The 72089-nt window shown below is 45.4% G+C and overlaps 1 protein-coding gene across 1 annotated transcript; it reads left to right on the forward strand.

The window, feature by feature from the left end:
• The first annotated feature begins 4590 nt into the window (after window positions 1–4590).
• Window positions 4591–32294, forward strand: XKRX (XK related X-linked). The gene is made up of 3 exons (XM_069748577.1): window positions 4591–5053; window positions 19405–19667; window positions 31119–32294. Exons 1-3 carry the CDS (start codon window positions 4737–4739, stop codon window positions 31838–31840), a joined length of 1302 nt encoding a protein of 433 aa, XP_069604678.1. The 5' UTR covers window positions 4591–4736; the 3' UTR covers window positions 31841–32294.
• The last annotated feature ends 39795 nt before the right edge of the window (window positions 32295–72089 follow it).

Below are 72089 nucleotides of genomic sequence, written 5' to 3' on the forward strand. Positions count from 1 at the left end.
GGGCGCCGCCATCTTGCAAAATGGCGGGCGCATGCGCAGTGCGCCCGCCGAATCTGCCGGCCGGCAGATTCGCTCCAAAGTGCATTTTGATCACTGAGATATAACCTATCTCAGTGATCAAAATAAAAAAATAGTAAATGACACCCCCCCACTTTGTCACCCCCATTGGTAGGGACAATAAAAAAAATTAAGAATTTTTTTTTTTTTTTCACTAAGGTTAGAATAGGGGTAGGGTTAGGGGTAGGGTTAGGGTTAGGGTTAGGGGTAGGGTTAGGGTTAGGGTTAGGGTTAGGGTTAGGGGTAGGGTTAGGGGTAGGGTTAGGGTTAGGGTTAGGGGTAGGGTTAGGGGTAGGGTTAGGGGTAGGGTTAGGGGTAGGGTTAGGGGTAGGGTTAGGTATTTTCAGCCATTTTAGCCCTAAAAAGCTTCCTAGGAAACACACAGTAAAAAAAGGATAAAAAAACGCATCAAAAAACGCATCAAAAAACGCATCAAAAACGCATCAAAAACGGACAAAAAAAGGACCTGCGTTTTCTGCCAAGAGCTGCAGTTTTTTAAAAAAACTGTCCTGAAAAAAAAAGGATGGAAATCCTGAACGTGTGAACATACCCTAAGGATTCCCAAACTCCATACAACTAAAAGGTTACAATAACAGATATCAAATGTTCTAGGTTTCTGATCCGCAAAAAAAAAACCCCAAGGCAGTAACATCCGAACACGGGGCAGGGAAAGTAATGTGCTTCCTTTCTGATCACTATGGGCTCTGCAGGGCAGGACATCCAGCAGTGTGCCCGGTCAGCATGGCTGCCACCAGGAATTTCAGGGCCCCATACTGGCAAAGTTTTGGAGCTCTCATGATAATCCACCCAGGCTTCTCCCCAGCTCCGCCTCCACTCCTCAAACTTTCCACAGTCCCACCACCCACATCCACTTATGTACCACATCCTCACCAATCACACATTAACAGTTCCCATCACCAGATCACACACATTGCTGGCAGCGTTTGTTTTGACCAAAAGATTTTCTAAGCCGCCACCACGACAAGGTAGACTTTTTTGGCCGGGCCCTACTCTACTGTCACCTATTAAACATTCGGCATCCCTTTGAGAAAGCGGTGTCTGGAACGCGCGAAACATGCATTGGGGTCCTGGCCATCCGGGTCAAGGTCTTCTATTCTCCCCTGGTAAGCTCAGCCCCTGCCATATACTTGTTATTACGTTGAGACTTCTCATCACCATGTACTCTTCAGGCATTGGGACAGGTTTTACCGGGGTATATCACTTGAGATTACTGTACCCTTTCTGCTATACTGTATACGAATATGGGTGATGTCTTATCACACATCTTATGTATGACCCTGTTGCATGTGTCTGTTTTTGCATCTCGTTTATTTTATCTTATTGTTATTTTATAAAAATACTCTAAATTTACATTTTTTACTGTAATTATCTGATACTCCTGTTCCCTCCTATTTTTCTTATTTATTAACACACCCAATAATCTTCTTAGGTATATTTTTTCTTATTTTTAAAGGATTTTTTTTTTTTAAATGACCAATAATACCACATACAAAGGACAAATACCATCACACCATGACCAGATCACACATTATCACCACATGGAGAAAAAATAATACCTCATACAAGGAACAAATACCACAACACCATGACCAGACCACGTATTACCACCACATAACACCTGAATAATACCACATACAAAGGACAAATACCATCACACCATGACCAGATCACATATTACCTTACCACCACATAGTGACCATATAATACCACAAACAAGTAACAAATACCACCATACCATTACCAAACCACATATTACCACTACATGACTGAATAATACCACATACAAGGGAGAAATAAAGCCACACCATGACCAGACCACATATTACCACCACATAGTGACCTAATAATTCAATGTACAAGGGAGAAATACCGCCACACCATGACCAAACCATATATTACCACCGCATAGTGACCAAATAATACAATATACAAGAGAGAAATACCACCACACCATGACCTGACCATATATTGCAACCACATAGTGACCAAATAATACCACATACAAAGGACAAATACCGTCACACCATGGCCAGATCACATATTGTCACCACATAGTGACCGAATAATACCACATACAAGGGACAAATACTGCCACAAAGTGACCAGACCACATATTGTTACCACATAGTGACCGAATAGTACCACATACAAGGGACAAATAACGCCACACAATGACCAGACCACATATTGTCACCACATAGTGACCGAATAATACCACATACAAGGGACAAATACCGCCACAATGTGACCAGACGACATATTGTCACCACATAGTGACCGAATAATACAATGTACAGTATTACAGTGTATATTACAGTGTATAGTATAAGTGTACAGATTATACAGTGACTCACCGGTGACATTATATACAGGAGCTCTGTATATAGAGTGCTAGTATACAGCTAATAAAGTGATCACCAGTGACATTACACACAGGAGCTCTGTATATAGCCTCTGTGTACAGGTAATACAGTGATCATCAGTGAAATTATACACAGGAGCTCAGTATATAGTGTCAGTGTAGAGGTAATACAGTGATCACCAGTGACATTATACACAGGAGCTCTGTATATAGTGTCAGTGTACAGGTAATACAGTGATCACCAGTGACATTATACACAGGAGCTCTGTATATAGTGTCAGTCTACAGGTAATACAGTGATCACCAGTGACATTATACACAGGAGCTTTGTATACAGTGTCAGTGTATAGATAATACAGTGATCACCAGTGACATTATACACAGGAGCTCTGTATATAGCGTAAGTGTACAGGTAATACAGTGATCACCAGTGACATTATACACAGGTGCTCTGTACATAGGGCCAGTGTACAGGTAATACAGTGATCACCAGTGACATTAAACACAAGACCTCTGTATATAGTGTCAGTGTACAGGTAATACAGTGATCACCAGTGACATTAAACACAGGAGCTCTGTATATAGTGTCAGTGTACAGATAATACAGTGATCACCAGTGACATTATACACAGGTGCTCTGTACATAGGGCCAGTGTACAGGTAATACAGTGATCACCAGTGACATTAAACACAGGAGCTCTGTATATAGTATACAGTGTACAGGTAATACAGTGATCACCAGTGACATTAAACACAGGAGCTCTGTATATAGTATACAGTGTACAGGTAGTACAGTGATCACCAGTGACATTAAACACAGGAGCTCTGTATATAGTATACAGTGTACAGGTAACACAAGGATCACCAGTGACATTATACACAGGAGCTCTGTATGTATTGTCAGTGTACAGGTAATACAGTGATCACCAGTGACATTATACACAGGAGCTCTGTATATAGTGCCAGCACTGCCAGTGTACAGGTAATACAGTGATCACCAGTGATATTAAACACAGGAGCTCTGTATATAGTATACAGTGTACAGGTAACACAAGGATCACCAGTGACATTATACACAGGAGCTCTGTATGTAGTGTCAGTGTACAGGTAATACAGTGATCACCAGTGACATTATACACAGGAGCTCTGTATATAGTGTATATTGTACAGGTAATACAAGGATCACAGTGACATTATACACAGGAGTTCTGTATATAGTGTTAGTGAGCTTTTCCTATTTTTTGGAGTGGATGACTAGTTCAAAAGGCGGGAAGAGAGGAGGAAGAGGAAGAAATGATAAGTGGGGATGGAAGCAGATATCTCAGATGAAATATATGACATAGTTTCTTATATTTACCTGTACTATTCACACATGCTAAGTTTGGTAAACGTACAGATCCCACATAAAGAGAACCTGTAATTTGCTCAAAAATTTCAGTTAAATGCATTGTAAAAATCCCTGCGCTCACCGGATTCTGCAGCTCTTTTCCGTTTTGTACTGCGTCTCTTCATCGCAGAGATATTCACATTTGTCTCTTCTGGAGCGTAGTATGTGAAATCTCTGCCTCAGAGTCTTCTATGGGGATGTGCTGTCACCCACCCCCTCCCCCCCTCCAAGATGCTGCCAATCACAGCTCAGGACTCAGACAATGCTGAGATGTGATTGGCAGCAATGGGGAGGGAGGCGAGAATGCACACGCCCCTGGAGATGACTCTGAGGCAGAGATTTCACATACTGCGCTTCAAAATGAGGCAAATATGAATATTTCCGCAATGGAGCACGACACGAAAAGAGCAGCAGAATCCGGGGGGGAGGGGTTTTTTTTTTTACAAGATATTTAACTCAATTCAGTTGAGCAAGTGGCAGGTCCTCTTTAACATGTTCACTGCCAGATGTATGACTACAGTGTGGCTTCTCAGCCGTCATAAATGGCGGTGCACGATAACATACTAAGTATTTGGCTAGTGCGAGGAGAAACTGAAACAAGAACCTGCAAGAACACAGACAGACAGACGCCAGCTCCCCCACAACGTGCTGCCGAGGCTGGAGCTGTGACGTCACTGCGCAGGAGAGCGGGCGGGCGCTAGGACCCGGCGCGCAGGCAGGCACACCTGCTGCTGTAGATCGGCACGGAGCCCACAGCTGGGACCGGCGGAGACCGAGCGCGGCGCCGCCCGGAGCCTGCGGGAGGGCGCACAGCCGCCACCTTCCATTGTCTCCGCCGGTAACATGAGCCGGCCGGGGATCGCCTGCAGCGTGCGGACTGCCGAGCGCCGGGCTCAGTGAGCGGGCGGCATGGAGAGCCTCGCCGAGACCCCGCACAGCCCCGCTCCGGAGTGCGGCGCCTACGAGCCCGAGCGCTCCCGCACCCACCCGCCGCTCAGCATCCTGACCTCCACGCTGCTGTTCTGTGCGGAGACCGTGGCCGCCTGCGTGCTGATCGCGCAGTACAAGAGCACGGAGGACGCGGTGTGGATGTCCCTGACCATCGTGTTCATGCTGGTGCCGTCCATCATGGTGCAGCTCACCCTCACCTTCATCCACCGGGACCTGGGCAGGGACCGGCCGCTCGTCCTGCTCCTGCACCTGCTGCAGCTGGGGCCGCTCATCAGGTGGGTGCCGGCGGAGGGCGCAGGTCAGCGAGGGACGGAGGGCGCAGGTCAGCGAGGGGCTGAGGGCGCAGGTCAGCGAGGGACGGAGGGCGCAGGTCAGCGAGAGGCTGAGGGCGCAGGTCAGCGAGGGACGGAGGGCGCAGGTCAGCGAGGGGCGGAGGGCGCAGGTCAGCGAGGGGCGGAGGGCGCAGGTCAGCGAGGGGCAGAGGGCGCAGGTCAGCGAGAGGCTGAGGGCGCAGGTCAGCGAGAGGCTGAGGGCGCAGGTCAGCGAGAGGCGGAGGGCGCAGGTCAGCGAGGGACGGAGGGCGCAGGTCAGCGAGGGGCGGAGGGCGCAGGTCAGCGAGAGGCTGAGGGCGCAGGTCAGCGAGAGGCGGAGGGCGCAGGTCAGCGAGAGGCGGAGGGCGCAGGTCAGCGAGAGGCGGAGGGCGCAGGTCAGCGAGGGGCGGAGGGCGCAGGTCAGCGAGAGGCTGAGGGCGCAGGTCAGCGAGAGGCTGAGGGCGCAGGTCAGCGAGGGGCGGAGGGCGCAGGTCAGCGAGGGACGGAGGGCGCAGGTCAGCGAGGGGCGGAGGGCGCAGGTCAGCGAGGGACGGAGGGCGCAGGTCAGCGAGGGACGGAGGGCGCAGGTCAGCGAGGGACGGAGGGCGCAGGTCAGCGAGGGACGGAGGGCGCAGGTCAGCGAGGGACGGAGGGCGCAGGTCAGCGAGGGACGGAGGGCGCAGGTCAGCGAGGGGCGGAGGGCGCAGGTCAGCGAGGGGCGGAGGGCGCAGGGGGGCGGAGGGCGCAGGTCAGCGAGGGGCGGAGGGCGCAGGTCAGCGAGGGGCGGAGGGCGCAGGTCAGCGAGGGACGGAGGGCGCAGGTCAGCGAGGGACGGAGGGCGCAGGTCAGCGAGGGACGGAGGGCGCAGGTCAGCGAGGGACGGAGGGCGCAGGTCAGCGAGGGACGGAGGGCGCAGGTCAGCGAGGGACGGAGGGCGCAGGTCAGCGAGGGGCGCAGGTCAGCGAGGGGCGGAGGGCGCAGGTCAGCGAGGGGCGCAGGTCAGCGAGGGGCGGAGGGCGCAGGTCAGCGAGGGACGGAGGGCGCAGGTCAGCGGCGGGCGCAGGTCAGCGAGGGACGGAGGGCGCAGGTCAGCGGAGGGCCAGCGGAGGGCGCAGGTCAGCGAGTGGCGAAGGGCGCAGGTCAGCAAGGAGCAGAGGGCGCAGGTCGGCGAGGAGCAGAAGGTGCAGGTCAGCGAGGGGCGGAGGTCGGCGAGGGGCAGAGGTCACAGGTCAGCACGGAGCAAGGGGCGGAGGTCGGCAAGAGGGCACAGGTCAGCAAGGGGCGCAGGTCGGCCAGAGGGCACGGGGCGCAGTTCGGCCAGAGGGCACAGGTCAGCACGGAGCAAGGGGCGCAGGTCGGCGAGAGGGCGCAGGTCAGCACGGATCAAGGGGCGCAGGTCAGCGAGAGGCAGAGAGCGCAGGTCAGCGGAGGGCGTAGGTCAGCACGGAGCTAGGGGATCAGGTCAGCGAGGGGCGGAGGGCACAGGTCAACACGGAGCAAGGGGCGCAGGTCAGCAAGGGGCGGAAGGTGCAGGTCAGCACAGAGCAAGGGGCGCAGATCGGCGAGAGGCAGAGGGCGCATGTCAGCGAGGGGCGGAGGGCACAGGTCAACACGGAGCAAGGGGCACAGGTCAGCGAGAGGCAGAGGGCGCAGGTCAGCAAGGGGCGGAAGGCGCAGGTCAGCACAGAGCAAGGGGCGCAGGTCGGCGAGAGGCAGAGGGCACAGGTTAGCTAGGGGCGGAGGGTGCAGGTCAGCGCGCAGTGAGGGGCGGATTTTGCAGGTCAGCGCGGAGGGGCGCTCTGGAGATTCCGGGACTTGCAGACATAGCGCTCACATCCCTCTCACAGGGTCCTCCAGGGCTGTTTGGCCTCCGTGCAGAGCCTTCCTGGCGCACAGCCGCTCCCGCCCCTCAGGTGAAGGGTCTGCAGTCTTGGCCACATCTCTACGGGGCGTTGTCTCGTTTTCTCCGATCACTATAATTGCTGCGCTCTTCTAAAAACAAACAACTTTACACTTCTGTTATTGTAAATCGTCTTTGTTGTTAGTAACGGGGAAACTTCTAAGTTTACAGATTGCTGGTCGTTACCTGGGTTACCGGCCACCTCTGCAGTCCCACTGGTGGCCGGACTCTTAGACCTGCGCTCGTCCGGTGCATTCCCTCTGCTTGCAGTATTGGAGAGCGCACGGGTCCGGACAGGCCGCGGGTCCGCACCGTAACCATCACCCCTGGAGCAGGACAGCAGGGCGCTCCTGATGGCAGTTATAGGGGTATTCTCATCTCCTATGTACTGACCCGGACAGCCATAAATCTCCCCATCACCCATCCCTGCGCTGCACGTTGGCACCCCCTGCTGCCCACGATCAGTACTGCCACATGGCTGGCTGTGGAGTGGTAGGTGGTCACCTGGCGGCCTCCTGGCACACTCCTCGCCCTACACTCGCTTGCTTCTTCCCTGATGTGTGCGGTCTTCAGTGTTGCCCAGTCCCGGCTCTGCCGATGCTGAGTGCATGCACTGACACAAGCAGCAGATCCTGCACGTTGGCCGCCGTGGTGTCTGCCAGTATTTGCTCTCGGTCCCTGGGCAGCTCTGGTGCTTAAAGGGAACCTGTCATGGGAAACTGGTCCCTAACCTCCCACCTGCCGGGAGGTGGGAGACTAGAGCAGACTGAGGGGTAAACTTCTCCCCCAATCGTGTCTACCATTGGCATTTTAGTTATTGAAATCCCTGGTGTAGTATGTATAGGAGTCCAGTGGGCGGTGCTACTCGGTGACCCCCACCTGTATGCAGAGCTGTCAATCACTAGTAGCTCCGCCCACTGGACTCCTATACAAACACCACCCGGGATCTTCTCCCACCTCCCGTCTATCACTGCTCAGCAGGGTCCCCATCCCTGTGCCGTGCTGCCCACAGATCGGACTGTGTGTACAATGTGACCAGTGCCCTATAACAAGCAGCGGGGGGATAAGTACTGGGGCAGACTGACTGCTTGGGTCAGTTCCCAACCATTTACTGTATATAGATGCACTCATGGCCAAAAGTGTTGGCGCCCTTGAAATTGTCCCAGGAAATTATTACAATTCCACGTTTTGTTATACACAGGTTTATTTCCTTTGTGTGTGTTGGAACAACACTAAAAAACAGGGAAAAAGCAAATTGGACATAATATCACAGAAATCCCCCCAAATTGGGCTGAAAAAAAAAACTGTTGGCACCTCACCTTAATATTTGGTTGCACCCTTTGGAATAAATAGCTGCAATCAATCGCTTCCTATAACCATCAACCACTCGTCTTTTGCAGACTGCTCGTGGTCTCATATGTGAAGGCGCCTTCTCCCCACAGGTGATCAATGGGATTTAGATCCGGACTCATTGCTGCCACTTCTGAACTGTCCAGCCTTTTGTTTCCATCCATTTCTGATTTCTGAGGGCTTCTTGAAGTATGTTGGGGCCATTGTCCTGTTGGAAGACACATGACCTACTACAATGCCAACCCAGCTTTCTGACACTGGGCACTACATCGCTTGCCAAAATCCTCTGGTGATCATCACATTTATTGATGCCTTGCACACAGTGTCAGGGGCAGTAAAACAACCCCAAAACATGTCTGAACCTCCACCATATTTGACTGTAGGTACTGTGTTCTTTTCTTTGTAGGCCTCATTCTATTTTCGGTATAGAGTACAATCATGTGCTTTACCAAAAAACTCTATTTTGTCTCATCTGTCTAGAAGGATTTGGCTTACACACATTTTGGCAAACTGCAGTCTAGCTTTTCTATGTCACTGTGAAAGCAGTGGGATTCTGTGGGGTCTCCTGCCATAGTGTTTAATTTCATTCAAATGTGGACAGATAGTTTGCGCTGACACTGATGGACCCTGAACCTGCAGGATAGAAATTTTTTGGACCTTGATTGGAGCTGCTTATCCACCATCCGTACTATCCTGCGTTGCAACCTTTCATCAGTTTCTCTCTGCCGTTCACATCCATGGAGATAACCAAGAACCCATGGCACTGTAGGTAATGTTGTGCACCGTGGACAAAGGAACATCAAGATCTCTGGAGATGGACTTGTAACCTCGAGATTGCTGATATTTTTCAACAGTTTTGATTCTCAAGTCCTCACAGTTCTCTTCTCTTTGTTCTTCATGCTTAGTGCTGCACACACAGACACGCAATGTAAAGATTGAGTCAAGATCTCCCCTTTTTTATCTGGTTTCAGGTGTGATTTTTCATATTGCCCACACCTGTTGCTTGCCACAGGTGAGCGTGAACAAGCATCATATGCTTGTAACAAAGTTGTTTACCTACAATATAAGAAAGGTGCCCACAATTTTCTGTCCCATTTTAAAGATTTTGAGTTAAATTGTCCAATTAGCCGTTTTATGGTTTGTAAACATGTGTATAACAAAATGTGTAATTGCAATAATTAGTGCAGCTGGTGGTTTGTGGTGTAATCACAACTGCTGAGACACAGAAGCACGACCCCACGGTATGTGACACCCTGAGGGTGACGTGTTGGCAGCACTATTTATATCGTGCATTTTTCGGAGGGCTGACCATCTCTGCAGTAACTTGGCGCGGACCACAGAAGGTTTCACGGCTGTGCTCTGGACCGTGTCCGGTATCTGGTCCCATGGGGGGGGAGGAGATAGACCGGAGCTGCAGTAACCGCGTAGTGTAAAAATGATCAAAATGCTTTTAAGTGATCCGAATAAAGGATCTCAAGTCACAGAAGTGGCAAACGGCGAATACCAAAATGTCTCCTTCTCAAAACCTTTCACCACAAGTGTGATGCCAAACAAATCTCAAGGAATAAACATTTCTGGTGCAATGTTCTTTTGAGGAACCGCTCTCCACTTGGTACCTGCCCCGTTCCCAGCACTAAAGTATACCCAAATTCTCTCATTCACACGTTTGCATGGTTTACCCTTTGTCAGGCATATGAAGGAGCAAAAGCTGGCGAGCGTCATGATCCTCCAATCCAGGGGTTGTGTTCCCCTAGAGAAGACAGGTTGGCGTTTATTCTCAGCAAGCAGTAAACTGGACTGGCGTGCCCCAGGACAGCCGGACTGGCGTGCCCCAGGACAGCCGGACTGGCGTGCCCCAGGACAGCCGGACTGGCGTGCCCCAGGACAGCCGGACTGGCGTGCCCCAGGACAGCCGGACTGGCGTGCCCCAGGACAGCCGGACTGGCGTGCCCCAGGACAGCCGGACTGGCGTGCCCCAGGACAGCCGGACTGGCGTGCCCCAGGACAGCCGGACTGGCGTGCCCCAGGACAGCCGGACTGGCGTGCCCCAGGACAGCCGGACTGGCGTGCCCCAGGACAGCCGGACTGGCGTGCCCCAGGACAGCCGGACTGGCGTGCCCCAGGACAGCCGGACTGGCGTGCCCCAGGACAGCCGGACTGGCGTGCCCCAGGACAGCCGGACTGGCGTGCCCCAGGACAGCCGGACTGGCGTGCCCCAGGACAGCCGGACTGGCGTGCCCCAGGACAGCCGGACTGGCGTGCCCCAGGACAGCCGGACTGGCGTGCCCCAGGACAGCCGGACTGGCGTGCCCCAGGACAGCCGGACTGGCGTGCCCCAGGACAGCCGGACTGGCGTGCCCCAGGACAGCCGGACTGGCGTGCCCCAGGACAGCCGGACTGGCGTGCCCCAGGACAGCCGGACTGGCGTGCCCCAGGACAGCCGGACTGGCGTGCCCCAGGACAGCCGGACTGGCGTGCCCCAGGACAGCCGGACTGGCGTGCCCCAGGACAGCCGGACTGGCGTGCCCCAGGACAGCCGGACTGGCGTGCCCCAGGACAGCCGGACTGGCGTGCCCCAGGACAGCCGGACTGGCGTGCCCCAGGACAGCCGGACTGGCGTGCCCCAGGACAGCCGGACTGGCGTGCCCCAGGACAGCCGGACTGGCGTGCCCCAGGACAGCCGGACTGGCGTGCCCCAGGACAGCCGGACTGGCGTGCCCCAGGACAGCCGGACTGGCGTGCCCCAGGACAGCCAAAATACAATGGCGTCCTTGCATCCATTTTCCATCCGTTTTTCACTGACTGTTTGATAATGAAAGTTTTAGAAATTTTTTTTATTTTTGTTTTTTTTTTGCATATGAGAAAAACTGCTGAATCGGACACTGACCAGATAAAAAAGACTAATGAAACTCAGTAATTTCTGAGAAAATCACTGAGAGGGCAGGAGCATGATACGAGGATGAGCTTCCATCAGAGACAGCAATCTCAAATTTTGTGTCCTACATTTTTTTTCCTTGTGATTCTCTGCGTTTACTGAGCTCCTAAATTTGTAGAAGAAGCTTGATAAAACGTGGCACCCAATCTCCAGTGTCGGTCGACCATTTCGATGTGTTTGAGCTTTTCTGCAGATGCTACATATCAGTAATGGTCAGTTATTTGGTATTTAGTCTGGATTATTGCCATACACTTAACCCCTTGGCATCCAGCCTAGTTTACTACCCAATAATGAAGCAATTTTATTTTTTGGTAATCCCCATATTAGCACTTGTTTTTGATGGGAGCATTTGCGTTCTTTTATTGGCACCGTTTTGGGCTACATCTTAGATTTGGGGGGAAATTTGAAAATTTTGCTGGATGACCTGTAGCATTTATGGCTACCTTGTTTTGATGAATGAAGCTTTGAGGGAGGTAGTTGTGACCAAAAAAATATTCTGGCCTAGGTTTCTAGGTTTTTGTTTTATTTTTCGAAAACTTTTTATAAACTCTTATTTCCAAGTATGTGACATCATGTGCTTGTTGTGGCACATCATATCGATTAGGTGGTTTTCCACAGCATGGACGCTTTCCGTGGGCCCGGAAAGATGTGCATTGTTCTCGGCAGAACATCACCTGTTTACACAGGACAACGTGCTGCCAAGAAAGATAACAAAGCAACGTTTAAATTAATTCACATGACAAACGAGCTTTTGCTCATTCTTTGGGTGATTGGGTTGGGGAAAAAGTCGTGTATTAGCCGGTGGAGAATTGTCCATTTTTCATTTTTTTGCCCTCTTCAACGGGTTGTTATTTTCTTCCTAGTTTCTAGATACAACCAGAGGTAAATCAGAAAGTTTGGATCCATGGCTGACTTGTCACCGACTGATAAAGCAGAGATCTGTAATGCAGCTGTGTCACTGTGTGGACGACGCACAGACAATGCTGGTGTTTTTCTTTCTCCACGTTGCCGGCCGGTCGGGTGTGCCCTTATCTGCTTTCAGCACTTGCTTCATACATCAAGGAAGAGAGAAAAAAAAACAGAACGTGTCTATCAAAGTTCAACTCTTCTCAGGAAAACAATCCACCGCGGCCAATTTCATCTTACAAAATATTTGGCTGAGTGCGTGTGTTATCAAAGCTGTACTGACCAGAAGTGGAGAAGCCTCAACGTGTTCCCACTGACGAGCCCCTCTCCCTCAATCACCTCTCTAAAGGTTCTAGCCTTCTGACCAGAAGTGGAGAAGCCTCAACGTGTTCCCACTGACGAGCCCTTCTCCCTCAATCACCTCTCTAAAGGTTCTAGCCTTCTGACCAGAAGTGGAGAAGCCTCAACGTGTTCCCACTGACGAGCCCCTCTCCCTCAATCACCTCTCTAAAGGTTCTAGCCTTCTGACCAGAAGTGGAGAAGCCTCAACGTGTTCCCACTGACGAGCCCCTCTCCCTCAATCACCTCTGTAAAGGTTCTAGCCTTCTGACCAGAAGTGGAGAAGCCTCAACGTGTTCCCACTGACGAGCCCCTCTCCTTTCATCTCCTCTCTAAAGGGTCTAACTTACTGACCAGAAGTGGAGGGGCCTCAACTTGTTCCCACTGACGAGCCCCTCTCTCTCCATCACCTCTCTGAAGGGTCTAACTCGCTGACCGGTGAGGGTCCAACCACTGGGACCTGCATCAGTCTGTAAAATGGAAGGGTGCACGCGCTCCACCGCTGCCACATTCACAATAGGGTGGCCCGATAAACGGCGCAGCACACGACAGCTCCGCGGGTTTGGATGGGCCGACAGTCAAGCATGTAGCCGGATAAGTGTCTCATCATGCCGATAGGTGGTGTTCTGACCACAGGGATCCCCAACTGATGTAGATGGGTAAATTACCCATTTATAGACTGCCTGGCTATTTTTTTCATTGCCTCTCTGCTTTTAAAAGCTATAACTTTTTTTGTGTGTGTTCAATAAGAGTTCTGTAGAAGAAGTTTTTTGTTTTTTTTTAATTTTTCATTGTACAGTTTTCTTTTTCCAATGTAACTGACCAGGCAGATTCCCGGTGGGCCCCTCTGTGTGCCACTGTATTTGTGCAGAACTAAACAGTAGCTCTGCCTTGATTGCCATAGTATGGTCATTGTAGTGTGAGTGACATTTATATTGTATGTGACGTGTATTTAACGGACATGATGTGTTCCAGTCCGGCCCTGAGCTGCAGCATTGTGGATTCTTCTAGCCACTACATAGATCTTTGCACTTAAACAGGGGGATGTGATCGATATATAGTGCTAAGACATAGTAAACCAGTCTGAGTCACTATATCCCTCCATATAAGGAGAAACAGAGTGTCCAGAAATGAGCACAATGACCAAAAATTGAAGAAAGATCAAATGCAATCGTTATTAATACACAGAATAACACAAACAATGTTGGGTAAAACAAATGCCTCTAATACGAGGGAGGCATATGGCTAGGGAACCCGTTAAACATTTATGAAGAAGTGTGGATGAAACGCGCGTCGGGGTTGAGGGATGCTGCACGGACCCTGCTTTTGTTATAGTAAGTTACACATTATGGATACTTAAGCCCGTATGTATTTGGCTGAATGTAGATTTATAAGAATGTTTATTTTCCGATACTGGTAGCACAGCGAACACTAGTGCCACCAATCTATTGTTAGCACAGAGTCCGGTTGTATGACTGACTTACTTAGGACATCTGTTTGCGTTATCCTCTGTTTCAGGACTATAGACACGGCCTCTATTTGCGCTTTATACCTGCAGGCTCCTATCTTTAGAAGCTTTTTATTAGTAATCAATTTTCTTTCTCAGGGGAAGATATTCATAGAAATGTACCGTAATTTGTCTCACCGCCTTCATACTTATAGAGCATCTATTTATCTACTGACAGCCTATACATCAGAATAATCTGCTCATAAATGTTTAACAGGTTCTCTAACCATATGCGTCCCTCGCATTCGAAGCATCTATTTTACCTAACTTTTTTTTTTGTATCTTTCTGTGTATTGATAAAAAATTGTATTTGATATTTTCTTCAATTTTGGTCATTGTTCTCCAGACTACTCTATTTCTTATATACTTTTTACTTTTTCTTTTTTTACATTTTGCGCCTCTAGTAGCCAGAAAAATTTGCTCACTTTTTTTTTTTTTTTTTTTTACGCAAATACATTTTTTTTTTTAATATAAAACCCCGATACCTTTTATACTCTCTAAATATAGGCACCCAGTACATTGTCAAAAGCCGCTCATCACTTTATACATTTAGGCACCTTCATGCTATTTTTGTGTCAGTTAAAAAAGGAAAAAAAATAAAAGCATAAAAAGTTATAAATGGCAATAGCCTGAACCAAGCATGAGTTGCATAGAATTGCATGGTGTCCTCATCGGGTCCAGAGAGCCTCCAGCCAGTCCAAGCATTGCGTTACGATCCTCGTCTGAGTTATAACGCCGTCTGGCTCTTCCCTAAAAGTGTGACCCACACAGAAACTTGGAAACCCACACCTTAAAATACACGTTTAACGTGTTGAAACTGATGTGATTACTTTGATAATGCCATGTGAGGATGGCTGTATAATCCTATGTTTTCCTGCCTAAGTTTTAAATGAGTCTGGACTCCAGCAATGCTCATATTATCAGGATTATCCAGACATTCTGAATTTGATTTTCTTAGTAAGTACACCAGCCTCATCAGATCTGAGATCTATTAAATAATGTATGTACATTGTAGTGCGAAATCTGTAGACAGATCCACTTTAACCACGTACCGGCATAATACGTACTGGAACGTCTTATATCTCCCTGATTTTGACATGGGCTCACTCACTGAGCCTACATCTTTCCCAGCTGAAGTATGTGTCAGTATCTCACATCACTGTGTGCTCCAGGTCTCTGCGTTTGCCCTCACTGTTTGGTCCGGGTCTCTGCGTTTGCCCTCACTGTTTGGTCCGGGTCTCTGCGTTTGCCCTCACTGTTTGGTCCGGGTCTCTGCGTTTGCCCTCACTGTTTGGTCCGGGTCTCTGCGTTTGCCCTCACTGTTTGGTCCGGGTCTCTGCGTTTGCCCTCACTGTTTGGTCCGGGTCTCTGCGTTTGCCCTCACTGTTTGGTCCGGGTCTCTGCGTTTGCCCTCACTGTTTGGTCCGGGTCTCTGCGTTTGCCCTCACTGTTTGGTCCGGGTCTCTGCGTTTGCCCTCACTGTTTGGTCCGGGTCTCTGCGTTTGCCCTCACTGTTTGGTCCGGGTCTCTGCGTTTGCCCTCACTGTTTGGTCCGGGTCTCTGCGTTTGCCCTCACTGTTTGGTCCGGGTCTCTGCGTTTGCCCTCACTGTTTGGTCCGGGTCTCTGCGTTTGCCCTCACTGTTTGGTCCGGGTCTCTGCGTTTGCCCTCACTGTTTGGTCCGGGTCTCTGCGTTTGCCCTCACTGTTTGGTCCGGGTCTCTGCGTTTGCCCTCACTGTTTGGTCCGGGTCTCGGTGTTTGCCCTCACTGTTTGCTCCGTGTCTGTGTTTTGCCATCACTGTTTGCTCCGGGTCTTGGTGTTTTCTCCGGGTCTTTGTTTGCCATCGCTGTTTGGTCCGGGTCTGTGTTTGCCATCACTTTTTGGTCCGGGTCTCTGTGTTTGCTGTCGCTGTTTGCTCCAGGTCTGGGTGTTTGCTGTCGCTGTTTGGTCCGGGTCTCTGTGGTTGCTGTCGCTGTTTGCTCCGGGTCTCTGTGTTTGCCGTCGCTGTTTGCTCCGGGTCTTGGTGTTTGCCGTCGCTGTTTGCTCCGGGTCTCTGTGGTTGCTGTCGCTGTTTGCTCCGGGTCTCTGTGTTTGCCGTCGCTGTTTGCTCCGGGTCTTGGTGTTTGCCGTCGCTGTTTGCTCCGGGTCTCTGTGGTTGCCGTCGCTGTTTGCTCCGGGTCTCGGTGTTTGCCGTCGCTGTTTGGTCCGGGTCTCGGCGGGATTTGCCATCAATGTTTCACCCATTTTCACATATGAATAAATAAGCTGCAAAGCTTCCTCTATCCATTAGTGTTAATGACTGACAGCACCGGGACTGTGCAGTGATGCCGTCTGTGCTGTCTGAGATGTTCATGACCCATAGATTTGTATTGGTACTTTTCATCCATGATGCCGGTAAAAAGCAGATATGTCTGACTGAGGCCTAAGGAGCTAATCATCTCCACCCACTTCCCTATTGGGAGGTAAGTGGTGACGTCACATCCACAGATATCCGCTGGCTCGCTAGTGCAAGCAGTAGGTGTATTGCACGCCTGGCTCAGTGATTAAGACCGGTGCGTAATACCTGCTTCTCCCTATCCCTTTGATACTTTACGTGATGCACAGCGAGTGTTTCCTTGTGTTTGCGCAGCTGTAATACGGTTACACCTGATTTTCATTATCGCGGTAATCATTAATAGTTTGCCATTATTTTGTGCAGATAGAGAAATGGTCGCCACGTTCAGCTATTGTTTGTTTTTTGTTATTAAACGCAAGTTCTCGAACTAAAGCGAAATGGAAAAACTGACTTAAAGGAAACCTGTCGACACATTATCCGCGTCTCCTTTACCAGGGTGAAAGGTCTCTAACGACGCCTAGAATGTCTATAAAATAAGTGTCGGGGCTGTTCCACCATTATATATTACAGTCACTGCAAAGATCATAAAGAATTATTATTTTTTTTGTGATTTACATTCAGTTTAGAAATAGTAAAAAGTCAGAGGCCAAGACAAATCTTTTTTGCCCTGTTTGTCAGATGCCGTGCAGAGACCTGTAGGCGGGGAAAATGACGGAGCATGCATGGCCGGCAGGATTCCACCTATTACCTGGCAAGGCGTCCGATCTGTGGACTGCGCGGTAAAGCGAGGAAGCCGAGTAGAATCACAACAAGACTAGGTGTCTCATGCCATCTAGTCCTGCTGCTCTGTGTAACCCCGCCCCCACCACTGATTGGTAGCTTTTTGTCAATCACTGGTGTGGGCGGGGTTATACACAGCTCAGCATTCTGAGCTCTGTTAGATCTGCAGCAGAGAACACAGTGATTGTACAAATTGTCAGTGAGCAGCCCAGTAAGTGATGCAACGCCGAAATCCGGGATTCTGCCTCCACATTATTCTGCTCTCAGATTACATAGCAAAATCCAGCTGACACATTTCCTTGTAAATACAACTTCTTTGCTATGTTCCTATCACAGAACACCAGTGCTGAGCTCAGGTGACGGGTCAGGCAGGAAGAATGCGCCGCTCTGTTATTACCTGTTCCCAGGTGTTTGCCCTGTGCGCGGCCAGTGTACACATCAGAAGAACATTCACGAGGGATCCTGGACAACGCCCAAATGCGAACATTGTTTTTTTCTGGTACAATAGGCGATCTCCAATATTAGTAATATAATTGCACAGACATCTCTGTTCCATTGTCTTGAGCTGACAGCGCTGTATTATCTGATTAGATCGTCCTGATGAGATTAAATCATATGTAATGCGATCAGATATTATGTGATCCTTACTAAGAGCAGGCAAAACACAGCGAGTCATCTGCTCAGGACCGTCCCGGAAGCAGAAGAGGGAAAACCAGTTTGACCACTTAGCAGCGCAACGTGATTTTACATTTATACATATTGTGCGCAGCAAATGCTGCTGGAAGATGAGGGGAAATCTATTCCGAGGGGTTTTCTTCTCTGACGCATGTCTTAAAAGATATGCATAAGTAACAATGCAGCTGATGCCCCCTGGACAGGCAGGACGCACGTCCTGATGTCCGCCCTGGTGCCCCAAACGTTCATTGGACGTACACCCTGATGCCCCCTGGACAGGCAGGACGCACGCCCTGATGTCCGCCCTGGTGCCCCAGACGTGCGTTGGCCGTGCGCCCTGATGCCCCCTGGACAGGCAGGACACACGCCCTGATGTCCGCCCTGGTGCCCCAGACGCGCGTTGGACGTGCGCCCTGATGCCCCCTGGGCAGGTGGGACGCATTTGCTGACGGGTGCGCCCTCATGTTATAGCTTAGGAATTACGCAGACCTTGATTGAACTGGTGCAGCTTGAGAAGTCTTAGACAGTCGTGTGAGGTTTGAAATTTGGAGGATGGTAGTTTTAGGTTGGTATAATCGGTGGGACAGTAGATGGAGACGGGTGAAGTAGGGCAGGACATCGCTGTTGGGCAACTTTGTTGGTGAAGCCTCCGGGTATACACAATTGATTGTTGCTGTTACTCCCAAGTCCACACGGGCTCTGCCAAATTCTCCTGTTCTCTGAGACTCTGCTGGCGGCGACTTTTCTCCTGGTGAGTAGAAGAAACAACTGATGGAGATCTGCTGTACCGGATCCTTCTCTGCCTAACATTATATGTTGGGGGAGAGTTGGGACACCGTGCATACAAACTAGATGGCCAGCGGATATTGGCGGGTGCGGCTGATGTTGTCCCAATGTGTATGAGGCATTTAGAGGGATTAGTTTATATTTGTAGACTGTGAGGTCCTCTCTCCTCCTGTACCAGTTGTGACTTGTATTGTTTAAGATTATTGTAGTTGTTTTTATTGTGTATACCCCTCCCCACATGTAAAGCTCCATGGAATAAATGGCGCTATAATAATATTACGTTTAATAGCAAATAGGCAAAGACTGTACCTCAGCAGTCAGACAGAAGTGTGATCCTGGCAGGTCGTGAGGCCAACAGATCACTATGAGGTGCTACTTCATCCAAGTGCGATACAAGAGAAAGGTCGCACTGTGCCCCCTAGGGTGCCAAGCAACAAAATCATGCCTGTTTAAATTATTTGCAATTTGCTTGCCGCAGTACACGAAGGTTCAAAAACCCCATTCACAGTGACGCCACGCGATCCTTGGCCACGCGATCAGTGTTGTGGTCAGATTTGCCCCATAGGTGTTGCTGCTTCTATACGAGGTATAACTCTCGTGTGACCATTGGTAACTGTCTACCACCCCATTTATTCCTGTGGCATGTACAAGTCTCAGCTAATCCCACCATCCCGGTCCCTGCACGGCGCTTACACCTGTAGGCCACGGATGAATATTGATAGTTTACAAATGTTTTAATTTTGTCCTAAATCTCTGGCTGATCTTGTATTATCTAACGTGTCCTCCTACATTGTCCCCCAGGTGTGTGGAAGCCCTGATAGTCTACTTCCAGATGGGTCGTGAGGAAGAGCCGTATGTGAGCATCTCTCGGAAAAAGCACCTGCGTGGCTGGGGACAGTCCGAAGAAGAAGAGCGTGAAGTCGGCCATTCCCTGAGACGGTTGGCCACGCACCGCAATGCCTTTAAGCGCACGGCTGTTATTCAGGCCTTCCTCGGCTCGACCCCGCAGCTCACCCTACAGCTGTACATTTGTGTGCTGCAGAGATACGTCCCAGCGGCACGAGGTAAGAGTCGCTTCTCAGGAGGTCTCCAAGTCATGGTGCTCCAGCAGAGACACAACGACCTCCAGCATGCCCCTACCGCCCGGGAAATGGCGCCTAGAGGGTTTTCTCCTATGGAGTCACTGGTGTTTGGCTTTAGGACCTGGAACGTTCTCCGGTTCTGCCGCTGTGCGGTGGCATTGCCACACTGTGACCCTGCGTTCTCGGTCAGTGTGTTCCTGGCTGTTTATGTACCCCATTTTCATTAATTTTATCAACTTCAAGTTTTGTGCCGGAAGAATATTTAGTTTAAAGTGGTATTCCCATCTCCAAGACCCTATCCCAATATGTAGTAGGTGTAATGAAATGTTAAGTCCTTCTCAGTCCCTGGCTTACTAGAGGTAGGGATCCTGAGTAAATGACACGCAAACAAGGTATTGTGTGATCATATACAGGGGAAGCCCAGGAGCACATCTCTCTCTCTGGGCTTTGCCCTTCCTTTATATAGAAAAGAATTATTCTTTTACAGACATGCGCACAAGCGCTCATATTTCACTATCTCTTACATAAACAATCTATACCAGTCTTTATCAGTAGAAAGTTACATCATCTGGAAGGTGAATGAAAGGCTGCTATTGAAAGAAGGAATGCACACATGATTACTTCCATAAAAGGAAATGTCAAGTCAGCAGAAATGTATCTTGTTGTAAGCGAGATTTCTCAGGAAGAAGACAAGATGGATTCCTTTAGTTCAGTCTGATCTCCACAATTCCCCCCTTTGACATTTTCTTTTATTTATTTTATTACCACAGGGCCAAAGACAAAGCCTTTATTTGGTATTACACATGTACATGCTTGTATTCAATAAGAGAATCAAATCTAGTATTAATTCTTCCGTTTAACTCTCGCAACCTTTTCTTTGTTTTGCAATAAGTACAGATATTACAAAGGGATAGCAAAATAAGCGCAATAATCAGTATTAGCAAAGGATAACATAAAAGAAGAAGGAAAAAAATTTTTATACTCTTGCATCTATTACACAAAGTTTATCTGTGCATACTGAGATACTCTTGAGCACAATCTGGAATAGTACGTATATGACTACAATAATCATAACTATATGTATTATGCTCTGCATAATCCCAGCAACCCACCCACCGATTCCTCTGAACCAGTTGGCTGGGTTAAGAAAAGAAAAGGTATCTGACCACCAGCTATCCTTATTCTGGTCATTGTCTTTGTCATACTGATCTCTGAGTCGTTGTACGTCCTTTAATTTAAATGTCATACTCATAGTACTATTCGGGTCTATATAATGACAGCAGGTGGGTCCGATGATTTGACACATACCCCCTTGTGAGGCAGTTAGGTAATCCAATACCAGGGTATGTTGGTTAGTGACTATTATAAGCTGATTCTGTACAGCTATACTAGTGTTTAGTATATCCAATATATCCCAGATCTGATCATCTAGATAATCCGTGGCTCTAACTAATTTATCCCACATCTGTGTTAACATAGGATAAATAAAAATGGTACTAGCAATTTTGTTAGGAATTCCCATTTGTACTATATGTGGCCTCCCCGAGGGACGTGGTGAGTTATCTGCAGCTCTTTTATACAGTGTGTGCTTGGGCACGGCTTGCATATTCACTTGTTTATTTGAAATTATGAATGTAGCCGGGGTTAGGCGTCCTAATGTACAAGTACCCTTTATACCTACGGGAAGCCATTTATATGCTCCTTCTCCGCATATCCAAAATGTACCTTCAGGCAGATCCCATAGAGCTGAGTGCTGCAATACCAATCTGTGAGCCAAATCCACAAAACTAGATACATTCTGAAGCATACACCAAGAGGGTTTTTGTCCCAAGGGGCTACAGTACCCGGCTGCGGGATTCCCACATACAGGCATTCCTTTGATATACTCATCGGATTTATTACAAACCAGGTTCCCCAGCTTACTTGTACAACTGTTTGCATCACCTTGGGGGAACAATTTAGAATGTTTCCATTTTCTATTATGTATGTATCTTTCCAATACTACAGGTTTGAAAGCATCAGAGGGGGGGACGGTTGTACTGAAACTAAGCTGTAGATTTTCTGTGGGGACCTGTCCTAAATTAGTTAATCCAGTCTTATTTCTAGGTACCCATTTTCCTCCCCTAAATGCTAAATATTGTAGATGTGTGTTACTCCCTGAGAGATTACCCTGCCACCAAGGAAATTCTACCCATCCCACAATTGGTATGGCGATTGTAGTATTCCACAGCCCAGTATTACCAATTTGGTTGTTGGCCAGGTTGTCTGAACAATTAGGCCAAGCGAATATTTCTTCTGCTAATACGGGAACTGCTAGAAAAGGTATACTTGTGGCTGATACCGGCGAATGGGTACAGATCCAACAATCTGTCAGGGTTTGTGTATTGTTTAACAAGTCATGCACTAATTTTCTATGATGTTGTACGAATCTATTGTTCAAAGGGGCTAGAGAATTCAGTCTATCCCACGCCTCCGTTGAGGTTATCATTATTAACATCAATATCATGAGTTTATACTGCTTTTCTTGCAATGGCTTGCATGTATCCATGATGCCTTTCCTTCAAGCTTGACTGATGTAGGTGTTGTCAACAGGACTTGGAAGGGTCCGTCAAACCTTGGTTCTAGAGCCTTTCTGGTGTGTCTTTTTACATAGACTTGATCACCTGGTTCCAACTTGTGACTTCCTTCTGTGTTGTCAGGATCTGGAAGGGAAGCAAAAACTTGTGCATGCACCTTAGTTAATTGTTTCTGAAGATTTTGCACATAAGAAGTCAATGACTCAATATTTAACACAAGTTGCTGTGGAAAATAACATCCTAAATTGGCAGTCCTGCCAAACAAAATTTCATATGGAGACAGTTTAGTCTTACCCCTTGGGGTATTGCGTATTGAGTAAAGGGCCAGTGGAAGGCATTCTGTCCAAGGCTTTCCTGTTTCAGCCATGGCTTTCTGTATTTTTAATTTTAAAGTTCCATTCATGCGTTCCACCTTACCAGAACTTTGAGGATGGTACGGAGTGTGTAACTGACTTTCAACACCCAACATTTTCAGTACATTTTGAAATATTTCTCCAGTGAAATGAGTACCCCTATCTGACTCGATCACTTCAGGGAGACCGTAACGGGGTATCAGTTCGGCAACTAGCTTTACAGCAGTGTTTTTAGCTGAAGCCTTCCGAACTGGATAGGCCTCTGGCCACCCCGAGAACATGTCCACACATACCAACACATACTCATACCCATTACTTTTTGGCAGCTGGATAAAGTCTATTTGTAATCGCTGAAACGGGTAGAGAGGTCGGACGTGGTGCTTCATAGGGGTCTTTGTTGTCTGTCCGGGATTATGTGCCAGGCATATAGCGCATGCAGCACAATAGTCTCTTGCATAGTTGCCAAAACCTGGAGCCAACCAGACTTGCTTTGCCAGTAGTGTCATTGCATTTGCAGACACATGAGTAGGGTGGTGCAGTCCACCAACTACAATCGGATACAAGGCTCTAGGTAGACATATTAGTCCATCTTTCTTCCAAATTCCCGCTTGTTCTTCTGCCCCTTCCTTTTTCCACCTGTCCCTCTCCTCTTCTCCTGCATCTTCCTGTGCTTGTCTCAGTCTATCTTCAGTATTTTCTGTGAGGTTTACAGTATGGACCTGTTGTAAGGGTTTGACTGCTGCTGCTTTGGCTGCTTTATCAGCCCTATCATTTCCCCTAGATTCCCTAGTGTCGAGTCTCACATGTGCAGCTACCTTGATTACTGCTACTTCTTTTGTTTCTTGTGCAGCCTCTAAGATCTGTTTGATCAGAGAAGCATGTTTTACAGGTTGTCCTGACGCTGTCATGTAACCTCTAGCTCTCCAGATTACTCCAAAATCAAACACAATACCATGTGCATACCTAGAATCAGTGTATATATTAGCTGTCTGGTTCTCAGCTATTTTAAGAGCTTCAATCAATGCTGTTAGTTCTGCTTCTTGTGCAGATTGTTTCGGTGGAAGCGGTTCTGCTTTTAGAGTTTCAGATTCTGACACAACTGCATACCCTGTATGGAAGTTACCTGTGTCATCTGCAAACCTACTACCATCTATAAACAGCTCTAAATCTGGATTTTGAAGTGGTGTTTCGGATACATTGGGTAAGCCTACCGTTTCTTGTAAAATGAGCTCTGTACAATCATGTGTGTCTGTAGGGAAAAAATTTGCGTGTGGATCAGTGTCCTTATTCCCCCCTTCAGACTCGAGAGGTAGCAGTGTAGCTATATTGAGAGTCTGAAGCCTTGCAAATGTGATAGTAGAGGGGAGCAACAAAGAACACTGCAGCCGCAAATGTCTGGCCATGGAAATGTGTTTTGGTTGGACCTGGTTTAATATCCCATAAACATCATGTGTAGTTTGAACTGAGTGGATGCTCTAGGACAATTTCTGATGCTTTGTCCAACAATAGTGAGACAGCAACAACTACACGTACACAGGTTGGCGCTGCTCTAGCTACGGGATCTAACCTTGCTGAAAGATATGCAATTGGTCTTTGTTTCCCTGCATGCTTCTGGGTAAGAACTCCTGTAGCATGGGAATCAACTTCTGCAGCCATAAGCTGAAATGGTTTGGTGTAGTCTGGTAGCCCTAACGCTGGAGCTGAAACAAGGGCATCTTTTAATTGTTGGAACGAAATCTGACCTTCTTTTGTCAACAAATAAGGTTCACTTTTTACACAGTCATACAGTGGTTGCATTAGTTGACTGGCATGTATAATCCATTGTCTACAATGAGACACTATTCCTAAAAATGCTCGTAGCTGTTTATGATTTCTAGGCTCATTCATCTGTCTTATTGCTTCAGTTCTTTGTGGTGTAAGATGCTTTTTACCTTGAGAAATGCAATGACCTAGAAAGACCACTTTGGTCTGACAAACTTGTAGCTTTTGTCTATTCACTTTACACCCTTCTTTTTCTAAAAAACATAGTAAACTCACAGTGGACCTTTCTGCAGTTTCTAGATCTGGGCAGCAAAGTAGTAGGTCATCCACATACTGCAAAATTACTACCTGTGGTTCGGGTTCAAACCTCTGAAGGACTGTTTGTAGGGCATTTGAATAAAGAGTAGGGGAGTGTATCATTCCCTGTGGAAGGCGTGTCCACGCCAACTGTTTGCCCTTAAATGTAAATGCAAACAAATGCCAACTATCTTGGTGTAAAGGAACCGAGAAAAATGCATTTGAAAGATCTATTACAGTAAATACTTGAGAACTGGCTGGTATCTGTGATAGTAACGTATGAGGATTGGGTACAACTGGGGTGATTGGATCTAGAACTTTGTTTATTTCTCTTAAATCATGTACCATACGATATTTGGGCATAGAACTCTTATCAAGAGTTCTCTTCTTGACTGGATACAGAGGAGTGTTAGCAGGTGATTGTATCTCTGCCAAAACTCCTTTCTCTTTATATCCCTCTATCTGTTTTGTAATCGCTAGTTCCTGCTGGGCACTCACAGGGTATTGTCTGAGCTGTGGGAGAACAGTTCCTGGTTGCACAGATAGTTTTACAGGAGAGATATGCAATAGTCCCACATCGGTGTCACCCTGTGCCCACAGTGTTTCTGGGACCATTGAGAGGTCTAGATCTGTGGTGTACTCTTTTTCTTCAGCATAATCCTCAAAAGCCTGAATTCTGACATATTGTTCTAATGTTTCCGCATCATCAGGGATAGTCAGTATAACTGTGCCATCTTCCCTAAAATTGATGTTAGCTTCTAATTTCTTTAGGACATCAGTTCCTAACAAACATGTTGGGGCACCTCTGGCATACAAAAATCTGGATGCAAAACATTTAGGTCCTAATGAGACCTCTAGGGGCACAGTATATGGCAGTGTTCGAATTACCCCATCATAACCCTCAGCAAAAGTTGTTTGTTGTGAAATATCTTCCGGATTCGGAAGAAAATCTTGATTCAAAATTGAGGAAGTTGCACCTGTATCTATCAAAAATGGAATCTCTCTCCCCCCCACATTCACCTGTATCATAGGTCTTCTAGCTGGTAGGGAAGTTTGTAACACATCGAGTCAATCTGAATCTGGTATGGGACCATCTATGATGGTAGATTTCTGCTGGTTGTCCGTTTGGGGAGGGTTATTTCTGGGAACAAATTTGCCTGACTTTATATCTGCCAACTTCTTCCTGCACTCTCTTTGGAAATGACCTGGCTTTTTACAGTAGTGGCAAGGAAAGTTGTGTCTCACTCTTCCTCCTGTATTAGCTTGTGCTATTCTAACAGGCTTACGATTCTCTCTCATATCCATGACTATTCCTAAACATCGTTGTTTCACAATATTTGGTTGTTCAATTGTTCTCCAATCTGGAGTAGAGGATTTAAATTTTTCTCTGATTTTCGGATCTAGCCCCTCTATTAATTGTTTTGTAAAAAGTCTCCTTACTGAAGCATCAGTCAAATCCAATCCTTCATCCCTAAAGCTATTTTCTAATTCTTGACTATATTCTTCAATACTTTGCCCAAATTTCTGCATAATCACACCCGTAGATCCCCTTTCCCTCTGTTTTTCTCTCATGAAAATTATTAATGCCTCTGTGAACTGGGTACCTGATGCTTCTGTCTGTAAGGCACCCCCTTCTGCCACTGGTCTATTGGGCTGTAGGTGTGTCAATAATTCCTGAAAAAGTCCGGGGGACATTTTCATTCTACATAATTCTTCCCCGTCCGCCCAGACCCCAGCATGAGTCTGCATGATTTGTTGTATGTATTGTGCAAATCGGATGGGATATTGAGTGGGATCAGGTGCATTATGCAGGAGGGACATACCTTCAGCAGGGGACCAAGGAAAATACTGTCGGGTCTGGTGATATCTAGTTCCCATTACCCCGTCAGCACCAGGTTCCCTAAAGGGTCTTGGTACTACCCTAACAGGGGCAAGTACAGCGCCATGTCTAGGTGTACCACAGACTAGGCAATCATTTCTCCAATCTGGATTTTGTTGTCCACAGTGTGAACATACCCATCCTCCTACCCCACCAAGATTGGGATACAAGGCTGGAAATTGTTTTCCTCCTTCTGCTCCTCCAGATGGTACAAATGATTGGGCTTTTGGATCTAGGTAAGGTGGTGGGATTATGTCACAACTTTTTCCCTTCCCCATAATCCATTTGGAAGTGTCTGGATCATACTTCCAATTCTCCTCTTTAGCTGTTTTTGAGACCTCTATCATACAGTGTATGATTTCTTCCCACCCATTGTCTTTGATAATTCCACCTCGTTCTTTACTCAGTTTTTCCCATTCTGTACTGAACATAAGTGCTTCTGAAATTCCCAATTTTTCTCTTACCCTTCTAATCTGACTTCTGACTGTCTTCCCACATCTTTCCTGTATGATATCTGCTGCTTCCACTTGTCCTAAGACGGTTTTTGTCTGTTTATTTCCCATTTTTCTTTTTTATTTTTTTTTTTCAATATTAGCTATTTCTACCCCAGGTGACGTTTGGACAATCACTTATCCTAGGTGATGTCTCGTTGCCTTCTCTCCTAGGGAGCTAAAATATTGAAGGGCTGATCTGCTCCATTCTTTCTAATGTGCAGAATGTACTTAAGTGCTATTATGCACGCAAACAGACCCAGCAACACCATACAGATCACAAAACTTTCTGTGTCAGTTAGCATACTTGTCCCAGGCTCATGGACCCGCGTCCTGGGCTCATTCTATCAAACCTTATCCAGAAATGAAGGAGGTTAAGCACTTAAATGAGAGTCAAGCATGGGCGGAGGTCTCCCCGAAAGGACGCAACCACATGACCCAGTTAGGCTGACTTCCGTGTATAAGGCTTATACCCCAACTATTTCGGCTTATTTTTCTACGCACTTTTGCTCTTCTTTCACAACATACCACAACCTTCACACTGTTCACACACTGCCAGGGACAGGACTCATAAATCTATACAATATAGTAACCCGAGTTTTATAGGTATCTACTCACTACTAGACTAACCCAGCGTGACACGGCTCATAGAGATCTTTCGGATAATACAAGGCAGATAAAAGAGAACTAATAATGTCTCTTACCTGGCCAGGTTTTTCAGTTCATTTGCCGTCCATTATCCCAGATCTCCATTGTCCGTATCTGCAGGTGAATCTCGAGCAAATACTCTCATCTCGGGTCCCTGTTCGGTGCGCCAAAGAAATGTTAAGTCCTTCTCAGTCCCTGGCTTACTAGAGGTAGGGATCCTGAGTAAATGACACGCAAACAAGGTATTGTGTGATCATATACAGGGGAAGCCCAGGAGCACATCTCTCTCTCTGGGCTTTGCCCTTCCTTTATATAGAAAAGAATTATTCTTTTACAGACATGCGCACAAGCGCTCATATTTCACTATCTCTTACATAAACAATCTATACCAGTCTTTATCAGTAGAAAGTTACATCATCTGGAAGGTGAATGAAAGGCTGCTATTGAAAGAAGGAATGCACACATGATTACTTCCATAAAAGGAAATGTCAAGTCAGCAGAAATGTATCTTGTTGTAAGCGAGATTTCTCAGGAAGAAGACAAGATGGATTCCTTTAGTTCAGTCTGATCTCCACAAATAATATTAGCATATACCTCTAATCAGAAATGTAGTATAGTTTTTCTGATTCACTAGGTCTTTCCTCATGTGCAGGCATCGCAGGACCTTAGGTTACCATGGTTACGACCACTGATATAGTGACAGTTATTTAGTTAGCTAGTTGCTAGTGGTTGTAACCATGGACACCTAAGGTCCTACAATGCCTGCACACGAGGAAAGACCTAGTGAATCAGAAAAACTATGCTACATTTCTAAGTGAAAGTATTGGGTAATATTATTATTACACCTACTACATATTCTTGGAGATGGAAATATCCCTTTTTAAGTTCTCATCATGAGGTTTTTGTTTTTTTAATCTTGCATATTTTTGCTGTGCAGAAAAATGCAACGTCTCACAATTCCAGCAAAGTGGATGGGATTTATGGAAATCTCCTGCCCACTGCACATTTTTTGGACCTGAGGTGCATTTTTTTTAATGAATTTGCCACAAGTTAATTTGCTAGTTTTCGTTGCAGATTTTCCCGCATAGACTTGCATTAGATGTAGAAATTCCACTGTTAAAAAAAAAAACCCCATGTAATCTTCAATGACTATCAATGAAGTTTTGTTAAACCAAATACCAGGAAGTATCAAAAACAAAACTGCAGCATCAAAAACTCACCAAATCGTATAACAATGGTCCAAGTGCAGTCCATGTTTTTACCGACAGCAGTTGGTCCAAAAATATGGTCGTGTGAATATACCCGGCGCTGCAGATTCTTCCTGTACTGAGCGGTCACATGGCACCGCTCATTACAGAAATGAATAGGCGGCTCCACCTCCCATAGGGGAGGAGCCGCATATTCATTGTTGTAAATGATCGGTAACTGTGACCGCTCAATTACAGGAAGAAGCTGCAGCGCCGGGGAAGCCAGGGAGTGCAGGGACCGCATCGGAGCAGGTAAGGGGAGCGCAGCGCTGCACGATATTTACCTGCTCCTCGCTCCGGTGCGGCTCCGTCTCCAGCGTCCTCTAGCAGTGACGCTCAGGTCGGAGGGCGCGGTGACGTAGTCAGTGCGCGCCCTCTGCTGAGCGTCAGTGCTGGAGACGGAGCCGCACGAGGAGCAGGTAATTATTGAAAGCGCCGGCGTCCTGAGCAAGAGGTGAGTATGTGATTTTTTTTATTTTTTATGGCAGCACCAGCAGCAGCATTCTATATGGCACAGCATTATATGGAGCAACTATGGGGCAATAATCAACGGTGCAGAGCATTATATATGGGGCACAGCATTATATATGGAGCACCTATGGGGCCATAATCAACGGTGCAGAGCATTCTATATGGGGCACAGCTTTATAAGGAGCATCTATGGGGCAATAATGAACGGTGCAGAGCAATATATATGGGGCACAGCTTTATAAGGAGCATCTATGGGGCCATAATCAACGGTATAGAGCATTCCATATGGCACAGTTGTATATGGAGCATCTATGGGGCCATAATGAACGGTATGGAGCATCTATTTTTATTTTTGAAATTTACGAATAGCTACTGCATTTTCCACCCTAGGCTTATACTCGAGTCAATAAGTTTTCCCAGTTTTTCGTGGCAAAAGTAGGGGGGTCGGCTTATACTCGGGTCGGCTTATCGAGGATATATATATATATATATATATAGAGAGAGAGATATATATATATATATATATATATATATATATATATATATATATATATATATATATGTGTGTATGTGTGTATATATATATATGTGTATGTGTATATATATATATATGTGTATGTGTGTGTATATATATATATATATATATATATATATATATATATATATATATATATATATATGTGTATGTGTGTGTGTATATATATATATATATATATATATATATATATATATATATATATATATATATATATATATATATATATATATATATATATATGTGTGTGTGTATATATATATATATATATATATATATATATATATATATATATATATATATATATATATGTGTATGTGTATATATATATATATTTGGTTTTCTTAAATGCATATATTTGGGGCTAATAATTCTTTTATGAGGTTTTGATAAAAATTTGCCACCATTAAGTTTTTTGTTTAACCCCTTCATGATAGGCACTGTACATGTAAGGCGCAAAGAGGGTGTATGGAGCCAGCTCACCGGGGCAGATGATGGCTGTGTGATACAGCAGGACCTGACTCTAAGACTCGCAATTGTTAACCTGTTAAATGCTGCTGACACTAAACACGCACCATCATTCCGCGCTCCCGTGACATGATTGCGGGTCACGGATGGGTGGCGGTGACCCCCATGCTTGTCAGTTCGGAGCTCCTCTGAATCCCAGTCTGTGGCTGAGCATCAAAGGAGACCGTGATTTCCACTATATACAGTAACACTGTGGCATCGCTATATATGGCACAAGCGATCAGACGATCCCTAAGGGGACTAATAAATACCGAGAAAAGTAAAAAAAACAACAACAAAAAAGTTCAAATCGCCTCCCTTTTCTCCATTAAAGATAATAAAACATACAGATTTGGTATCGCAGCTTTCAGAAAAGTCCGATCTATCAGAATGTGAAGATAAAAAAAATTAAAGAACACAAAAAATGTTGTAACAAGCGTAAAAAAGTCACATTTATCCCAAAATGGTACCAATAAACATTCTCGCCACACCACTCCATCGACTTGCAATGTAACGTTTTTTTAATGAAACCCATTTTTAGGCTCCATCGCATGTATTTCAGGAAGTTTCCGATGGTGGACAACCCTTGGACCGTTGGTATCATTGCTAAGGAGCTGGTTCTGTATGTGACATTGTGGCATTAACGGGTCTTCTTGTCTTCCTCGCAGCCGTCCTCATGGCCATGTCTCTGGCCTCCACCACTTACGGTGCGTTGGTTCTGAATGTTTTGGCCATCCAGATCAAGTACGACGACTACAAGGTGCGTCTGAGCGTCCCCGCCTTCCTCTGCATCGTCATCTGGCGCTGTCTGGAGATCGCCACCCGCGTCACCGTGCTGGTGTTGTTCTGCTCGGCTCTGAAGGCCTGGGTGGCAGCCGTGGCGCTGGTGAACTTGATCGCCCTCTTCCTTTTACCGTGGGTGAACTTTTGGAGGAGTGGATCCAGCCTTCCGGAGAACGTGGAGAAGAACTTCAGCTGGTTTGGCACGGTGTCCGTCTTGGGCACGATCACCCTGCTCTACTCGGCCATCAACATGTTCTGCTGGTCGGCCGTGCAGCTCAACCTGAGCGAAAGGGACTTAATCGATCAGTCTCAGAACTGGGCCAGGCTGAGCGTCCATTACACCGTCCGCCTGCTGGAGAACGCCGCCCTCGTCTTACTCTGGTATTTCTACAAGGAGGACGGCTTTGAGTACTTCTGTTCCCCCCTGCTGGTTGTGCAGCTGTTGGTGGGGTACATCGCCGCCGTCTCTTTCATGCTCCTCTTCTACCAGTACTTCCATCCTTGCCGATCTCTTTTTAGCCACAATGTTTCTGACTTTATATTGTGCGTTTGCCTAAGAGTGAAGCCGACTCATGTCCTCGTCGGGGGGAAGGAGACCGATGTGTGACGGAGAATTGTATTTCTCAACGTGAAGGCGTCCCACCCTGCTGCAGTCCGGCGGCAGCGGTGTCCGTGCGCTCCTGCACTCGCACACCGCCACTGTTATACCTGGATTATTATAGGTCATGTCGACGGGTGCACGGATCCGTCACCTCTTCACTATTCCGCAAGCACCGCCACGCTCTAGGTCCCTGGTCACAGTTACCCAAAATTAATTTTTCACTATGGAAATTTTTGGGTTTGGGATTTTAGCTGCTGACATGTATCGGGAAAGGCAAAGATGTTCATCGACAGTGGGGCTATCTGAGCGCGGGCAGCATTTTTTCATGGTATTTTTCCTTTTTTTTTTCTACAGAGGTGGAGACAGTGCAAGTTGTAATTCGGATTGTAGACATTAGAAAAACCTTAGTTAAAGCATATTAAAACCATAAAGGGCAAAAACAACAGCTTTATAAAAGACACATGGAATTCATGGTATTATTAGAAGTCGGGCAATGAAGAAATTCCTACATTTTTGATCAGAATGAGTCAGATTTTTGATATTCAATCTAAGAGCTGCATATTTTAGGGGCACAGACCCTGATTCCAGGGATGTATCAATTATTAGGCTGTGTTGTTTCAGTACAATCGGTGTTTTATCAGCAGGAGATTATCTCTGCAGGACTAGGTGTCATGTGCCAGGCAGTCCAGCTAATCTGTGACCACACCTCCACCACTGATTGGCAGATTGCTGACAAAGCTGCCAATCGGTGGTCTGGGCGTAGTTCTACACAGCTCATCATTTTAAGAACTGCTGCAACCGAGAAAACAGCAATTATCAAAACTGCAGAAAGCAGCCCATTAAGTGACACATCACTGGAATCGGGGTCTCTGCCCCTATATCATGCTATTCTCCGATTACATAGCAAAAACCTGATTACAGATTCTCTTTAATAAGGAATTTACCAAAGCAGAAAATGGCTGTAGTGAGGGCTCTATACGTTGCTCGCTGATTGGTTGCTGTGGGCAGGATCCATTTTTCTGCTGTGATAATTGAGGTACAATGTGATTTCCACACAAACAGAATTTTGCACCTTATATAATATCGATGGATCCTTGCCGCTTACAAGTTCGAAACTAAAGTTTCAATAATTTTTAAAGACTTGAAAAATATATATATTTATAATATACATCTCTACAACATCCTGATATAGCTGTATGTGGAGAGGCGACTCCTTCCCAAGATATCGGCGCCGGTCCCACTTTCAGCCTTTTGAAGGACGTGGTAGAGAACGTCCTTTGTTGCCACATGACCAGTGTGTGAAGGGGGCTGGCTTACAGCGTTTCAGTGGCCGAGCCAGCCCCCTCCTGCCTATGCATTGGGATTTGGCTTTGTTTTTCACAAAGTGCTGTCCCTGGATCTCCTTGTAGAGGAGTCTGGAGAAATCTGATAATTTTGGGGGGATTTTTAATATACAGTCTGTTATTTGTGTTGTGTAGTTATGTTTCCGGGTACGGTCTGACACAGTCCAGCCCGGTAACCGCTCACGTCACCTCTGCTTGGATCACTGGTTATTGCTTACTGTGGTTTTATTTTCAGTGTTAGGGACTCTTAGATAATTAGCTCTGGGTTGATAATTATCATAGGATTTGTCCTTTTAATAGGAGTCGTCTATGATCAGATAAAGAGATGGGACGTTTGCTCCATCCCACCCACATGGCTGTTACACCCCCGCCTACTGGCCATTTCTGGTATTGTAGCTCCCACCCCAGGGCCCAGCCATACACGCCCCATGGAAAGGACGGGCAGGGTTTAGGTGAAGGAGGGGGAGCTTTTTTTTTTTCGTAACTTCAGATCACCCCTTTTAAGGCCTCGTGCAGACCACCATATTTTTGGTCCGAGTGCAATGCGAGACCAAATCACACTGGAACCAATATTATTCTATGGGGCTGCGCATGTCAGACTTTTTCGCCTGCCCGAGTTTGATTGGATATTCGGCGATGCAAGTCCGTGGAAACGATCAGACTGCACTCGGATGACATCTGAGCGCAGTCCGATTTCCATAGACTGACACAATAAAGAAGATAGTGAATTGTTTTTTTTTTTCGTTTTTTTTTAATCATTTTTAGTAATCAACCTGATTCTCTTGGACGAGAGAATATCTGGTTGTCTGTTCCTAGTATAAAGGGGATGGGTGAGCATATTTTTTTGCTGTTTTAATGTTAGAGCAGCATAATAAAGGGGCACAGAGCCTGATTTGAGCGATCTGTAACTTGCTCAGCTGTAGTTTCAGTACAATCAGTCTTTATCAGCGGGAGATTATCACTACAGGACTAGATGTCACTTGTCATGTAGTCCTCCTGCTCTGTGTAACTCCACCCCCACCACCGATTGGCAGATGACTGAGTGTGCGCAGAAAGCAGCCAATCAGTGATGTGGTCGGGATTATACACCGCTTAGCATTCTGTCCACTGCTACATGTACAGCAGGGAAAACTGTGATTCTATCAAAACTACAGCAAGCAGCCAAGTAAGTGACACATCACTGGAATCAGGGTCTCTGTCCCTACATCGTGCCACTCTCAGATTACATAGCAAAAATCTGGTGATTAGATTCCCTTTGGTGTTATGGATAAAAAAATCTACTGTAGAAATAGATTGACACTGGATCAGTTGTGAGGCAATGTAAATACTGGGCAGCTTGGTGTAAAAAAGCAGAATGGTTTCCTTCTTGTTAGTTATAATGAGACTGCAGCCGTTATAATAGGTGGATAACTAGTGCTCACCTGCTAAGAGCCAGACGATCATGATTTTTCTACAATTTTTTTTTTTATGGATACTTTTTTTTTTATGAACTGTGACATCACAGGATGATTGAGGCTAGGCTATCCGCCGTTCTAGCAGTTCTTCACAACGTTACTGTGTTACCATTAGCCACCTACCGTGGCGGTCTACCGGGCTATCAAATACGTGCGGATTTCCGGGTTCCAGGCTGTGGCTGACAGATAAGGCTATGTATTCGTCTCAGGTAAACCTCACCAGCCGTCTTGGGACGTTTCAGGAATTTTAATTTTAGGATAAAGGGCGGATCAGTCAACGGTGGTGTGTGATAGTGGAGGGGGGGGAAAGAGGAGCCAAAAATGAATGGTGAAACAGCACTTTCCTCCAGGATCAGACAGGCTGGTGTGGGCCCTGCCGGCCTTTGTTTACAGGCTGCTAGCGGTGATGACACTGTGCGAGCGTGACCGCTGCAGCCAGTCCGTGGCAGCGTGGTGATGTCATTAGGATCGGATGTTTACAGACCGCCAGCACGTGCCTGCTGCCGATTGGCAAGAATTGAAGGTCCGATCTGGGATTATTGTTCACGGACAGATGGAGGACTACAGGCAGCAGCGCCCTATGGCCCGACGGAGCTTCACAAGAGAGAGACCTAATTCACGCCTTGTCTGTATGGATTTATAGTGTCCACCGCCGGTGTGTGGCCGTACGTTTCCGGCACCCTCTCCGCTTCCGTAGATCGTCCTGTAGCACAGAATACTTGCAGAAAAGAGACATTTTAAGTCTGGAGTAAATGATAGAACATGGTGCAAGTCGCTTCCAATTTCAGGATTTGATTTTTAGTTTTTTGGGGTTTTTTTTTTTGGTAAGCCCTTTCACGTCCCATCGAGCTCCGTCATCCAGTGCTGTGTGAGCTGTTCCATCCAGCTGCCACAATAATGGAGCTCGTGAACCGTCCCGATTCCTTACATGAGCAGCAGACACGAGCCGTGGACATGCCGGGTTATTTTCACTGTTCGTTCCGGACTACAGATGTTTACTATGTGTTTAGTTTTATACGATCCGTACAGGTTTGTCATCTTTGTACATTTACATCCTGCATAAATTACTGTGTCCATGTTTAAGTTATCATAGATTGCACAAACATTTTCTGAAGGTACTACCTGTCATCGGATTAAAAGAATTAATAAATTATGGATTAAAAAATGAAATGAGTAATCCCAAGCCCTACCTTTTGCGTGACCAGTAAATGATTAAGGGGTTGCCCACGAATGAAGTACGGTACATATTAATTAATAGATCTTGGAATAAAGATAACATCCACAATTGGATGTGTTAAAGAAAAAAATGTTCTTGTGCTGCAATAAATGTGCACCTACTCTGTAATGGTTGTGTCTGACCGTTCAGGAACATTATTATTATTATTATTATTATTATTTATATAGCACCATTGATTCCATGGTGCTTTACATGAGAAGGGGTTACATACAAGTTACAGATATCACTTACAGTAAACAAACTAACAATGGCAGACTCATACAGAGGGGCGAGGACCCTGCCCCTTGCGGGCTTACATTCTACAGGATGGTGGGGAAGGAGACAGTAGGTTGAGGGTTGCAGGAGCTCCGGTGTTGGTGAGGAGGCAGCGGAGTCAGTGCAGGCTGTAGGCTTTCCTGAAGAGAAGGGTTTTCAGGTTCCGTCTGAAGGATCCGAATGTGGTTGATAGTCGGACGTGTTGGGCCAAAGAGTTCCAGAGGATGGAGGATATTCGGGAGAAGTCTTGGAGGCGGTTGGATGAGGAGCAAATAAGTGTGGAGGAGAGAAGGAGGTCTTGGGAGGACCTGAGATTACGTGAGGGAAGGTATCGAGAGATTAGTTCAGAGATATATGGAGGAGACAGGTTGTGGATGGCTTTGTAGGTCAGTATTAGTAATCTGAACTGGATACGCTGAGGGAATGGGAGCCAGTGAAGAGATTTGCAGAGGGGGGAAGCGGAGGAGTAGCGAGGAGAGAGATGAATTAGTCGGGGAGCAGAGTTAAGGATGGACTGGAGAGGTGCAAGGGTGTTAGCAGGGAGGCCACAGAAAAAGATTTTGCAGTAGTCAAGGTGGGAGATGATGAGAGCATGCACAAGCATTTTAGTAGATTGATGGTTGAGGAAAGGACGTATTCTGGAGATATTTTTGAGCTGGAGGTGGACAGAGCTTGGATGTGGTGAGGTCTTTGATGCCAAAGGAAGAGAGGATCTGTAGTAGGAGGCAGTGGTCAACTGTCGAAAGCAGAGGACAGGTCTAGAAGGAGGAGTACAGAGTATTGTGCGTTGGCTTTGGCGGTAAGTAGGTCATTAGTGAGTTTGATCAGGGCTGTCTCAGCAGAGTGATGGGGCGGAAACCAGATTGTAGATTGTCAAAGAGCAAGTTAGATGAGAGGTTTGAGGAAAGTTCAGAGAGGACGTGCTGCTCCAGGAGTTTGGAAGCGAATGGGAGCAGCGATATTGGGCGATAGCTGTTGGGTCGAGGGTTGGCTTTTTAAGGATAGACGTGATTGTGGTATGTTTGAAAGCAGAAGGGAAGGTGCCAGAAGTTAGGGATGGGATAAGAGTGGCAGTGAGGTTGGGGAGGAGGTGGGATGGGGTCGAGTGCACAGGTGGTGAGGTGCGATATGGAGAGGAGACAATTAATTATTTTGGGCATTGGTCTGGTATACAAAGGAGTTGTGTTGGTTGAACAATGAAGACTTACCTTGTTCGATCTTATTTTTAAAGTGTGTGGCAAAGTCCTCAGCAGAGATGAGGGAGGCTGGAGGGGGCAGTAGGGGGGGGGGGGGGGGGCGGAGGAGGGAGTTAAAGGTTTTGAATAACTTTGGGATTGTAGGATAGGGGAGATACAAGGGTTGTGAAGTGGGCCTGTTTAGCAGAGGTGAGAGCAGATTTAAAAGCGAGTGTTGCTTGCTTGAATACAGTGAAGGTGGAGGTCGGTATATGACGGCCATTTGGAGGTTGGAGGGAGAGTAGATGCGGACAGAAAGGACTTCAGAAGGGGGGAGGATAAGGGAGGGAAGAGGTGGGATTGTGTTAAAGGTGCAGTTTGAAAGGAGAAGACCCACTCCTCCACTATGTCTATTGCCGGGGCGAGGGGTGTGGGTGAAGTGGAGGCCTCTGTAGCACAGCAGGGGAGGCGGTGTCAGAGGGTGTTAACCATGTTTCTGTGAGGCCGAGGAAGGCAAGCTTGTGAGAGAGAAAAGTCATGAATCACATGAAGCTTATTGCAGATTGAGCGGGCATTCCAGAGAGAGGGAGCAGGGAGGTGGGCATCAGGGGCACGGGTTTTATGTTGGAAAGATTGCGGTAGTTCATATTAGATAGGGGATGGCAGGAGGGGGTAGTAATGGGAGGTATGAGCTGTGGGGGTCCAGGGTTGGGAGATATGTCTCCAGCAGTGAGGAGAAGCAGAGAAAGGGAAAGCAGGTGGGAGAAAGAGTGGCCGGCTTGTTTTAGGACAGATTTGAGGTTGAGGAGCAGGTCAGCAGAGGACAGGTGGGTAGGTAAGAGGGAATGGGAGATGATTATTAGGTTAGAGAGTGCTGGGGTTTGTGATAGCGAAGGAGAGACAGGATTAGTGGAGCAAACACTGTAAGGGCATAGGTAAACATGGTGAAGGAGTCTTTATGCTTAGCTGCGTAATGCTTTGCTGCAGGAATGCTCGTGCCTGACCCCACATGCTTGCACCCCTTAAGATGCTGCTAAATTTATAGGACTGGATCATACCACAGCTACTGGGCAGGGTGAGGGAAGAATAAGTGATTTATATAGACAGCATAGCAGTGCCTTACAGCTGCTGCTTTCTGTGAGGTAAACCATTACTTGCCTGTTTTATCACAGGAGCAAGTGTTTCTGCTGCATCTGCAGTCTCCTCAGCTCATCATATCAAGTCAGTGAGGTTGGAGTTGTGGGTGCCACTGAGCTCAAATGGCTGAAGGTGCCACAGAAACTCTCATTCCTGTGATAAAACAGGTAGGGGAAATATATTACTTCACAGAAAGCAGCTTCTGCAATCCAATGCTGGCCTGATTGTATAGACATGTCCCTGCACGGTCTGACACAGCCAGTATATAGCAGGGGCACATTTATCTCTGCACAGGAACATTTTTAACACCTCCAATTGTCATCCAAATTATTATTCCAAGACCTATTGATTAAAAGGTACTTTGTCCTTGGGATAACCCCTAATGAAAGTTCACATAAGTTCTGTTTGGTGGAGCAGCCTGTGCATTACGCTGCAGCTTAGTGACTGAAAGCTGCTGGTTGGCCAATAGTTGTACAGTACATGAGTTGAACGCCCAATCAGGGCCAGAATGGGTCTGAAATTCGGCCCCGGCCTTAGAGGACAAATGGGCCCACTTCCTGTAACTTCTAATATTCTGCTCTCCTAGATGGTAGAACCACAGGGCAGCAGCACACGGTGACATGCATAGCTATCAGCCACTGAATTATGGCCTGTATAAGCGGGATTGAGGTGTGATGACTTGGCAGCACAGCATCCTCTGTAATCAGGACTTGCACTGCTGATATCAAAAAGTTCTAGTGCACAGAACAATCGTATTGATCATTCTGTGCACATAGTAGTGTGGCTGGCCTGACAGACCAATGCAAGACCCAATTGCCTTGCATAGGCGAATCATCGGTCGTTCAAAGCCAGGATGGCCTATTTAATGGGGCCATTAGATGCAGGACATTAAGCGCCTTCCTGACTCCTGCTTGCTTTTTGGGGAAAATATATCAAACTAGCCATGTATCTGTGAGTGAAAAAAGGGGTATGGGTTTTGAAGTGTTTCGCACAGCTTCCAATTTGCCTCCACTGATTTGGTAAGAATCTTTCATACTGGTGTTTTAGTCGTTCTGGGCCCATAACCATCCCGACACGTGTGGCACCGTTGGACCTCATTGACTATAACTGGGTCGGTAGGATTTCGGTCATTGGGCACAGCATTTTACCGGACAAAATAGTGCAGCATGCTTTGCTATCCTGTTGCCACTTTTATCCATCTCATTGACCCCGATTTGTGTCTCCATGTCTCATCTTGGGCGTAAGGGCTTCTGTTTTGAGTGAAGGTTGCCAGTGCCACACTGCTGAAAATAATAAAGGGGATTTCAAGCTGATCTCCGGCGGCTTCTCTCTGTGACAGCAATGCAATCTGCAGTACAAAGCCAGACATCTGCGCTTGACATCTCCCCCGACCATCACCCATACACATTAGACAATTGGTCGAAACTGTCGATATCCGTGGTTTGGCCAACATTAGTCTAATGTGTATGTGGGGGTGGTGTCTTCTCTTTATTAGCATTATCGAATCTCCCACTGAAACCAGGAAGACCGCTACACTTTTAGTCCACTCTCTCCGTCCTCTGTACTGACAACTTTCTTTTCTGTTGATGTAAGAGAAATGGTCTTGCAATAGCAGATACGAGGAGGAGTTCTTCAGACACCACCTCTTTCTCCTGCGCCGGAGCTTCTCCAAAGTCGACGGTCACCACATCAAAAGGAAGTAACCAGAGTGAGCAATAGCCAGTCCGGCCCTAGGCACAGTCCTGCCTGTGCAAAGGAAGGAGCCAAACAGTGATTTAAGGTGGGAGTCGGGAGGGGGGGGGGAAGAGTAGTGCACATTCACGTAACCTATAGAATGTCACAGCCTAATAAATGCAATTATACAGAGCAAACAAGAAGACAAACCACCACATAAATTGAAGTGAATATGTCAGAACGACCCACCCCAAACTATTTATATGACCATGGTGATCTCTGAAGGATAAGTTATGGAGATGGCTTGCAAGAACTTTCGCCACGATCTTCCACACAATTTATTTGGTCATGGGGATCATCTATGCCTTTTCTGGTGTAAACTGTTTCTCCCTGGCTGAAAAATTGCATACATTTTTATGAAAATTAGGCTTAAGTGCTCTGGGCGTGATCAGAGCACTTCTCAATCCTCTATCTTCCTGACTCTGTTCCCCGTCCAGCTCAACATACCTCTGCTTGACTGACATCTCTCTGCTTCACCACATCTTTAGTGAGCTGTCAAGTGATGCGGAGGAAGGTGAGGCTGGAAATGGAGCCATGAAGGCATGGCTCGGGGAGTGCTCTGATCACACCCATAGCAGTTACGCCTCACTTGCACATGAATTAAAACAATTTTCAATCAGAAAGCACCAGGTTGCACCTGTAAAGGCCTGGATGGTATTATGTGGAAATGAACCGTGTGGGAAGGTGAATAATTCTGACAGATTCCTTTTTAAAAACTTCTAAGCGGACAAAAGAAAAATAATCTGTGTCCAAGCAAATCGTCTGCTTAGCAAACCGTGCAGAAATAAAGTGCTAATTAGTGATGATAAAATAGTGAAATATTCGGATTCGGGAAAATCGTCGCAAATAATTTCTAATATCCGTGTTATCATATCGAATAACGAATCCAATGCAAGTCAATGGGAAAGCCGAATATTTTTCTACTGCACCCAACAAACCGGTCTGGGGGCCTGAGAAAAAGCTGAAATGGACGGGATAGAGCTAAAACTAAATGGGCACAGCATGGAGAAGACGCCTGCAGGCCTGCATGTGGTATCTGGGAATAATGTCAGATGGATTTTTAAAAAGACCAACCAAACCAAATATTTTTTTTAGAGGGAAAAATGGTAAGAAACATTATTTCCTTCATAATTACATGTATATAATGCAAAATGAAAATAATTAAAAAAAAAAAAGATACCTCCAATTTGGCACATGTTCTTATGGAACGTTTTGGCTATATTTTTTAATTTAACATTTGTGAGGGCTCTCACTCCTACATTTAGGAGGACCCTCCCTCATGCCTGTGCTGGGACAACGAACTGGATGTGGTTGCTGACTGTTGTGTCTGTGCAACGTCAGGTTGTGGACAGGACGCCTCAGCACCTTCTTCCTGGACCACAGACTGAGAAGGACATAACACCGGGGAAGGGCCAGTGGTTTCACCCTCAGACACAGATTTTGTACCCAGGCGTTCTGCCCATCTACTGGGGTGCTGCATATATGAGCAGTATATGGTGTATGCTAACAGAGGTATTATGTTGAATTTCCCTTTATAGAGAGATGTGTGGGTAAAATTTTCGAACTAGCAGCATACAGTATATATAGAGCATGTTTCATTACTCTTATTATTCTATGTAAGGCTGAAACCTGGAGAAATGTGTGGAGCATAGTAATGCATTCATGTACCAAAGTGTCCAAGTGCAGACCCAAAATTCAACATCAGGCTGCCAGATACACTGTGAAACTCTGAAAAAGACCGTGAGAAGGGCAACACAATAAAACAATATATAATAATAGAATATATAGAGACTGAGAGTTGAAATTTGACCATTGCACAATGTACAAAGGTTTCCAAATATTACCCCAAGAGGTCTGCATCATACAGTGGGTACGGAAGGTATTCAGACCCCTTTACATTTTTCACTCTTTGTTTCATTGCAGCCATTTGGTAAATTCAAGAAAGTTTATTTTTTTTCTCATTAATGTGCACTCTGCACCCCATGTTGACTGAAAAAAAACAAATGTAGAAATTTTTGCAAATTTATTAAAAATGAAAAACTGAAATATCCCATGGTCATAAGTCTTCAGCCCCTTTGCTCAGTATTGAGTAGAAGCCCCTTTTGAGCTAGAACAGCCATGAGTCTTCTTGGGAATGATGCAACAAGTTTTTCACCCCTGGATTTGGGGGATCCCATGCCATTATTCCTTGCAGATCCTCTCCAGTTCCATCAGGTTGGATGGTGAACGTTGGTGGACAGCCATTTTCAGGTTTCTTCAGAGATGCTCAATTGGGTTTAGGTCAGGGCTCTGGCTGGGCCAGTCAAGAATGGTCACAGAGTTCTGAAGCCACTCCTGTGTTATTTTAGCTGTGTGGTTAGGATCATTGTCTTGTTGGAAGGTGCACCTTTGGCCAAGTCTGAGGTCCAGAGCACTCTGGAAGAGGTTTTCATCCAGGATATCTCTGTACTTGGCTGCATTCATGTTTCTTTCAATGACAACCAGTCGTCCTGTCCGTGCAGCTGAAAAACACCCCCATAGCATGATGCTGCCACCACCATGTTTCACTGTTGGGATTGTATTAGGCAGGTGATGAGCAGTGCCTGGTTTTCTCCACACATACCCCTTAGAATTATCACCAAAAAGCTCTATCTTCATCTCATCGGACTAGAGAATCTTATTTCTCATAGTCCGGGAGTCCTTCATGTGTTTTTTTTAGCAAACTCTATGCGGCTTTCATATGTCTTGCACTGAGGAAAGGCTTCCATCGGGCCACTCTGCCATAAAGGCCTGACTGGTGGAGGGCTGCAGTGATAGTTGGCTTTGTGGAACTTTCTCCCATCTCTCTACTGCATCTCTGGAGCTCAGCCACAGTGATCTTGGGGTTCTTCTTTAGCTCTCTCGCCAAGGCTCTTCTCCCACTATTGCTCAGTTTGGCTGGAAGGCCAGGTCTAGGAAGACTTCTGGTGGTCCCAAACTTCTCCCATTTAAGGATTATGGAGGCCACTGTGCTCTTAGGAACCTTGAGTCCTGCAGAAATTCTGCTGTAACCTTGGCCAGATCTGTGCCCTGACACAATTCTGTCACTGAGGTCCTTGGCCAGTTCCTGTGACCTCATGATTCTCATTTGGTCTGACATGCACTGTGAGCTGTGAGGTCTTATATAGACAGATGTGCGCCTTTCCAAATCAAGTCCTATCAGTTTAATTAAAAACAGCTGGACAGCATGTGACTTAAATATGAGTGTCTGAGCAAAGGGTCTGACTACTTATGAACATGTAATATTTCAGTTTTTCTTTTTTAATAAATTTCCCCAAATTTCTACATTTGTTTTTTTTTCAGTCAAGATGGGGTGCAGTGTACATTAATGACGAAAAAAAAACCTTTTTTTTTTAATTTACCAAATGGCTGCAATGAAACAAAGAGTGAAAAATTTAAAGGGGTCTGAATACTTTCCGTATCCACTGTACATGCTGAAAGCCATTGATGGGGACCCCACTATACATTTTGCACTTATTACAATAAGTAGAGATAGGGAGTACAAGTTTCACCATTGCAAAATGTGCAAAGGTTTCAAAAAGTACAAAACAATACCCACATGGGGTATACATAGATGAACACTAAGTACTTGTTGCAGAAGGAGGAGGAGTTGATTTCCAGAACAAAATGATTTTGGATGGTAAGGGATGGACGTTAAGATAACTTCCACAAAAAACTTTGGCCTGCATTTACATTAAGTTGCTGCCATCCTTAGGGCTTACAAAGTCAGAGGAAATCCAGCCCTTGTTCAATTTTAGAAGAGTCAGCCTGTCTGTATTTTCCGTTGACAGGCATGTGCACCTATCCGTTATGATTGCACCAACCAAACTAAAAACCTGCTCATACAACACACTTGCAGCAGGGCATGGCAGCACCTCCATGGATTACAAGGAGAATTTGGGCCAAGTGTGCAGCTTGGACAACCAATAGTTAAAGGCACAGAAGAATCAGGAAGAATGCTGGTATGGTCACTTAAGTAGTCCTTCACCATCTTGGTCAACTTCACCCTCCTCATCATAGTTCCATCCACAGAAAGCCCTTGCTGATGGGACGGTCTCATGAAAATGGCCCAGCTGATGGACATTCCCCCCTTCCCTGAGTTGCACCTGGTGTTTGTGGCCCTCCCCTGTAATCTGTGTGGTCGAAAAAAGACGGTCCTCTGCAAGCAGTGTTGGGTGAGGGTAATCTTTTGAGCAAGTCTTCCAGTATGGCCCTCTGGCATGCATACATTGAAAATGGCACATCTGCCTCCGACATTAGTGAAGCAAATTTCTCTTTATACCGTGCGTCAAGAAAGGTTAGCAGCCAGTATTTCATGGTGGACAAAATGCCTTTCATGCAAGGGTGTTGGGAAAAACATCTGGACATGAACTCTGCCATGTATGGCAGACTACAAAGAGTCAAATGTTCAGTGTCCTCACCAGGAAGGACAGTAACCATCCTCTCTTCAGGACGCATAGCCTCCTCCTCTTCAGGCCATCCATGCTGGACAGGCATGAAGCTGGGATTCGGAGTCTCCTCTAGCGCAGAGCAAAAAATCCTGTTCCTCCTCCTGTTCCCCGTCATCACCCAATGTGGCCCAAGAATACTATGTGAGACTGGGTTGTGTGGTATCAGCCACTGTGAAATCTTGCTCCATAGCCTCCTGCTCGACATTCAAAGCTTCCTCTTTCAGATTCGGCAGCAAATGTTTTAATAGACAGAGCAGTGGGATGGTTACGCTCACAGCGTCATCAGTGCTCATCATCTTGGTGCAGTACTCAAAGTTTTGAAGAACCTCACAATGGTCAGCGATCCACACCCACTCGGCAGTTGTTATGTGTGGGGGCGGAGTGTTACTCTGACTGGTATTAAGAAGCCAGAATTCAGAGACTGCCCTCTGCTTCTCACTAAGCCTTGCCAACATATGGAAAGTCGAATTCCAACATTTGGGCAGGTCACAAATCAATCAGTGATGAGGCAAATTAAAGCGGTGCTGCAATGCAGTCAGACTGGCGAAAGCCTGAGATGACTTTTTCAAATGGGTGCTGACATAGTGTACCTTGGCAAGTAGGTCAGGCAAATCAGGGTATGTTTTTAGAAAATGCTGTACAACCAAGTTCAGCACGTGGGCCATGCATGGAATGTGTACCAGCTTGCCAAGATTTAAAGCTGCCACCAAGTTATGCCCATTATCGCACACAACCAGACCTGGTTGAAGGTTCAGCGGGGAGAGCCACTGATCGGTCTATTCTTTTATCCCTTTCAAAAGCTAAGCTGCATTGTGAGCTTTATCACCTAAACAGATGAGCTTCAGCAGAGCGTGCTGTCGCTTTGCCATGGCAGTGCTGCAGATTTCCCAGCTAGGGAATGATGGGGAGGCTAGTTCTGCTATGGATGAAGAGGAGGATTAAGAGGAGAAGAGACAGGAAGTGGAATACAGGAGACTGAAACCCTGTGGAAGTTGGGCCCGCTATTCTTTTTGTGGGTAAGATGTGTGATGTCCCAGCCTCTGACTCTGTCCCAGACTCCACCAGGTTCAGACAGTGTGCCGTCAGCGAAATGTATCGTCCCTGTCCACAAGATCTTGTCCTCGTGACTGTGGTTAGGTGGACTTTTTCTGTGACTGAGTTGGCCAGAGCATGGCTGATATTATGCAACACTTGCTTATGTAATGCGGGGACAGCATACCGGGAAACATAGTGTCAGCTGGGAACCGAGTACTGTAGGGCTGCCACCACCAAGAGGTCATGGAAAGACTCAGTTACCACAAGTCGAAATGGCAACATTTCCAGGGCTTGCAATGTGGGTGTTTAGCATAGGGGCCTGTGGGTGGGTGGATATTTCTGCTTTCTAGTAAATGTCGGAGGCAGGGACAACTGAACGCTGCTCTGGGACAATGAACTGGACGTGGTTGCTGCTGTTGTGTGTATGCAACCGCTGGTTGTGGGCAGGAGGAATCACTGACTGCTTCATGGTCAGCAGATTGGGAAGGCCGTAACAGGGGAAGGGGCAGTGGTTTGACCCTCAAACACAGATTTAGAAACCAGGCGTTCTGCCCACATACTGGGGTGCTTGGCTGCCATGTGCTTTTGCATGCTGGTGGTGCTCAGGTTGGCAGTGTTCTTGCCTTTTCTTTGCTTGGTTTGGCATATGCTTCAAATTACAATTGTTTTATCTGAAGGACTTTCAGAAAAACCTGCCATACAGGGGAACAACGCACCCTGTAGGCCTGTTATCTAGCCAAGTGAGGGGGGCTCTGTGGAACAGTTGACCAAGTTCTCCCTCGGGTCAAACCGTTATCTCTTCTTGCCTGTTTTCTTGCTATGGATCCATCACTCTGCACTGCTGTGCTCGTTAGGCATGCAGGTTTGATCAGTGGCCTCATTACTGACCACTTCTGCTTCCAATTCCTCAATCTGATCCTCCCTCTGAGTTGCGATTTGAGGCTGACCTGATGGCAACTGTGCCTCATGATTATCCTCCAACCCTTCAGACATCAATTGACTTTCCCCAACTTGCCTTTCTCCTGGCCGTCGATGCTCAAATGTTTGGGCATCACTGCACTCCACCTCCTCTTGACCCTTTTTAAATGCTGCACGTTGACAAATTACAAGGGAACGTAAACAGTTCCTCAGAGTGGCCAGCATTGGGTTCATATGTCTCCTGGGACTCTTGATGGTGGGACAAAGAAGGACCAGGTTGCAGATTCAAAGGCCCATGTGGAAGACTTTGTGATGCTGCTTGTCAGCACACTGGAGCTTTTGTCTGCCATCCAACCCACAACATCCTGGCACTTGTCTGGATTCATTAGTGGTGTAGCACACTGACCATATTTTGACAGGAACCTAGAACGAGACACAGTCGCCTTCGGATTCCGATGGGTAGAGCATTATATGGAGCCCATTATACTGTATGGACGAATACAGCTCTGGCAAAAATTAAGAGACCACTGCAAAATATTCAGTTTGTTTGATTTTTCTATTTTTCTCTTTATAGGTACATTTTTGAGTAAAATGTAAATTTTTCATGTATTGTCTAAACTTCTGACAACATGTCTCCAAATTTCCAAGCAATAAATTTAGTAATTTTTTTCTGACAAAGAAAAATGGTCTAAAATAAAAAAAAAAATTGTGCTTTTCAGACCTCAAATAACGCAAAGAAAACAAGTTCATAATCATTTAGAAACAACAATACTAATGTTTTAACTCAGGAAGAGTTCAGAAATCAATATATTGTGGAATAACCATGATTTTTTAATCACAGCTTTCATGCGTCTTGGCATGCTTTCCACCAGTCTTTCACACTGCTTCTGGGGCAAAAATGTAAGCAGTTCTTCTGTGTTTGATGGCTTGTGACTATCCATCATCCTCTTGATTACATTCCAGAGGTTTTCAATGGGTCTCAGGTCTGGAGATTGGGCTGCCCAGGGATTTGATGTGGTGGTCTCTTATTTTTTGCCAGAGCTGTATATATATTTTATTTTTTGGGATCTGGGGCTGGTGAGGGCTTATTTTTGCCCTTCGTCTTGTCATTTTTATTTATACCATTTCAGGGTAGCTATGATGTTTTGAACTTCTTTTATTACAATGTTGTGGCAGCTGAACAACTATAATTTTTTGCTAATCCATTTATTTCTCATGATGCCATTTACCAGTCAGATTAATTTATTTTATATTTTGATAGATCAGACTTCTATGCACATATCAATACCAAATATGTGAATTATTTTTTATTTTTAATAGGGGAAAAGGAGGATGATTTGAACTTTTATATATTTTTTTAATTAAACCTTTTTTTTACATCATTTTTTTATTTCCTTCTGGGACTAGAACCTGTGATCGTCTGATCGATTGTACTATACACGGCAATACCATGGTAATAACGGTCTCCTCTGAACGCCGGCTACAGTCTGGCTTTCTCAGGAGAACTGTCATGGCAGTCATGGAGGTCTTCAGGTACGAAGCCTAATAGGTTCCTGGTACATTAAAAATATTGCTCCAAGGGGAGAAAAAAAGCGCGTTTTGGACGTCTGTGTGATGTCTGTGTGCTTAGATGCTTTTCAGGGGGAATTATGAGATCATGCGGTAGGGGAAGAAGATGTCTCAGAGGAGGCTTCCCTAAGGGTTTATCACAAGGTGCCACCTCAGAAACCGGAAAACCAGAATCAGTCCAATGAAGTCAGCAATTCATTCCTGAAGTCAAATCATCTTCATAATGGAACCAAACTCCTGCTAATGTCTGGGGACTCTCAGACGACAATGACTTTGCCAGTTAATATTAAGAAATGGGTTAATTCATGATTGCTAGTTTAGCACAGCGGCTTTTATTTCATATTCTTTCCAGTGTCGTAGCCATGAGACATTTTTTATTTTCTATGGGCAAGTTGTATCTCGGCTGCCAAGATCTAAATCTGGGCATGTGCTGCCTCCAGCGACCATTTTCCCGAAGTCCACTGCAGTGAAAACGATGAGAAGTGCAGGGACTGCACAGGCATTTTCTCAAAACCAGGAGCCTGTTACAGGCTTGCATCGCCAAACACCCCCTCTTCCCCTCATCTGCTGTCCCCTCTACACCGCAGCCGCCACCCAGGTAAGCTATTGTCAAAGTGGACTATAAGACGCACCACCATTTTATTAAAAAAAAATATCCCTAGCCTGGTGTGCATGGCCCCCATCATGGTGCACACATAAAAAAATAAACAATTCTACACACCTTTCTTCCGCTCACTTGCAGCAACATCTTGTTCTGATGCCAGCAGCTGATTTCAGTATGTACAGTAAGCAGCACATGACATCACGGCAAAGCGCCAAGGTCAACTACCATAATATGCACTGCTCTCCACGTAAGGGACTAATATTCATTCTGTTTAATAACGGGCACACGTAATTCCCAGGCAGCTGTATGAAGCCGGCAGCTGCAACTAACAATGTTCCAGCTTTTAAACAGAATCAATATTCACTACTCTCCAAGCCCATAGTCCCGCCACTTCTCAGCGCTGACTTCAGTACATAGAGGTGGGAGGGATTATGGGCGTGGGGAGCAGTGAATATTAATTTTCTTTAATAGCGGGTACACGTCTTTGCCAGGCAGCTGTCTGAAGCCGGCGGCTGCAACTAACAATGTTCCCGCTTTTAAACAGAATGAAAATTCACTGCTCTCCACGCCCAAAGTCCCCCCACCTCTCAGCGCTGACTTCCATACATAGAAGTGGGAGGGATTATGGGCGTGGGGAGCAGTGAATATTAATTTTCTTTAACAGCGGGCACAGTGTTAGCTGCAGTAGCGGCTCCTGCCCTTGTGACCCGCTCCTCCGCCGATGATGCTCCCCTCCATCCACAGCCACATTATAAGGTACATACGAACTATAAGATGCACCCTCCACTTTTCTCCAAAATTTTGGAGTAAAAAAGTGCGTGGTATAGTCCGAATAATAGGGAAAGTTGTACCTAGCCGTGTTGGCCTGCTGTTTTGTGAAATACATAAAAGCTTTAAGGCCACATTTGCACGGTCAGTATTTGTTCAGTATTTTACATCACTATTTGTAGCCAAAACCAGGAGTGGAACAGTCAGTGGAAAAGTTAATAGAAACGCGTCACCACTTCTACATTGACTAAGCACTTCTGGTTTTGGCTACAAATACGGATGTGAAATACTGACCAAATACTGAACATGTGAACGTGGCCTAAGAAAAGCTTTCTGAATCCGCTTTTGAATACTACTTTTTTAAAAAAAAGGTAATTTATGGAGGTGTAGGTGTACTATTATATAGGCCTCAAAAAGTCAAGTGAGAACCAAATCTTTCTTTAATAAAGTTTTAGAAAAAATCTAAAAAATTCTGCTGAAAACCCTTGTAAAGTCCTGAAGAAATAAACTGTCTTACGAGGAAATTAAATCAACACAAAGAGGACATGTAGTAAATGTTAATTAAGATACCGTAATTTTTTATCCATCCCCATGAAGAAGCAACGGCGAAACGTGCATCGTGTGCATATTACTAGAGAATATTAATCTAGATAAAAATATTTCTACTTTTGAGTTCTTTGTGCATTGATATCTTGCGATAATTGCAGTATCTGCCTTATTATGCGCTGAACACTTCATTTTTATGGCTTTAGGGTCTAGATATTCAGCCATATAGATTTATGGCTCCCTCACTATGGTTTATTATACTATTATCTAGGTGTATGTTTGCACATAGATTATGATTTATTTACCTTCCTACTTGGGAGCTACATGATTACGGGAATAATTGTGTGTCTTATATATATCTAATACATTTACTCCATTTTACAGCTTGACTTTTAATTACGTCCTCACTTATTTGTCCTCGTTCTAGAATCAACCTCCTTTTTAACAGGTTTTAATTACATAACTAACATGGTGACTTTTCCCTTAGGCTAGGTTCACATTGCGTTAATGGGTTAACGCTAGCGGACTCCGTTACATGGCGAAATTGTCGCAATTGACGCCATGCAACGGATCCGTTAGCGCACCCATTGACGGCAATGTGCTAACGGATCTCTAGCGCATGCCATTTTCGGCACGCGCTAGCGATGTCCCGTTAGTTTCGGACAGACCGCGGTCGCTGCTTGCAGCGTCCGAGGTCCGTTCCTCGCTAGCGCAGATCGGGTATCTGCGCTAGCGGGATCGGCAAACGCGATCCCTTTTGAGACATTGCGTTAGCGTAGTCCGCAGCGCTATGCGCTAAACGGACTGCCCTAACGCAATGTGAACCTAGCCTTACAAACTTGTTGTGTTAGCCATTTCTATAAGGGTATCATTTAATATTTAGTGACTAGCTACACCATTAGTACATATTCTTACGTAGCTTTGTGGCTTTTTTTGTAGGTTGCAGGAAAAAAAACGACAGCACAAAGTAGACATATAGTAAAACTTAATTAAGTGATATAATTGTCTGTTTCATTAAAAGTTTCATTAAGGCTATGTGCACACGTTCAGGATTTCTTGCAGAAAATTCCTGAGAAAAACCTGAAATTTTCTGCAAGAAATCTGCATGCGTTTTTTGCGCTTTTTTTTATGCATTTTTGCCGCGTTTTTGATGCGTTTTTGATGCGTTTTTTCCCCAGACATTTCCCAATGCATTTTATGATAGTGGGAAATCCGCAAAAAAACCCCCGCAAAATTAATGAACATGCTGCGTTTTTTACAGCGATGTGATTTTTTCGTGGAAAAAAACGCATCATGTGCACAAAACATGCGGAATTCATTCTAAATGATGGGTGCATATTGTATGCTGTTTTTTTGCGGTTTTATAGCGTTTTTATCACGAAAAACCGCGAAAAATCAGCAACGTGTGCACACAGCCTTAAGGTTTAAAAACGTGAAATGTTTCCATTTTTTTGTACATTCCAATTTTTTTTTTTAATATATTTTTTTATAAACTTAAAAAGTCGCCCTGAATTAATGTAAAGCCCTCTCGTAATCACTTGTGTACAGTATATAAAAGCAATGCAAGTGACACAAGTCATACTTGAAAAATGGAGCTGCATGATGTTTAGCAAATATTGCCCAGCGGTGGAGGAGCGAGGCAGCAATCCTCAATGTGTTTCCGCCTACGGTCAGTGGCTCCGTTGCAGCTAACACCTGATATTCTGGGGATTTGGGCATGTACGTTGACAGGACTGTTCACAGGACTGATATGATGCAGACGGCGTCACCGTGTGCTCTGACAGACATCATTTTCAGCCATATCGCTTATTTGAGGCCGGCACAAAAACGTGGTTGACTGCGTCTTGAAGCCCAACTCAAATAGGCACATACAGCCGAAAATTGTGTCCAACAGGGCACACAGTCAATGGCCCCGTCAGTGCAAACATCGAATCACGTTTTTCAGGGCTTCATATATAAGCCCCATCAGAGCCCCAATTTCCCACAACTGTGCCTTTATGGCTTTCCAATCCCAATTATACCCTTTTTGCCAAAAAGTAAGTCACATGAAATGCTACGTGTATAGGTACACGTCCATAAAACCAAATGCGACATGTTGCAATATTGGTGTGGTGTGTACGGGTGTCAAATTAGACTAGTAAAACAGGTGTTCGGAAACAGGCGTGTAGGGGGCGTGGCCTGGACTGCTATGGCGTAGGTTGTGCGGTGCTGGAGCTCCTGAGGAAAATCCTCTATAATCAACCAAAATCGCCTAAAAAACGTTTTTATTGTCAAATCCTTGGTTGGATCTTATCCAGTGCCTCATCTGGGTCACTATGATCCGAAAATTATTTTAATTTTACCACAAATTTTAGAAATCAGCCCTAGAAAAGTTTGGGCCTTCAAACTACAGGGTTGAGGTAATCCAGCCTCAGGAAGCTAATACCTTCTAACAAGCGGCTCAGCTAATAAGCCAAAGGACCTGAGGTAAAAAACATCAGATTTTATTATAAACTCCCTCTTTGGCTTTGGTAGTGAGGAGGAGGGAAGTGACAGCTACAGGCACACACTATGGAGCCGTCTCTGCACAGCGGCTGCTCCCTCCCCTATTGCCTGGGGATATACCGCCCTGTGCTCATTAGCATAAAGTGCTAAGCCTCCCCGGATTGAAAGACGGAGGCAGAAGAAAGCGATCTAGAAGCATCGGGGAAGACCCGGAGCAGTGACATGATATCAGCTCCACACAGAAGCCGACGCTGACACTCCCCCAGACCTTGGAACAAAAGGCGGGAAAAGACGGCTGCCATTTTATTGGTGGACGGCGACAGATCAGAAGGCTTGAGAGACCAGAGTACACCAGCGACAGCAAAGAAGAAGATCTGCGCTGGTCAACACATCGCAGGCTCCGGATCCAAGCACCACCGGACTTAAACAGCGGTAAGTTCCGGCCCCCTGCTGGGAACGAAAATACACCGCCGGTCCAGCGGGGAAGACAGCGACGACCGACGGCTCCTGTGCAGGACAACGGTGGAACCACACAGACTGCCATCTCTGCAGGAGCGACAGGAAGACTCCAGTGCAGCATAAACTGTTGTTAAAACAGCTAGGGGCCCTGCAGGGCTCACAAAGCAAAAGAGCTATAGCTTACTATATCAGTCTCTGGCAGGATCTAATCCAGGTAACTGGCTATTTTAGTGAAGCTGACTGGGAAGTCCTAAATCCAGTCATATTATTTGGAGAGTTTTATTTCTACCCTGATTCCTTCCTTATTAGCACATGTCTCTAGGAGAACAATCAGTTCTTGAAAGATATTTGTTTGTTTTGGGGAATTAACCTGCACCCTTTAACTAACAAACACAAAGTGTTATATAAGCATGCTCTGTTAGGAAAAATCTATTTGTTTGCCCCAGTGATTTAATCTGCACTTTTTAATTCTCAGGTGCTAGGTATTATCTAAGCATATTCTTCTGTAATTACTGTGAAACTATATATGCCACCTGTTGACACAGCTAATTGCTTGTTTTATGTTTATATTCGTATGATTTCTATTACCACACTCAAAGGGGTATTTCTATAGTTGCTCCACTTTTGCTATTTGAGACCACTTTGTGGGGATTTTTTATACACCAGGGCCAGCCTCACCAGGGTTAACCTGAGATTAACATAGAGGACATTGTCTACAATTCCAGCTTTGCTTGGGGCTACTATTTGTGGAAAATCTTTAATCTTTATTCTGAGACCGTCCTAAGTAGGCACTCTCTGCAAATCAGGCTATTGCTTGGGGATAACAATGAGCAAGAACTCGTCTAAACCCCAATTCTTAAACATGGCCTCATCTATACCTCAAAAACCCCAAAGGTACAAAGGTTCTGGGCGCAATCCATCAAAGGACTTAATAACCACAATAAGTCCCAATAGATCCAGGTCTCCATTAAAAGACGATGAGGAATTAGACTATGATAAACTCCCCAATTCAAACAGAGTAAAAAAGAACCTCCCAAACACTTTTGTAGAGATGGACTCATCTACATCTTTAAAGAGGAAAACTCCAGGGGCTATAGGAGAGAAATACACCACTCCTAATGATTCATCTGACGTGGTCTCAGATATTCTCTCCTAATACAAGCCCCTCCAAGCCAAAACCAAAAAAAAGTAATCCAAACCCCGAGAATACTCAAGGATTTGATATGAATTCTGTTGGGAAACTTCTGTCTAATTTGACAGAAAAAATGGATAAGTTTGAAAACAGCATGAACGAAAGGTTTGATAAGCAAAATAAAATGTTCAAAGAATCATTATCCCTCCTCAGCAATAGGATGGAGAAATTTGAAGATAGAATTAAAAAGATAGAGGAGAGGCCAGATAATATATCCAAAGCAAATAACGACATCATCAGAGAGATGCATAAGCTAAAGCTTAAGGTAGCAGATCTGGAAGACCGGAATCGGAGAAATAACATCAAAATTAGGGGGATTCCTGAGAATATAGGCCCAAATAAATTGGAAGAGTACACCAAGAAGTTATTCAGAAAAATAATCCCTACCCTGACTGATCAAGAACTAGAAATAGACAGAATCCACAGGTTGCGAAAACCGCCCACTATTCCTAAAGATCTACCTAGAGACACGTTAATGAGAATCCACTTTTTCAAAACAAAAGAAAAAATTCAAAATTACTTTAAAGAAAATAAAAACTTCCCTGAGCCATTTGAAAAACTCAAATTATATGCCGATCTCTCCAGAGATACGATCGAAGGGAGGAAAGCTTTCCAGAATATCACCATACCTCTCAGAGACAATGAGATCTCTTATAAGTGGGGATTCCCGCTAAAATTATTAGTAAATTACAGAGGCAATGTTATCGCCCTAAATTCCCCAGAGGAAGGCAGGGACTTCTTAAAATCCATCAATATCCCATTATATTCACGACACAAAGTTCACCCTGATTCTGACAGCAAGACATGAAAGGGTTTTGATATATTTATATTGAGTGATCTAAATGGGAAAACACCCGGGTACAATGCTATACCTTGCCCTAGGATGTTTAACTATTCTATTAATCTGTTATTGTTAGTAACGAGTTTATGTATTTAATATATTGAGTTTATGTTCATCAACAAAGAGGATGTTGCTCGGGAGCGAGTAACACGGACTTTTTCCCCCAACAGGTGAAGTCAGGTTCACTGAAGTGAACCCCTTCAAGTGGACATTCCAGTTTATTATTTATTGTTACCACTTGTATTAAACACTTATAGGTTTGTTAAGATTTTCTTCACAGGTTTGCAAAATAGACTTCCATATAATTTAGATCATAATGAGTTTAAAACTACTATCCTACAATGTAAGAGGACTTAATAGTCCACACAAAAGACATACACTTTGGAAAGAAATAAGTAAAAGTCAAGCTGAAATAATTTGTATACAGGAATCCAAATTCAAAGACAAGGCCAACCCAAAATTCTCACATAAAAATTTCCCATATATTTACAAGTCTGACAATGTGAAAAAGAAAGCCGGTGTAATCACAATCATCAAAGGCACAATTTCATTTGAATTCATAGAGGAGGTCAAAGATGTTAAAGGTAGATTCCACATTCTTATTTGTTCATTAAACAACCAGGTATGCACAATTATCAATATCTACGCCCCCAATACGGGTCAAATAAATTTCCTGAACAAAATAAATAAAAAAGTCATGTCAGTTAAGAGAGGTGCCATGATTTGGCTGGGAGATTTCAATCTGGTCCCAAACGCAAATATGGACTCCTCCACCCCAAATAGATACAGACCAAACAATTTAGACAACTGGATCCATCATAATGAATTATTTGACATCTTTAGGTGTCTTAACACCACATCAATCGAATTCTCCCATTTTTCTGACCCTCACCAATCAGCGTCACGTATTGACTTAATTTTATCAGACATTTTTACACTTCCCAAGTTCCATAGAATTAATATAGAAAGGAAAACCTTCTCGGACCACTCTGCAGTATCAGCTGAAGTACAAATAGGCCACACAATTAACAAAAATTCATTATGGAAATGCGACTCTAATCTGTTACACCACCCTGAATATAGATTACCAATAGAAAAATCATTAATAAATTATTTTACAGAAAACTCCCCTACAGATACAACCCCATTCATAAATTGGTGTGCTCATAAGGCGGTTATAAGAGGTACCATGATACAGATCTCTGCCAAAAGGAAAAGAAAATTTAGGACTCAGATTGAGGACCTTCAAAATAAGATAAAAGACAAGGAAAACGAGCAAATAAATTTAAATTCCCCCTCTACACAAATCAAAATTGATTTACTAAAACTCAGGCAGGATCTCAAAAGAATCATATTTTCATCATACCATACCATGGTCAAAAACTCCAAAATGAAGCAATACTCTTCAATAAATAAGCCAACACGATACATGGTTAATAGATTGAAAAAGACTAGACAATCAAATAGGATCAACAAAATAAAGAACCAAAATGGAATAACGGTATCTCATCCTCAAGACATAGCTAATTCCTTCGCTGATTTTTATAATAAATTATACAATTTACAGTCACAAACTTCTACCCCAAAACCCAATACCTCTGACATTGAAAAATTCTTGTCCACAATTGAACTCCCCAAACTGACCCATGACGATTTAGAAAACCTAACTTCCCCATTCTCCCAAGAAGAAATTGAAAAGACCATTCTTCAACTCAAAGATTTTAAATCACCAGGCCCGGACGGTTTCGGGAATGAATACTACAAATCCTTCACCAAAATACTTTCCCCACACTTACAAAAAATCTTTAATATAGCTAGTTCCTCAGGAAATTTCCCAGAAGAAATGTTAGAATCCACAATAATATTGATCCCCAAACACAATTCCGACCTGACTCTTGTAAATAATTACAGACCAATTTCCCTCATAAATGCAGATTTGAAGATATACTCCAAATTAATAGCGAATAGGCTCAAATCCTACCTACCATCATTGATAAATGGGGATCAGATCGGTTTTATCAAAGGTCGTCAAGCGACAGATGGCACTAGAAGACTGATTAATTCAATCAAACTGATATACTCCTCTAAATTGCCAACGGTAATTATAACTTTAGATGCTGAAAAGGCTTTTGACCGCCTAAATTGGCTCTATCTAACATCAGTTCTAAGTAAATTTGGTTTTAATGAAAAATATATTAACAGCATCATGGCACTTTACTGTAGGCCAAAAGCCAGAATATATACTAACAATTATTCTTCTGCACTATTTGACATATCAAATGGTACTAGACAAGGTTGCCCCCTTTCTCCACTTCTTTTTATACTGTCAATGGAACCATTGGCGCAATCGATCAGACAAAACAATAACATAAAAGGTTTGAAAACACAAACACGTCAGTATAAGATTGGCCTTTTTGCCGACGACCTGATATTTACCCTGACTGATCCTTACAAATCAATCACAGAACTGCAAAAAACCCTTAAAACGTTCTCAAATATTTCCTTTTTTAAGATTAACGAAAATAAATAAAAAATCTTGCCATTTTATTTGAGCGACTTAGAAACAAAGAAAATTGAGAATATATCTTCACTAAGCTGGTCAGAGGGGGACTTAGAATATCTAGGCACGATCATCTCAAAAAACCTTGAGGCAATAATGAAGAAAAATCTGGACAAACTCTTAGAGACAATTAACAATGACCTTAATTTCTTTGGTACAAAAGACCTATCATGGTGGGGTAGAATATTGGTTATCAAAATTTTTATCATCCCAAAAATCTCTTATATACTAAGAACACTCCCCCTAAAAGTCAACACATCTTATCTAACCAGTATACAATCCACAATTAATTTGTTCATCTGGAATAAAAAAAGGGCCCGAATACCCACAAACATATTATATAAGTGCAAAGAATTTGGGGGTATAGGCCTACCCAATATAACCGCCTTATACTTATCGAACCTTATCAAACAAAGCCAATATTGGTTCATGCAAGAGGACTATCCAAATTGGCTTGATCTAGAAATTACCCACAATCATAATAAACCTCCCAAAGAATTAGTCTTCAACCATATTCTAAACAGAACCAACAATATTCACGTTAAACACCCTATTTTCTCTTCCATTATATATGCATGGGACAAACTTTCTAAAAGGGAAAGAGGATCCAACAAGAAAATTCTTCTCTACAATACCCCTATAGATATTATTACGCTTACCCAAAACGCTGACCCCTCTCCCATGTGGCGAGAAAAAGGGATCCTAAAATTAAGCGATATTCATGATGGGGTTAAATTTATCAGTTTCAGCTCCTTGAAAGAAAAATTTAACATTCCCTCCTCAGCCTTTTTTCCTTATATGACACTGAAAGAACAAGCCCAAAATTTTATCATTAAAAAACCAAAAATCTCCGAAGCTACTACTAATTTATTAAAAAACCCCAAACATTACTTATTTTGGAGTAATAAGCAAATTTATCGGTGGTTCAACAACGACACAAAATTTGACAAGTTATCTTACATGAATAAATGGGAAAATGATTTGAACACGACATTTACTCCAGAACAGTGGGAAAACGCGATCCATTTCACCTATGCATCAAATATTTGCATGACACTACAAGAAGCATATTTTAAAATCATCACAAGGTGGTACTTCACTCCGGCTCGCCTCTCCCACCTACTATCGGGAGGGTCTCCCCTGTGCTGGAGAGAATGTGGAGAATACGGAAGTTTGCTACATATGTTTTGGAAGTGTCCAAAGGTGAAACCCTTATGGAGACAGGCCACAAAACTAATCAACAAAATATTAAAAGATAACATCATAGTTACCCCAGCAATGGCCTTGTTGTCTTTACAATGGGAAAGCATTGACACAAATGCGAGACCTATTATAATCCACATTTGTTTAGGGGTTAAACAAATTATAGCATTCCATTGGAAAAATCCAATTTTACCAGCCTTTACTGAAATCATAGACCAAATTAACCTACATAAAGCATATGAAGAAAACTTTGCAATAGCAAACAACTATTATAAGAAATATGATAGGAAATGGAAGAAATGGGTTGAGGTATATCCCAACTTACCACATTAAAAGGAAAGGTGACAATTAATGTATACCTGTGAAGGTAATATATGTTAACCTGTTAATAATTGTTAATAATTAATCAAATTCTGTTATGACTGGACAGCATGTCCACAATTTTTCTCTTACCCTTTTCCCATTCCCACTTCCCTCACCTCCCGCCCTCTCCCCACCCTTATTTCCTTGAAAGTTGAATATATGATTATCTACAAAACACAATATTAAATTTCAAAATGCTTAATAAAAATTATTTGAAAGGAAACAGGCGTGTAGAGATAAATGTCTAGATTTTTTAAAATATTTTTTAAATCTCCCCCTCACAAAATAGATGTAAAAATACATGCTTGGTAGGTAAGTTCATGTACAGAAAGCTACCAACTTGCTGCATTGGTGTTACACTGTGACAGTCATTGGTAAGGAAGTGGGGCCTCAAACTGCCCCTAGAACTGAGATCCTAACTATCCCTGTCCCTGGGGTACTCTTGAAGGTAGAGAGGCCCAGGTCTCCGACCTTGCTTGTCTCCTGTTAAACCCTGATCTGTCCCCAACCCCATTAGGCATGGGACAGAAATGTAAGGTAAACAAGACAGAAAGACAAAACAGGGATAACAGAAAACCACTATCATACAAAAGCCCAAACCAACAATAGGGAGGAGTGAAGGAAGGGCCAGGGGGTGCTAGAGTGGTAGCCATGGCCGACATTAGACCCTGTATCACTCCCTGGACCCCTTCATTTAAAGTACCTCGGTGCTGCTTGTCTATGCCATTAGGGCCTTCCTTCCCGGTATGGGTCAGTTATCTCTGCAGACAATTCCAAGAATAGTCACAGTCCGGTTTCACTTCAACTTCAACATCTTTACTCTGCAACTTGTCATCCAGGGCACACATTGTTACAGCAACGGGCATCGGTGTCTCTGTCCCTTCCCTGCCGCTTAGCCTGCATTTGGGGTGGTCCGTACTATATAGTGTCCTTAATGTCTAATATTTCTGCCTTTCGTGGGGGCATTCCCTGCCGTTTCACCCTGGTTCTGAGAATGGCGGCCCATGCAAAAATCTGCCACATCTTGGTGCACTTTCTCCCAAATGGTTCAGCCTTCTTCTGTTCAGTAGTTGCTATCCGACTAATGCTGCACTGCTGATTCTGCTGTTGCGGTGTTCTTTCTCTCTAGTTCTGGCCCCCTGGATATCTTTGCCGGGCCTAATCCTTCCTATGGAACGTTACGGGGCACTTCGTGCCCTAGGCTAGCCAGCCCCGGTATGAGGTGCACGGGTGCCCAGGCCCCAACTGACTAAAACAGGAAGCTGCACTATACTTATCCCCATCATGCCCCTCCTATTCTAACTATACCTATCACTATGTCTATGTTCTATAATGCCCCCATCTAGTGACCAACTTGGGGTACTACTCCCCCTAACACTATACGGGCCCGGAGGACTTTACCTAACCAACATGTGTGTGCAAAGCATGTAGACATATGTACACAATCAGAGCAATATTTAAATATGCAGAGTAATACAACCACAGATCACTACTACAACAACTCTACTCCAACCTCTTAACTTTAGCACACAGCATAGGAAGACAAATCTTTCACTGGCAAGGACAAGAAGGTCTGACCAGTTTATATAGGAAGAGGTAATGACCAGATCAGAAGCAGCTGAAATTGAGCTGCATGTTTCTGACCAGCATAGAAAGAATCATTAACCTCTACAGCACCAGAGGAAACTAAATCCATTTAATATGGGACATAAATCACACCATCTCTAAAGAAGACCTGTGATTCTTTACCCAACGTGACCATCTAACTTCAGGTCTTCCAGGGGATGTGACACCCTTGTGACAATTAGTGAGGTCTGTACACATGACAGATCGAACTAGAAAAAAACAGGCAAGCAAAAACAGACATGCACAGTTAACCCCTTCACGACATATGACATAAATGTACATCATATGTCGCATCCCTGACTTTGATGTGGGCGCACACGGCAGAAGATGAAAGCTTTTTTAATCATCTATCATGTGCCTTTAACAGCCTTGGGTTGAGCTCTGTTAAATCCCAATGTCAGTCTCTGACAGTAGCATTTAACACGCGTCGGCATTGAGGCTCTTCATTCATTGTTCCCATCGGTGCAACTGTGACTTGACTACAGGGTACCAATGGGCTGCCATGATAGTCGGGGTCTGCTGACATGTCTATCATTACGATCCTCCTGTGAAAGCCAGCGTTTCGCTGGGGTTTGATAGGAGATTGTTATTTTCTCTATATAGCATTGCTGATGCTAATGTCCTGCTATGTATAGCACAAGTGATCAGAGAATTGCAGCTTCAATAAATACAGTAAAAAGTTAAATATTGTTTTGAAAAATTAAAAAACAAAAGTTTATTTCGCCTCTCTTTGCCCCCATTAAAAAATTAAACAATTAAAAAAATACACATATTTAGTTTTTCAGCATTTGGAAAAGTCCAATCTACTGTATCAAAATATAAAATAATTTAATCCAATCAGTAAACTGTGCATTAAGAAAAAAAATCAAAACCCCAAAATTAGGCGTTTTTGGTCGCCATAACATTTGCAACAAAATGCAGCAAGCGGAGATCATAAAATTGTATATACCTCAAAATGTTATCAGTAAAAAATGTCAGCTCGGTGCTCAAAAAATAAGCCCCCACCCAGCCCCAGATCCTGAAAATTGAAAGCATTACGCATTTTTGCTGCATTTTTTCCCCATTGAGTTTAAAGTGGCCCTTGGCTCACGTTGTACTATTCAGCCAATATTTTGCAAAGGCTTTCAGTCACTACAGGAACATTTGCCTAATGTTATGTGGCTTAATTCACTCATTTATCATACAGAGATGATTACAGTGTTAGTGTGGCACCCCTAGGGGTATTTGCCACAAAAATAGTTACTGACAGTAAGTACAAATACTAAAATAGCAAGACTGCACTACCACCTCCGGCCAGAAGGGGGAGCTCCAGAGACTCCCCTTGATCCATTCTGGTCTGAGAGAAGAAATGGCAGTTGGGCCAAGGAGCTGATAGTGAGAGGTCATACAGTTGAATCTCTAACAGCCCTGTGACTGTTACCAGGCCTAAATCACCAGCCTGAGGAGAAGAGGGATAGAGAAAAAGGACATTGTGAGAACCGGGTAGCATTAATCACTACCCAGAACAGGCGCAAAGATGGATACCGGATCCGTGGCTGTATTCATTATATATAATACAGCAACCGGAAAAACGTGAGGTGATATCAGCTTCACTAGGGTCGGATGCAGCAACAGACACAGAGTTCAGCGGTACTCCCAGAGGGGGTAAACCGATAAAAGGACTCGGGTTGCCCGTCAAACCAGGACCCGGAGGGGACAGATTGGGCCGGCAGCCAGTTCACATACAGCAGCAGGGCCACACAGAAATTGCGCACAATAAGAGGCGAAGACCCCGGCAGGGTCAAAGTAACTCAGAGTTCCCATACAGACTCCGGTGAAAGGACTGGTTGTAAATCCTTTTATGTTAAAGTAAACTGGTTAAACGTTTCAGTGCCTCAGTCTTTCATTTGGACAATAGCCATCTATCCAGGATCAGGATCGTCACCGCTGGGAGAACCTGCTGCTGATCAAGTAAGTGCCTGTCCCCTCATGATACCCCTTACACTGTGCATTGCCTGAGGCCACAGCACCGGGTCAAGCCACCCGTGACATCCCCCTCAAGAGACAGACTCCATTGGTCCGGTGCTGGGTATCCCGGTCTCCTGGGCGTCACAATTGGCGTCACGAACAGGATCTAGCCAGCCCGTATACCGGGTATTGTGTGCCGTGATTGGAGCCCAAAACTGTGAAAACTGGGATGAAAAATCTTGAAAATTGACTTTATTAAAGAAAATTCCATTTCCCATTGAAAACTGTTGAAAGTGACTTTTCCCCATTGGTTATAATGGAGTAAAGATGGCCGCCATCCCCTGAGGTAATCACTTCATAACCGTTAGGCACGAGACTGTTAATTGAGCTACGCCATCACCTGAGCCCCAGTCTAACTGAAAAACTTCAGAATCCGCCATTACAGAGCACGGTGGGTGGGAGCAGCAGGGGGCGTGTCATTGTGGGCGGCACCAAGCTGAGCGCTCTGACATCAGAGCAAGGGGAAAATCGATCCTGCTGCACAGCGGAACGAATCTACACTATCCCGACGGAAGCGGAGGACCGGAAGGGTCCGGATTAACTAAGGGGGCACAGTATGTCGCAGCACGGAGACGCCGCAGCACTCGGCAACGCTAATGCAGCTGAAAGACAGAGTGTCAATAGAGAGTCCGGCAGCGCAGCGGTGCAAGGAGTGGCGCCCATCATGCCGGTGCTGATGCCATATACCCCGGGTGGCCCATGGCTTCCAATGTATGAAGGTGAGCCTAATACCCTTGACGATTTCAGAGAAAAGATGCTGGCCCATTTTGACATGTTCCCTGTGGGTGAAGTTCAGCGTGTTAGTCTCCTGATGATGCAGTTAAGTGGCCATGCTAAGCGAGAAGTCACAGCATGGGCAGCTGATCTAAAAGGCACTGTTGAACGCATATTTGCTGGATTAAAAGCTACATTTGAAACCACGGCCAGCAGCAAAGCTAAAATACGATTCTTTAGTTGCAAACAAAAAGCTAATGAGGGCGTGAGAGACTTTGCCTTAAACCTGCAGGAAGCCCTTAAATCACTTACACTGGCTGAACCCATTTTTAACACCGGAGCGGATAAACTGCTAAGAGATCAATTTATTGAGGGACTCTACACCCCTTCTCACCGGGGGCATGTGAGCATGCTTGTTTTTAAGAACCCTGAATTGACATTTGCCCAATTAAAGGAGAGCGCTATACGTCTCCAGCTGGCAGAGGCACCTCGGGATCAGGATCCTGCGCAACCCATGGCAGAGGCACCTCAACAACAGGGAGTGCCAGTGACATCAGCTATGTCTGGGGCCATTGCTAAGCCCCTGGGGCCCAGTACTAATGAGGCTCTTCAACAAAAGCTTGACTCTTTAGCTGATGTTGTTGCTTCAATGGCTAAAACCATGCAGGAGATGAGAGGACACAAGATGGAGTTGGCAAACTGTAGAGAGGATGTTCCATGGATGAGACCCCGGAGATACCCGACATGGAGAGGACGACCCCGCGACCGCTACCAACCGGATGGACAGCCCATTTGCCGCCGTTGCCAGCAGCCGGGCCACTTTGCACGAGATTGTGATTTAAACGGGAATCCCCTGGGAATGCGGGCCGCTTCGCAGGAATGAACTTTCAAGGCCCAACACCCTGGCACGACAGGTACATCGGAGGACGACCCATTATCCCTATCGTGCTGGACGGAATGCCCCTCAACGCTTTGCTGGACACAGGTTCCCAGATTTCATCTATACCGTATATCCTTTATAAGAGGTACTGGGCTGATGCAGATATTGATAAAGGGCCCTCTGATGTTGAACTAGATATATGGGCCAGTAATGGTAAGTTGGTACCGAAACTAGGATTCAGGGAGATGACCATAAAGATTGGTAAAGTAGAACTGAAGAAACAGGGTATAATTGTTGTTGATGTTGACCGGCGGAACTGTGAACCAACTGTATTGATAGGAATGAATGTGTTAGAGAACTGCTTTTCCGAAGTCATTTCTGTCTTACAGCAAATTGCTGAAACTGCCCAATCCTGCCAGCAGAGAGTTCTCCGGAGGGAAATAAAAGTATTGATGTTAAGGCAACAGGTAGAAGTTGCAGGTGGAGAAATCGGCAGTGTGAGGGTAAGTGATCCAACGTCTATTGTAATCCCACCAAAAACAGAAATGCTGGTATGGTGTAGAGCAGCCATTGGTACTAAGGGACGAGATTATCAAGCCTTAATAGAACCAGTGTACACTGACAGCAGGCCCACTATACTCACAGCACGAGGGATAGTCGAGGTACACCGGGGACGAGTGCCGGTACGACTTTTGAACTGTGGAGAGGAAGAGGTCACTTTGCCAAGGTATGCTACAATGGCAAAGCTATATACTGTTGACAACAATGCCATCACAACCATTGAGCCCTTAGAACCAACCTGTCAGGTGGAAGGCAATGGCTCAGATGGAGAAATGGAGGATTGGTGCCAACAGCTACACGTGGGCATAAATTCAACACCTACCCATCAAAAACAAGGGGTGTATAGGCTAGTGACGGAATATGAACAAGTCTTCAGTAAACACCCATTGGACTTCGGACGGATAGAAGGGGTAGAACACACAATCCCCACAGGTGACCATCCCCCAATAAAAGAAAGATATAGACCCATACCGCCCGCTCACTATCAATGTGCAAAAGATATGCTGAGGGAAATGAAACAGGCCGGGGTAATAAGAGACAGCTGTAGCCCCTGGGCGGCCCCTCTAGTGATTGTCAAAAAAAAGGACGGAACCATGAGAATGTGCGTAGACTACCGGAAGATTAATAACATCACCCATAAAGATGCCTACCCCTTGCCTAGGATAGAAGAGTCCTTAACTGCTTTGAAATCTGCTAATTATTTTTCCACCTTAGACTTAACAAGCGGGTATTGGCAAGTCCCTGTGGCTGAGAGAGATAAGGAAAAGACGGCATTCACCACACCAATGGGTCTATGTGAATTTAATCGCATGCCGTTCGGACTCTGCAACGCATCCGGTACCTTCCAGCGGCTGATGGAATGCTGCCTCGGACACAAGAACTTCGAGACCGTCCTCCTGTACCTAGATGATGTGATCGTCTACTCAAAGACTTACGAACAACACTTAATAGACCTGGCAGAAGTGTTCGAAGCCTTATCCAGGTATGGCATGAAAGTCAAGCCATCCAAATGTCACCTTCTCAAGCCAAAGGTACAGTACCTGGGACACATCGTGAGTTCGGAGGGAGTAGCACCAGATCCCGAGAAAATAAGCGCCATAAGGGATTGGCCAAGACCTACCAGCGCAAAAGAAGTGAGACAATTCCTGGGATTGGTGGGTTACTATCGCAGATTTATAAAAGGATTTACCAAGTTGGCAGCACCCTTGCAAGACACCTTGGTAGGGCAGACGAAGAAACCTTCAAACCGAAACCCTCCTTTTCAGTGGAACGACGAAAGGGAAGACTCCTTTGAACAACTAAAGAAGGCACTAACCGGAGAAGAGGTTCTGGCATACCCAGATTACCATAAACCTTTCATCCTCTACACCGATGCCAGTAATGTGGGACTAGGAGCGGTGCTGTCACAAAAGCAAGAAGGTCGGGAGAAAGTCATCGCCTTTGCAAGTAGAAAGCTCCGGCCTACTGAAAGAAATTCAGAAAATTACAGCTCCTTCAAATTGGAACTACTGGCAGTAGTTTGGGCTGTGACGGAGCGTTTCAAACACTATCTGGCCGCTGCAGAATTTATTGTCTATACTGACAACAATCTGTTGACCCACCTGGACACAGCCAAATTAGGTGCGTTAGAACAGCGATGGATAGCCCGGTTATCTAATTACAACTTCATAATCAAGTATCGAGCAGGTCGCAAGAATGGAAATGCCGATGCCCTATCCCGGATGCCACACTTGAGAGATGTAGAAGAGGAAACGGGGGAGCTTGAAGAAATTGAACTACCAGCCTTCCATCGTCCCAAGGCAAAACATCATCAGTCAAGTACCTATCAGAAACAACAAGAGGTGAATTTTAATCCGTTAGCACACCATAGATGGGCTGACACCCAAGACAGCAATCCGGCTGTGAAGTTGGTGAAGGAACTGTTGACTGAGCAAAGTGCATATCCCTATGAGGATGCCCCAGAAGAGACGCATCAACTCTGGAAAGAGAGAGGCAAAATGTTCCTGTATCAAGGGAAGCTCTGTAGAAGATACACCAATCCGAAAACACATGAATTGGTTTGGCAGATTATTGTGCCTAAACAAGATGTGAAGATGGTCCTCGAAGCTTACCATAATGGTGCTGGTCACTTCGGTTGGAAAAAGTTAGAAGTACTTCTAAGAGAAAGATTTTATTGGGTCGGGATGAGAAAATCAATCGAACAGTGGTGCAGAAATTGTGGCCCGTGTAACCTCAGAAGAAACGATCAAAAGAACCAAAGAGCACCACTGCAGCCCATAATCACCAAACAACCACTTGAACTTGTAGCCATGGACCACGTGAAGTTGACACCAAGCCGGTCCGGCTATGTCTATGCCTTGACCATCGTGGACCATTATTCACGTTTCTTGGTAGTAGTACCCGTAAAAGATCTGACAGCAAAAACAGCAGCCAAAGCGTTCCAAACGTACTTTTGTAGACCCCATGGATATCCGGAACAGGTTCTCACCGACCAAGGTACAGCCTTTGAATCAGAGATCTTCAGAGAATTCTGTAATATGTATGGTTGCAAAAAGATCCGGACGACGGCCTATCATCCACAAACGGCTTATGCGAGAAGATGAACCATATTGTAATAGACCTACTAAAGACTTTACCTGAGACAGAAAGGAATCAATGGCCAGAGAAATTGCCTGACTTGGTGGATCTGTATAATCATGTCCCGGTGAGCTCCACCAACTGCACCCCAGCTTACCTTATGCGTGCAAGACCCGGACAATTACCAATCGATCTAGAAATGGGAATTCTGAAACCAGACGCAGAAGTTCAAGACTCCAATTGGGATATCATACGGCAAAAGCAGTATCGCCAAGTGCAAGAGAGTGTGGAAAGAAGCCTTCAGCAAACTAGAGAAAGACAAGAGCGAACTTTCAACCAGAATGCTCTAGCGACCCCATTAAGACCGGGTGACCAAGTGCTCAAGAGAAATCGTCGAACCAATAAACTGGACAATCAGTGGGAAGCCGTACCCTACACAGTTTTACCAACAAGAGTGGATAATCCTAAAATGTGTCTCATTAGCAAAAACGGAGGCTTAACATCTGTACTAGTGTCAAGAGACAATCTTAAATTATGTCCGGAAGCATTGAAAGAGCCAGACGTTGTCCAGCCAGAACCAGAAGTTATTCAACCCATACAGGTTCAACCAGTAAAGGAAAAAGAAGAGGAAGTGTATCACACCTGTATAGGAGACTTTCCCAAAACCCTACTAACATACCATGGTGCAGTAGTGGTTCCCATGGTGGCCTTTTACCCAACACCGAACCCAATACCAGAAGTCCCAAGACAGGAAGAGGCTGACCCCGTACTACAGGAGGTTCCAGGCCAGGAAGAACAGATTCCTGGTCAGAGTAATCCCATTCACGGTGGACTTGCCAACTCCATAGTCGTGGAATTATCTTTAGCAGAGCGGGCAGATACTACATCCGCAGTAGACAGTTGTACACCACATGAAGAGACACCGCTATTACGTAGATCACAGCGTAGTACCCAGGGTCAATTACCGGCCAGGTATGCAGATTACCAACTATAAAGCTCATAATGTGAATTGTATATGTGTTATGCCGTATATAGTTAAACAGAAAATGTAGTATAGTCATTGCTATCAGTCTGCAACGTTTAAGCCCAGTGCCTACAGAGACTTGTCTGTATGAACTTATTGCATATTCTTGAACTTTTTATCAGCCCGGAGGCACTAAATCAAAGCTCCGGAAAGACTGCTTTTTGAACTTTGCTTTTTGCTCTTTTTGAACTTTCTTTAGACTTTATATTGATAACTCCGTTGGAAAAATGGAACTAAATTCCTGGACACTAAGTACAGTGCCGTTCCTAATACCTTCAAGGATAGAACTGTATTAATGGACGCTATTTGAAGTGACTTTTTACAGAACTCTATTTTTGTTTCCTTGAGTGGTTTTTGTAACTTTTCATTTTTAAGACTCTGTACATATTAATTGTTATTTCAAAATGTTATTGTCCCACAGTCCCGGAGTACTGTTCTTAACTAAGGGGGAATGTGGCACCCCTAGGGGTATTTGCCACAAAAATAGTTACTGACAGTAAGTACAAATACTAAAATAGCAAGACTGCACTACCACCTCCGGCCAGAAGGGGGAGCTCCAGAGACTCCCCTTGATCCATTCTGGTCTGAGAGAAGAAATGGCAGTTGGGCCAAGGAGCTGATAGTGAGAGGTCATACAGTTGAATCTCTAACAGCCCTGTGACTGTTACCAGGCCTAAATCACCGGCCTGAGGAGAAGAGGGATAGAGAAAAAGGACATTGTGAGAACCGGGTAGCATTAATCACTACCCAGAACAGGCGCAAAGACGGATACCGGATCCGTGGCTGTATTCATTATATATAATACAGCAACCGGAAAAACGTGAGGTGATATCAGCTTCACTAGGGTCGGATGCAGCAACAGACACAGAGTTCAGCGGTACTCCCAGAGGGGGTAAACCGATAAAAGGACTCGGGTTGCCCGTCGAACCAGGACCCGGAGGGGACAGATTGGGCCGGCAGCCAGTTCACATACAGCAGCAGGGCCACACAGAAATTGCGCACAATAAGAGGCGAAGACCCCGGCAGGGTCAAAGTAACTCAGAGTTCCCATACAGACTCCGGTGACAGGACTGGTTGTAAATCCTTTTATGTTAAAGTAAACTGGTTAAACGTTTCAGTGCCTCAGTCTTTCATTTGGACAATAGCCATCTATCCAGGATCAGGATCGTCACCGCTGGGAGAACCTGCTGCTGATCAAGTAAGTGCCTGTCCCCTCATGATACCCCTTACACTGTGCATTGCCTGAGGCCACAGCACCGGGTCAAGCCACCCGTGACATCCCCCTCAAGAGACAGACTCCATTGGTCCGGTGCTGGGTATCCCGGTCTCCTGGGCGTCACAATAGCTTTCTTTTGCTGCCAATATATGTTGTTCATGTATTACAGCTGTGATTCCCATAATGCCTCTATCTCTGTAACTCCTAACTTGTTTCCTCCCATCTTTTATTGTTGTCAGTTCCATCTTGGCAACATGTGCATCAGGACTGAAGAGAGGATTCTCCCGTTATCTCTCCTATATCCCTCCATCCTCCATATTTTACCTAATCTTCATCACTTCATCTTCCCTGACATCTTACATCATCTCACCATGTTGTGATTAAAATTGGTTAAAGTTCATCACTGCATCTTCTTTCCCAAATTAACCACGTGCAGTTGGTCAAGCATAGGAGGAGAGGGTAGCGAGTAATGTAACAAAAAGTAATGTGACCATTGCAAAATTAGTGCAGGCTATGCCATTAATGAGGAGAGACTGCCATCTCCCGGCCAGCCGAAATCAAGTGGAACCAAAGTGTGCTAGAAGTTTTGCAGGGGGAATGACCTCATGCGCTGGACTGGATCAGGTGACCCTGAGTAAGAACTTCCCTGATATAAAAGCCCGGTGCGCCCAACCACGAGGAGATTTGGCGCCAGGGAAGAGAGCGAGGCAGACATGCTCCAGAGACACCGCTGAGACCAACATGACAGGCCTCAGTGTGGAGGCTGTGCTACCCGAGTGTCAGTCACCACCTGGCAAGGTCCGAATCCCCAGGAAGATATCCCTGAGTACAACTTATGCTGGTCAGAACCGGAATCTGCACCCTGCGCTGGTCAAGCCTCCAAGGTCCAACTACGCCTGTCAAGAGTTGAGGCCTGGTTCTCTCTGCCCCAAGACTGAGAGACTTCCAACGACGGTCAAGCCAAAAAGAGCTGTGCGGCGACTGTGACAGGAGGGGTGAGTTGCCCACAGGGCAGTGGGGTACTCGGTACCGGGTCCGGTCGCAAAGGGGGATGTCACGGTGGCTGCGACCCGGTCCATGGCCCTGGGCCTCAACGTTAAAGGGGAGCATTCTTTAAAGGGGAAAATGCTCAAAGTTTGTCGTGACGCCACCTGTGGAGTTTGGTCAGTAGTTGGACCGATGCTGCATTAAAGGGGTCCCCGGGGGATGTTGCAGCAGCACAGATGTCACTTCCCACAGGTGAAGCAGGGTCCCCAGGGGTCCTATGGTGTAAGGTGTGGATGGTATAGCCGTAAATAAATAGAGGAGACAAGCCGTAAGTCTTTACCTGGTTTACTATGGGTCACAGGCCACAGTCCAGGGCACCAGCAACAGGTACATTAGGAGACCAGGCAGTCCAGAGACAAGCGGAATCCCCTTAGCAGGTCAGGTAGAAGCCTTCCACTCTGCGCTTGCTGTAAATAAGGTCCCTGCTGCCACTAAGTGTTCCCAGCAAAGTCCTAATTCGTTCCCCTGTCCTGGGACAGGTACCTGTATGGTAGGCAGCTTGAGCCGTGCTTACTGGGGTCTTTTCACGAAGACTCCAAGCTCCAAGGTGCTGCTGTACCACAGGTGAATATGGGCAAAGTCCATGTAATCCTCTGCCCTCCAGTTCTGCTCTGCGTCTTATAGTTCCACAAAAGCCTCGGGCTCCCGGTACCTGGATTCTGCGCACTGACTCCCTGGAGGTGTGATAACCTGCCAAAGGGAATCTCACTTCTCTCAAGGCATAGCACTACCCTCCCCGAGAGGAAAGCAGCACTACTGTGGTACCCGAACTCCTGGGGTGCCACAGAGGCACGCCTGTGAGAGAGGAAGAACAGTGTGAATGAGCAGGACCATCACTTCCAGCTATCACCTACGGTAACGGGGTTGGCTGGAACTAGGATTACAGATCTGGAGGGGGCTAGTTGGTGTGTGGGAGGCTCAACGAGCTTTAATAGACTACATCAGGAAGAGACTTGCGGCCTAGCTGGAAAACCCGATGACCCCCGCTAGGGCCAGAGCTTCAAGTGAGAACTCACGTGGTGACCCCCAAGACTGGGCACACCACTAATGTTAAGTAGTGAGAGACTTTCTTGCTTATTCATAACCTGTTGTGATCCCTTATATTGTTAAATTGCATATTTACTAACCTTAATTGTTTAAAAGTGGTTGTATTAAAATACTAATATATCAAACCCTGGCTGTTGATCTCTGCTTGTTGCATTTAGACACCTGCATTACAGTAACACTATCTGCTATTGCTTGTACAGAGATCCGTGT

Source organism: Ranitomeya imitator, chromosome 2 (assembly GCF_032444005.1).
Source record: "Ranitomeya imitator isolate aRanImi1 chromosome 2, aRanImi1.pri, whole genome shotgun sequence".
Classification (NCBI taxonomy): Eukaryota; Metazoa; Chordata; class Amphibia; order Anura; family Dendrobatidae; genus Ranitomeya; species Ranitomeya imitator.

Coding starts and splice junctions, on each gene's coding strand:
- XKRX (XM_069748577.1), top strand. CDS start 4,737: ATGGAGAGCCTCGCCGAGACCCCGCACAGCCCCGCTCCGGAGTGCGGC. Junction 5,054..19,404: donor CAGCTGGGGCCGCTCATCAG/GTGGGTGCCGGC, acceptor ATTGTCCCCCAG/GTGTGTGGAAGCCCTGATAG. Junction 19,668..31,118: donor ATACGTCCCAGCGGCACGAG/GTAAGAGTCGCT, acceptor TCTTCCTCGCAG/CCGTCCTCATGGCCATGTCT.